At 39.5% G+C, this 72,089-nt stretch overlaps 1 protein-coding gene across 1 annotated transcript; it reads left to right on the top strand.

The window, feature by feature from the left end:
• The first annotated feature begins 34,949 nt into the window (after nt 1-34,949).
• ppp1r3ab (protein phosphatase 1, regulatory subunit 3Ab) lies at nt 34,950-71,370 on the top strand. Its single transcript, XM_073059474.1, has 4 exons — nt 34,950-35,880; nt 56,753-56,811; nt 56,918-57,039; nt 64,913-71,370. The coding sequence occupies exons 1-4, from the start codon at nt 35,102-35,104 to the stop codon at nt 67,523-67,525; spliced, it is 3,573 nt and encodes a 1,190-aa protein (XP_072915575.1). The 5' UTR covers nt 34,950-35,101; the 3' UTR covers nt 67,526-71,370.
• The last annotated feature ends 719 nt before the right edge of the window (nt 71,371-72,089 follow it).

Raw genomic sequence — 72,089 nt, 5'->3', positions numbered from 1 at the left:
GACGTCACATCCACCTGCTATGTCAACAATGGAGTTGGGGATCTTCATTGTGTTGCCCTCAGTACCCTCGCCCTCAGTAACTGCGCCCCCTACCCAGGACAGTGCTGGGGTACACACGGGCGGGGAGAGAAACCCATTCCAACTGGTGCGCTGGACCTTTTGTGCACTCACAACAACTGCGAGGAAGCCAGCGTGTTTAGAGATCCCATCACGCCAGTTTGTTTTAAATAACGAGACTACCAAGACTCAAAACAGAATGCTAAAACGGTCCACTCGGACGCCCCACTTTCTTTCACCCTTTCCCCCCTCCCCTCCAAAACAGAAGTAAAGATTATGTTCTGTGGTATGGTCTCAGTTGTCATTTATCTGCGTCTTCCTTCCCATTCGGTATCCATGCAAAGGGCCTCGTGTGATAAATGAAGTAGCGAGCTTGCGGGAAGCGGTACGTGGGACCGAGGGAGGTAGCGGAGGGAGGAGAGCCTTATGTGTTTGTTTAACAGTTAGCCAGTGAAGTCTGGACGGGTTCGTAAGGTGAAAGTTCAATGCAAGGGCACAGTTTACAAAGTATTTGCACTGGTACACAGTAATGGGCGCTCTACACTGAAGAATGTCCCTCGGCATAATATACAAGTACGGTTATTCTAAACTCTAGTCCTAGCTCCTGACTAGCCAGGGATGTTGGGTTTGGCAGCTGATGAACTCCTGGTTGAACTCCTCCTCCAGTGACGCGTGACTGCCAGATTTTTTAATCACTTCGCTGAATTTCATTTTTTATATTCCATTGTCCATTGAAATTCATTAGAACGCATGCAGTTAAAGTCAAAGCGCATTTTAAGATCAACTGCGTTAGTTCTTCTGGTCCTTTGTGTGGGTATTTTAGCGTTTGGATGATCCTGTTTGTTTTCTGTTATTTTACAAAAGCAGTAATTCCGCTAAATCAATCTCTTTTCACTTTAGTTCTTATTCCCAACTAATGCCACTGGTACAAAAAGATTTTAATCATCATTTTAAATGAATTCATGAAACATTCTCTACCATCGAAACCAGCTGTTTTATGATCGACACTGACACTTTTCTGTGTTCTGTTCTCGCATGTAACTCACCGACGTGCTATCTCTGCATACTGAGTGGGTACCAATTACACCTTCGCTCCACCGCCGTATTTAGCGGCTCTATCTATTTTAATCTCACTATATGATTCATGCCCACTTCACATATTAAATTTAACAAATGCCTTTTTCAACTAAAAGTAAAATCAAATGTGGCAGAAAACGGCTAACTCCAAGTTCCACGCAAAGGCATTTTCATTCTCGGCGCTGCACGATCATGCAAACGCGTCGCCTTTTAAAAGACAAGCTGCAGTAGGACCAATTAAACATACAACAAAATAAAGTTAATTCCTGGTCTGCTGTATCTTACATGGAGGTTTACACGGGGAGGGAAGGGGGGGTTGAAGAAGGCGAGCGTCTTTAGGATTTTCTTATCCATATTAAACGGAGCAACTGCGCTCTTTGCCTCTTGCACGGCGGCCCATTTTCAATGGGAAATGAAATAGGCAAATCCATATTTCCTGCAAATCTCTTCATTCCTTTTAGAGACAATCCCAAAAATGTTACGTGTATCCAACGCACGGGCAGGCCAACTTCAATCAGCTACCTGGAATTTTCACTGAGCAGTAAGATTGCACAAATCCGCTGAACATTTTAAGACAATCAATCGGCAGACGTTCTCCAACTTGTTTCAATGCAAGTTAATAATAATTCTTGACAAATATTGTACAGGTAACGATTGGATTCAATCGATCTTGTCATGTAAAACTGCATATCATTAAATTGAGTAATTTAAAAATATATACAATCGTATCAATAAAGTTGCGTTTTTAAACGTGTTACCTAAAATCAAGCGACTCTGAAAGGGTGGCAATGTCTGTCCCCTCTGAAGTTGCGTTTCAAGTCGGTAACAGATTAAACTCAGCGGGTTTGCGACTCCATCTAACGACACAACTTTAGAAATCCGGCCGAATACCGCAATTAGCAGAAAAGTTCTGATTCATTGGTAAATGACAGAGCTGTTGTGCTTGCAATATCCCGCATAGGTGAGACTTCAATTATAATTTTATTATTTTTCTATGTAGTAATGAAATCGTTGTTTAAAATCTATATGTTTTCATAGAAATCGGAACCGCTGTCCGTTAGAGCGTTCTTTATTAATAATTGCAAGGTGAACAAGCATCCTAAACCCTCTGGTGAAATCGTGTTTTAAACAGGGAAAGAATAGCAACGTGGTATCTGCATAGTGCGAATGGAATGCAGAACTCATTCAAGTTTAGAACCAAAAAGCTGGAAACGCGGTGACAAGTAACTCCTGGTAGTTTGCATGTTTGGGTTGAAATAAACCTTTTCATTCGAACTGCTTGCTGCGCGCTTCATTTAATTGAACGCAATTCACAAATGTTGATTGTGTTTTTTAAGGGAAAGAAAATGGTGTTTCAGGAGAAGAATATGCTGAAATTAGTCAAATAATTTGAAATTATAAGGAATTTTTTGAGACGATTGCAGATAGCTACGATTTCAAAGCCGCCCAGGTTAAAAGTGATGTTCTGCTTGAGCAAATATGAGTGGTGCAGAATACGTTTAGCTAGTTTTTAAGAATATTATACGTTTTTACTGTCGCTATACATTCCAACGCTACATTCTTTCAATGGTAGCGTATACTCAAATTTAAGTCTACATAAATGCATCATTGTTGTCGCTGCTACCACGATTGCATAACGAATCAGAATATAACAAATACATTGGGATATCTCTAATATGTTTTATTTAGTCTTGTTGCATGTTAGAAAAAGAGGTCGCAATTCTCGTCACTTGTAATAAAATGAGATAGCTGACGGAGAACGGGAGAGGAAGGAATTTCATTGAATTGTGGAATTCTGCTGCCATCTGCTGGTTGCCTATTAATTCAGAATGAATCCGAGTCCTGGAAAAGATAAAACGCGAAACATTATGACAAGTATTTTATACAAATATTATCGTAATTTTATAATATTTCTTAAAACGAGGATGATATGTGGACGAAGATTAACTGCTTTCGCCACACATCTAATGCGGCCTTTGTGTAATAATTATACGTGTAAAGGATTGCAGATAAGTTTAACGAAAGAAATACCCGCCCACTGTCCAAGCATCAGAAGTTTATCGTTGAGAATCTAGCAGTAAGTTTTCTTTTAATTAAAACTAAAACGATCGAAAGAGATCGTTGCCTTTCTTTTAATTGCTTGGCCACAACGTGAACACTTGAATAAAGGTGGGTTGAAAATGTTTTAGTAAATACTTAGGCAAGGATGTAAACCCGCCTAAAGCCGTGCAGCGCACAAGCAAACTAAATCCGTGACTCTCTGGTAAATCTTGGTTTTATCACAAACATAATTCATAATACCATGTAAAATAAATCCCGTGAGTTCTCTGGTAACGGTGTTTATGTATTCACATTTAGTGAGACGCAGAGGCGCTTTAGCGCATTCACCCACATTTTTGCGGGTTACCAACATGTTAGGAGTGCGAATTCCATAGAACCTTAAACCGCCCTTCCTGTGTCGTTTGGTTTTCAGAAGAGTTTTATTTGAAATGGCAGTTAAGTATATGCTTCAAGCTAAGCATGGTTTGTTCTGTACGGGTAACAGGTGTAGGAAATCAAATTGCGATGAAACTGCGAATGGATTTCATAAATGAGCTTATTAATGGGTGATTCCAAATCAAAGTTTTTCCATAAAGGTACCCTTCAATTCGTGGTGAACTTCGAAGCGAAGCTCGAATTTTCCATTTGGTGTTTAGCGATAACTTACCATTATATTCAACTGTTGTCAGCGTTATACCTGTCTCCCCAATCGGTGTTTTAGAAATTAAATGTTGGAGTAGATCTTGTTAAAGTAAAACTAACTGAAGCTTTCCTGTATAGATTATTTTCTCACCTGCCGCAGTGAATTGAGCTACGTGCGTTAGGGAACCTGCCAGGAATTATTATTAGTAACTTTTTGAGAGGGGGTAGCAACACAGCCGTTGTGAAAGTGAAGCATTTAAGTACCATGGGATTAAAGTCAGAATGAAATTCACAGTTACTAGTTATAGTGTTTTCGTCTGTTACAGCACAATTCTTGCCTCCTTCCTTCAGGAATCGTCAATAAAACCCTTGGAATTTCGAGTCGCTGGTTCCCGTTTTCCCTCATTTATTCACCCTTTCCGTCTTGGGCGATGTCCCTCAATATCAGCTCTTCACCTTCATTTCTTAACTGATAACATACTCAAGACCCTGGTTTCTTTTTTACACTAATGAATACATGATGCGTCCGCGCAATCAACCCCTAAACTCGGCTGTGACATTAAGCATCAGCGCCATAATAGAAACCGCCGCTTATCTAAAACTGGATGTACTAATGCAATTTTTAAATTACTGTTTTGAGTTATTTCCCCGATAATTATTAGCAGTCATTTTAATTATTAAGTTGAAGCACTTCCAGCTCGGAGACGGAAGTGGAAAAATCATGAATAATCTACGCGATGTGTTCAGCTTTACGGAGCATCTATCCTGAAACGAAGGTACCTTGGGGATTTTTTTAAACCAGGCGGCATATAGAAAATACACGTTGGCGATATTGACCTGTACAATAACCAAAGTTAAACACAGTACAATCTTGATCAGGAGTTCTGTCGTTTATAATGAAATGTATGCACGGTTGAGAGATTTACTTATATAAAGTGTAATATTTGTACTCTTAACAGCACTTCCCAGGCACAAAATTAAAGTTAAATTATAATCGTTTATTATGCCAAAATCCCATCTTCATCCCCGCCCCTAGCCCCACGAATGATTGACACAAGCTGCGTTTGCAATGTTCGCTTTGCTTAGCAGTGAAAACACAATCTGGGAAATATTTTCTGCTTAGGTCAGGATATTACATGGATACCAACTCCGGGTTTGGTGGAATTTTGCAGGATAACAACACCCGCACCCTCCAAGCTTGACAGCTGTTCAATCATTTGATAAAACGCTGAGATGTATCTGGTCCGCTCCTGGCACCAACATTAATAATATCGAAAACTATCGCAAGCTTCAAATCTTTGCAGAAAGACGCCTTGGGTCCCAAGTGGCTAATTGAATTGCGATTACGCGTACAGAGACCAAAAACAAGTATCTCACTCCGCATAAGAAATGTAATGGAACATTCTAGTTGTCTGATTATCGATATATTGGATATCGACTCTCCTCGTGGTCCATTTAAAAAGTAGGAGAGGTTGATTGTGTTCACACCATAAGTGGTTCCAGTATGATAAACTCTGCGACATGCAGACCGCTGTGGGATATCTATGATTGGAGAACAAAGGTCGTTTTAAGTGAGCGGGCAATGAACTCAACAAGTGGGCTTTCTGGAAGGCTGCGTAGACATACGTCGAGGCGGAAACATCCCATTTCACTTATCCAGAAATAGCTTGAAATATTGATTTCAACCACCCGTATTTTTAAATCCCGTCGTATTTCCAAGTCTTACAGCCCATTTTCAGGAACGTTCGTCCACATTTCTAGATCGGCTGCTTACTTTTAAATCATTAAAGTGATCTTGATTTTCTGTAAAGGCATGATCGTTGTATATAGTTTTGTCGGTGCATGTAAACCTTTATCTTGGCAAACGCAGTCAAATTTTAAAATCGTGCCGAAATGTAACAATGGAACGCATTACAACATAATACATCTTTAATTTACACTAACTTCTTCGTTCCTACTCGCCAGCGATAAACATGCGGGTTTTCACAACTGGATATATTTGCAGTAGTGATGTCAAATAGTTTTATATTTCCTCAGTTTTATCTGTTGTTGTGTCATTTCCATAATGGTGGCAAGGAATTGTTGGAAGCAGTTTGCGGTTACTATAAGAACGTTCACAACGTGTCCTGTTTAACCATATCGGCGAACATTTTGCCAAGAAAACATGTTCGTGCTTCAACCAAAGCTACACCGGCAGGGTGCAGGTTGCTATCTGTAATTCAACAAGGAATCATTGATACAACAGATAGCTTTCCTCCACAAAAGTGTAAGAGAGATATTGTACCCCTCTGCTCTCGCGCGTCATGACTCGCGGGTCATGGAAGTGCTCCTCTTAGGAGGAGTCGGGGCAATGAGACTTATTTTGACAATTTGGGAACATACATTAAAACAAAGTTATGAAATTCTGTTGTACTACAAATTATCCTCAGTTCAGTCGTGTTAAGATAGCATCTTTCCAGTATTTCAGGTGCCAGGGTGCTAACTGATCAAACTAGTAGAAGCTTCTAACCTGCCTTTGCCATCTACTGGATGTCAACTTGTTTGACTTACGTCTTTGGCTGCTCTACATTGCAAAAATGATTCAGAAGTAATGTTCAAGGCACGAATATTTGAAAGAGTTTTCAGATGCATATCCTGACAAGTGGCATGATACTGTAATGAACAGGCAGCAGAAATGCTGCCCCAAAGAAGTATAGCATCAGTGGTCAGATTGAGTAAGTGAATGGACAAAATTGTGCATGGATTTCAGTGTGGTGAAACTGTCAGACTATTCACTCTGGGCCTTAATATGATGGTTCAAAGTATCTCCGGCAGCTAATATTACTGGAACTGTGCAGGAATACAACTGATTAAGGAAGTTAGTGGAATGGCAACATTTATTTCAAGAAGACTGAAGGGTAAATGGGGGAGAGTGGTGACGACAAATGTTGATAGACTCTTGCTTTCAGCACTGGGCACAAGGTTTCACAAAGAATATGTTGGCAAAGACCAGGATCCACCAAAGTTTAAAGTGTTAAATTCTGAGGACAGATTCAATAGAACACAACAGAAATGAGGAAACAATCGTTAGAGGTTAATAGGGGAGATGCAGAAACATTTCTACTTGCAGGAGGGTAAACAGCTATGGAATGTGGCTTACATATTACACCCTGGCCAGGCAGTAAAGAAAACCTATTTACACAAAGCAAGTGGAAATTTTGAATGTGCTTCTTCAAACTAGTTGTTTAGATTTGGGGTATCAGTTTGAACTTAAGAAATTGAGTTGCTGTATTTTAGTCCAGCAAGCAATTCAAGGGTTATAGATGCAGCATCAGTAAATACAGTTAAGGTACAACTCAGCATTGCTCTGTCCTGGTGGTGGAACATACAGTCAGTGGCCACTATATTAGGTACACCTGTACACTGGCTCATTGATGCAAATATCTAATCAGTCAATTGCATGGTAGCAACCCAATGCATTAAAAAAAATCATAATGGGGAAGAAATGTGATCCAGGTGACTTTGACCATGGAATCATTGCTGGTGACAGAAGGGGTGATTTGAGTATCTCAGAAACTGCTGATCTCCTGGGATTTCCATGCATAACAGTCTCTAGAGTTTACAAAGAATGGTGCAATAAGCAAAACACATACAGTGAGCAGCAGGTCTGTGAGCAAAAACGCTTTGTTAATGTGAGAGTTCAGAGGAAAATAGCCAAACTGGTACAAAGTGACAGGAAAGCAACAGTAACCCAATTAACTGTGCATTACAACAGTCGTGCACAGAAGAGTATCTCTAAATGCATAGATGAGCACATCAAATGTTGAAGGAGATGGACTACAGCAACAGAAGACCATGAACATACACTCACTGGCCACTTCAGGAGGAATGCAATAAAATGGCCACTGATTACACTTGAGTGTTTCCTCCTCTTCCTGTTAGGCAAAGCCCCTGCACACTGTTCCATGGGAGGCATTGGACCACTTCTGCTTTGAGATCACCAGTAGTGGTCTGAAATTCTCAACGTTTCAGGACTCCTGGCATCATGATCTTGCACCTTACTGCTTACTTGCACTGCACTTACTCTGTAGCCGTTACACTTTATTCTGCATTTGCTATTGTTTCAACTGTTATATGTTTTGTAACTCCAGAAATTAATTAAAATAAAAATACAGATACAATTTCCACTGTGTAGTTCTGTCCTTAATCTTTCCAAGTTCCCACTTTTGTTCACCTCTGTAGACCCTTGCAAGGACTGCTTGTCCAGGAGTGAAGCATCGGACCTCCATGTTTGAGGAGCCCTCAGTTTGTCATGGCTATTTGTCCTGCATACTCTTTTCGAGATTCATTTTCAGGAGATTCAAGCATGAGCGCAAGGGATAAACCAGGAACAACATAGCAGGTGAGTTGTTGGTTGTGGAGAGTGCTGCATTGCGATATGCTAGGAGGAAATTGACGAGATTCTGACTCAGTGTTAGTGTAGTATGTTCTACTGATATTGCTCACAATGTGTTCTTTAGACTCTCGACAAACCTTTCCACCAAACCATTTGTAGCTGTGTGGTGCAGTGCAGATGCAATATGTCTTATTCCATTCATTTTCAGGAGTGACTGAAACTGTTCTGCAAGCGACCATGGTCCATTGTCACTGACTAAGTGCTGTGGAACACCAATCCTTTTTCCCCCTGCAATCATCAATGATCCCACATCTCCTCAATTTCCCGCACTTCAGCCCTCACCCCATCCTCCCGTCACCACAACAGGGACTGTGTCCCCCTTGTCCTCACCTATCACCCCACCAGCCTCCGGATCCAGCATATCATCCTCCGCAACTTCCGCCACCTTCAACAGGACCCCACCACTATAGACATCTTTCCCTCTCTGCTTTTCCCAGGGATCGTTCCCTCCACAACTGCCTGGTCCACACGTCCCTCCCCACGGATCTCCCACCTGGTACTTATCCCTGCAAGCATAAGTGCTACACCTGTCCCTACACCTCCTCTCTTACCACCATTCAGGGCCCCAAACAGTCCTTCCACGTGAGGCAATACTTCACTTGTGAGTCTGTTGGGGTAATCTATTGCATCCAGTGCTCCCAGTGCAGTCTCCACTACATCGGCGAGACCCAACGCAGATTGGGGGACCGCTTCGTTGAGCACCCACTCACTTCAACTCTCCTTCACATTCCCATTCGGATATGTCCATACATGGCCTCCTCTACTGCTATGATGAGGCCAAACTTCAGTTGGAGGAACAACATCTCATATACCGTCTGGGTAGTCTCCAGCCCCTTGGTATGAACATCGAATTCTCCAACTTCCGGTAATTCCCTCCCTGCTTCCCCTCCCCCACCCCTTGATCTTTCCTCTGATTGGTTTTCCACCTTCCCCCCACCTTGTTTATAGGGCCCCTGCCCCCCTTCTTTAGTCCTGACAAAGGGTCTCGACCCGAAACGTTGACAGCTCGTTTCAACGGATGCTGTCTGACCTGCTGAGTTCATCCAGCTTGTTTGTACGTCTTGACTTGACCACAGCATCTGCAGTGTACTTTGTGTTTCCTTGGGAAGAGGCTTCTCAACACATTAACAGTGCGTGAGGCTGTAGTGGAAACATCTCCAGCCACTTTGAAGCTGCATGCACTACTACCAGGAAATTTGTGTCCGTTAATGGTCTGCCAAAATCCACCTGAATCCTCTGCCAGGGCAATGCAGTCATTCCAAAGGCTGGAGAGGGGCTGGTCTTGGTATCTTCTGGACATGTTGGCATCCTGTACGGTGCATAGCAAGTTGCTCAATCTGCTGATCTATCCCAGGCTAGCAGACAAAGCTTTGAGCCAACGCTTCCATTTTGACTAGGCTTGCATGACAGGCATGTAGCTCACCCAACATTTTAGCTCTCAGCTTGGATAGAGGACAACAACTCCTAATCTCCAAATAAGGCACCCCCTGTCAAGGGCAAGTTCATCCCAGCACTGACAAAAATGGGGTAAATGGAATTCCAGCCATTTTGTGTAACCATGTAGACCTGAGACATTGTGGTGTCTTTTGTGATTTCTCTTTGAATCGTTTCTGCTATAACAGGGAGATTTTCAATTTGTACTGGGGAGAATAGGTCAAGAGGAGTGTCCCCTTTTGTAAATTTTTCAGGTATTTCTTTTCCCAAGGACAATCCATGAGCACTTCCATGATTCTCTCTTCAATTTGATCTTGTAATTGCACCCTTCAAGAAACAGAGCATTCTCTGCATTCATGCTGCTGCTGTTGGTGGAACACCCTTCTGTGGATTGAAAATGGATTCTACTAGATGATCAGTACTGAGGGTAAAATGTCTCCCATACAAGTACTGGTTGAAATATCTTATGCCCCAAACCAGACAAGGCCTCTCTGTCAATCTGTGCATATGTTTTTTCTGCAGCAGTAGAGGATTATGATTTAACAGCTATGGAGCATTCACTTCCATCATTCATAACATGTGACATGACTGCACCTACACTGTAAGGTGAGGAGTCACAGGGAAACTTCATTGGATGATGTAGACCATAATGTGTGAGTGCAGTGTCTGACATCACCACTTCCCTTATCTTTTCGAAAGCGTCCTCACACTGCATTTTCCTTTGTCATTTCTTTCCGATCTGTAGCAATGAATGCTGGGGATGGAGCACAGTGACCAGGACAGGTAAGAACCTGTTGTAGAAACTGGCAAATCCTAAAAAGGGCTGCAACTATGACACATCCTTTGACCTTGGGGTATCCAACATTCCTTGAATTTTCTCAGCACACTTGTGTGATTTTTGTGCGTCAATGGTGTGACCGCAGTAAGTGATGATTAGTTAAAGAATTCATACGTGTTGCATTGTGCACTGAGCCAATAAGCTTCTAATCTTTTTAACACTGTCCTGCCTTTTTGGAGATAATCCTTATCATCCTTACCAGTAATGATGATGTCATCCAGGTATCACAGACTGCCTGGAGAGCCTTGCAGCACATGGTCTATAGCTGTCTGCCAGAGTGCAGGTGCAGTTGCTACTCTAATAATAAGCCTACTATAGTGATAAAACCCTTTGTGAGTTTTTATGGTGAGAAATACTTTGGACTCTTTTCCCCCTCCACCTGTAGTTAGGCCTTAACTAAGTCCACTTTGCTGAAGTGTTTCCATCCACAAAGGTTTGCAAAGATATCCTCTATGCTGGGCAGAAGGTATTGATCTACTTTCAGTACAAGGTTGATGGTGACCTTAAAGTCACCACAGATCCTGACAGACCCATTCTTCTTGGTAATGGGACCACTGGCATTGCTCATGGGCTCTACTAAACCTTGGAAATAATTCCTTCAGCCTCTAGCAGACTGACCACTTTATCATAGATGACATAAAGAACCAGAAGGCTTTGTAAAACTTGAGAGTGGCAGTTTCATTTAACACTAACTTACCCTTGATATGTTTGCGTTTTCCAATGTCATCCTTGAACACTGTTGAGACATGATGCAGTACCTTTCTTACTTCACTCTCAGTTGACTATCGCAGAGGATGTGGCATGCAAATGGTGGATAGATATCAAATCAAGTTGTAGTTGTCATTTTCTCAGCCAATCACAATGCCACAATTGTGGCTGTCCTGTTTTTACTACATTCGAGCCCAATTTGGCTTGTTAGTTGTTGTATATCACTATTATGAATGTCTTTCTCACAGGAGTTATCTTTTCTTCATTGTAAGACATTAGTTGGATATCTGCAAGCTTCAGTGCAGTATCTTTGAAATATCGTTTAAACTCATTTTGAAACAGTCTAGCCCATGTCCAATCCCATTTTAATTAATGTGGCATTCACTTCTGGTGTAAGCCATATTGCCTGTCTTTTGTTAGTTTTCACATTTTAAATCTCAAGGCTACACATTGCTGTGTCACTCTCATCATCAGATTTTTCATCAACAGCATGCACTTTTTGAAAATGCAATTTGGCTTTTTATTTTCATCTCTTCCCTGTGCAGTCTATTCATTCGTGTCTGCCCAAAATGTCTTTGAATATGCCCTACTTCGTTGCATTTTCTGCAAGTTTTGTCTTTAAATCAGCATTGGTCTGGTGTATTTGAATCCCTACCGCAATGTAACACAATTTGTTTGGCCAGGCAGGTTTCTGTTGTGATGTTGTAACTTTGTTCATGCTCACTTTTATTCCTGACTGTAACTCAATTTTGTCTCTACCTGCTGTTTCTGTTGATACAGTGATTCCAACTGCTCTTTTAAGTGTGAGTTGTGCTTCAGTCAGGAACCATACTTAACTGCTTTCTTGTCAGATTCTACAAACTAAACAATCTCTCAGTACATCACTAAGACCATCACTAAACTGACAATGTTCTGACGATTTCTTCAATTCAGCCACTTATGCTGAAATGGACTCCATTTCCTTTTCATTCTGCTTATGAAACCTAAAGTGTTCAGCAGTCCATGATGGATTCAGTTAAAAATGTTCCTGCATTACTTTCATATTTATCAAAGCTCATTCTGGCTGATTTGGTTGTAGCAGTCAAACTTCTAATCTAACTGTATGCTTTTCCACCTATTGCACTCAGCAAAACTGGCATTTGCTTTTCATTGGCTATTTCATTTACTTCTAGATACTGTTCAATTTGTTCAGTATACATCATCCAGTTATCTGTTGTGCAATTGAACATGTTAATCTTTCCATTACAGCCAGTCATTGCTGCTTTTCTAAAAAAATTATTATCACCCAGTACTTGCTGTTTATGAACCCATCAATTTTGTCCATTGAATATCCATTAACTTGAATATCTCACTCCTTCTCCAAAGAAAGAGCATGCTGCACTTCAATAAATAGGTAGTTGTCTTGGGTTTGTTTAAAAATTTCCTTGTCACTACTGGTATGTTTCGTTACTTCAAAAATCAATTGAAAGAAAAATACAGGAGCACAGGAAAATGTGTCGACTTTGTTTTACTTTAGTGAGGTCCTCATTTATGACATGGTGATGGCAACATATGCCATTTACATTCTTCTTACATATAACCCATAATGAATATTGATTGTGGGAGATTTTAATTTTCCACACATAGACTGGGAAGCCCATGCTGTAAAAGGGCTGGATGGTTTGAAGTTTGTAAAATGTGTGCAGGATAGTTTTTTGCAGCAATACATAAGAGGTACCAACTAGAGAAGGGGCAGTGTTGGATCTCCTGTTCGGGAATGAAATAGGTCAGGTGATGGAGATATGTGTTGGGGAGCACTTCGGGTCCAGTGATCACAATGCCATTAATTTCAATATAATTATGGAGAAGGATAGGTCTGGACCCAGGGTTGAGATTTTTGATTGGAGAAAGGCTAACCTTGAGGAGATGCAAAAGGATTTAGAAGGATAGGATTGGGACACTTTGTTTTATGGGAAGGATGTAATAGAGAAATGGAGGTCATTTAAAGGTGAAAATTTGAGGGTACAGAATCTTTATGTTCCTGTCAGGTTGAAAGGAAAAGTTAAAAGTTTGAGAGAGGCATGGTTTTCAAAGGATATTGAAAATTTGGTTCAGAAAAAGAGAGAGATCTACAATAAATATAGGCAGCATGGAGTAAATGAGGTGCTCAAGGAATATAAAGAATGTAAAAAGAATCTTAAGAAAGAAATTAGAAAAGCTAAAAGAAGATATGAGATTGCTTTGGCAAGTAAGATGAAAATAAATCCAAAGGGTTTCTACAGTTATATTAATAACTAAAGGATAGTGAGGGATAAAATTGGTCCCTTAGAGAATCAGAGTGGACAGCTATCTGTGGAGCCAAAAGAGATGGGGGAGATTTTGAACAACTTCTTTTCTTCGGTATTCACAAAGGAGAAGGATATTGAATTGTGTAAGGTAAGGGAAACAAGTAGGGTAGTTATAGAAACTATGATGATTAAAGAAGAGGAAGTACTGGCGCTTTTAAAGAATATAAAAGTGGATAAGTCTCCGAGTCCTGACAGGATATTCCCTAGGACCTTGAGGGAAGTTAGTGTAGAAATAGCAGGAACTCTGACAGAAATATTTCAGATGTTGTTAGAAACAGGGATAGTGCTGGAGGATTGGCGTATCGCTCATGTGGTTCCATTGTTTAAAAAGGGTTCTAAGAGTAAACCTAGCGATTATCAGCCTGTAAGTGGGTAAATTAGTGGAAAGTATTCTTAGAGATGGTATATATAATTATCTGGATAGACAGGGTCTGATTAGGAACAGTCAACATGGATTTGTGTGTGGAAGGTCATGTTTGACAAATCTTATTGAATTTTTTGAAGAGGTTACTAGGAAAGTTGACGAGGGTAAAGCAGTGGATGTTGTCTATACGGACTTCAGTAAGGCCTTTGACAAGGTTTCACATGGAAGGTTAGTTAGGAAGGTTCAATCATTATGTATTAATATTGAAGTAGTAAAATGGATTCGACAGTGGCTGGATGGGAGATGCCAGAGAGTAGTGGTGGATAACTGTTTGTCAGGTTGGAGGCCGGTGACTAGTGGTGTGCCTCAGGGATCTTTACTGGGTCCAATGTTGTTTGTCATATACATTAATGATCTGGATGATGGGGTGGTAAATTGGAATAGTAAGTATGCAGATGATATTAAGATCGGTGGTGTTGTGGATAATGAAGTAGGTTTTCAAAGCTTGCAGAGAGATTTAGGCCAGTTAGAAGAGTGGGCTGAAAGATGGCAGATGGATTTTAATGCTGATGAGTGTGAGGTGCTATATTTTGATAGGACTAATCAAAATAGGACATACATGGTAAATGGTAAGGCATTGAGGAATGCAGTAGAACAGAGTGATCTAGGAATAATGGTGCATAGTTCCCTGAAGGTGGAATCTCATATGGATAGGGTGGTGAAGAAAGCTTTTGGTATGCTGGCCTTTATAAATCAGAGCAATGAGTATAGGAGTTGGGATGTAATGTTAAAATTGTACAAGGCACTGGTAAGGCCAAATTTGGAGTATTGTGTACAGTTCTGGTCACTGAATTATAGGAAAGATGTCAACAAAATAGAGAGAGTACAGAGGAGATTTACTAGAATGTTACCTGGGTTTCAGCACCTAAGTTACAGAGAAAAGTTGAACAAGTTAGGTCTTTATTCTTTGGAGCGTAGAGGGTTGAGGGGGGACTTGATAGAGGTATTTAAAATTATGAGGGGGATAGACAGAGTTAACATGGATAGGCTTTTTCCATTGAGAGTAGGGGACATTCAAACAAGAGGTCATGAATCGAGAGTTAGGGGGCAAAAGTTTAGGGGTAACATGAGGGGGGACTTCTTTACTCAGAGTGTGGTAGCTGTGTGGAACGAACTTCCAGAAGAAGTGGTAGAGGCAGGTTCGATATTGTCATTTAAAAAAAAATTGGATAGGTATATGGACAGGGAAGGAATGAAGGGTTATGGGCTGAGTGCGGGCCAGTGGGACTAGGTGAGAGTTAGCGTTCAGCACGGACTAGAAGGGCCGAGATGGCCTGTTTCCATGCTGTAATTGTTATATGTTATATGGTTATATGAATAATGTAACAAACAAAGAATGCTTAATCAAACAATTTATTTCCAATATTACTGAAATATTAAATACATTGCATTACCTCATACTACTTTAATGCACTCTGTAATAATTTGATCTATATGAACAATATGCAAGAGAAACTTTTCACTGTATCTCAGTACATTGGATAATACTAAACAGATTCCAATACAAATACTCTCCCCATTTTCCTTTCCAAAGAAGTTTGCGGACTCTGGGCCAGCATTTGTAACACTGGTTGAACAATAGCCAGAATTCAGATATCAAAGAGATGGCACTTGCAGGCAAAGCACTTCCTTTACTGAATAAAGTGTATGCTTTTAACAGACCCAAACACCCCCTCCTTACTTTATCTTGTGAGGAAGTTTAGCTGATCCAGTCTCTTCACATTTCCTGTAATTTGCTTAGTACTCAGTGCTTTCTGTATTTCCCAGGATTTGTCCAATGCTACCAATTTACTTCTCTGGCTTTTTTTCAGCTGAAGGTGGTATTGTGGAAAAAGAGGAAGTTCCAATGATACTATAAAATGCAACACTCCTGAAATCATTTCTTTTTTCATAAAGGACAATTCATCCATGCGTAAGTGTCTGCTGCATAAACGGAATACACGCTAATGTGATGGTTGACAATGAGAAACATTTATTAAAAAGCTAATCAAATTCAAGTGATATTCATAAGCTCTCTGATCTTTCATCATTGAATCAGAATCAGGTTTATTATCACTGGCATGTGACGTGAAATTTGTTAACTTAGCAACAGCAGTTCAATGCAATACATAAAATAAAACATAATAATAAATAAACAAGTAAATCAGTTACATATATTGAATAGATTTTTTAAGAATGTACAAAAACAGAAACACTGTATATTAAAAAATGTGAGGTAGTGTCCAAAGCTTCAAAGTCCATTTAGGAATTGAATGGTAGAGGGGAAGAAGCTGTTCCTGAATCACTGAGTGTGTGCCTTCAGGCTTCTGTATCTCCTACCTGATGGTAACAATTAGAAAAGGACACGCCCTGGATGTTGGAAGTCCTTAATAATGGATGCTGCTTTTCTGAGACACTGCTCCCTAAAGATGTCCTGGGTAGTTTGTAGGCTAGTGCCCAAGATGGTAGGGTAGGTGATTTGGCATAACAATGCATGGTGACTCCTGCCCTCTCCACATTTAAATTGGTGTCTGAACACTGTATTTCATAAACAGGCAGCAAAAATTGTTGTTTCTGCTGGGATCTGAAGAATAACAAGTTGCATATTCCTTGGTTTTGTCCTGACAAAACACAGGAGAGCAGACTATCACAAAAAGAGCACATTTGATTTTTATCAGTGATTGAGGAAATATTTTCTCCTATGTTTCCCAAGGCTGACAAAGTTACTTTAAAATCTGCTTTTTCATTGTGGTGTTTTCTTTAGTGGTGTTCACTGATAACAGCAATGTCAACTCCATAATGCAAGGTAACCAGAAACTGTAAATGCCTTACAATTAAAATTGTGGCAGAGATACTGTTAATAACCTACACTTTTGTATAATTCCTGTTGAGTGAATAATAACGAAATTCTGTCAAACATTATTTGTGGACAACAGCCATCAACAAATACTCCAACTTCAGAGTGAATATTGTAATCCACAGTTGGGACTTTACAGATGTTTTTTAGTTCTTTGGCGCCATCTTCTGGATTCACAAAAAACCTGCCGGTCATCTCTGGGGAGAAGAAGCATTTAAAAATTAAATACAGAAGGTAACTTTCAAGTGGAAGAAAATAAATTTATGGGAAATAATGTTTTGAGCACTCTATTTGAAGTGCATCACTAAATACTATAGGATCCAGTAAATTATCATTATAAAGTATGCAGCAGGTGGAACAATTTGTGATATCCACCAATTGATCTATCAAATTTGATATAATCTACAAACACAGGAGATTCTACAGATGCTGCAAATCCAGAAGATCCATCCACATGCAGTGCTGGAGGAAATCAACAGGTCAGACAGCATCTTCGGAGGGGAATGAACGGTCAACGTTTTGAACCAAGACCCTTCATAAGGACTGGAAAGGAAAGGGACAAGAAGCCAAAAATAAGAAAGTGGGAGGTTGGGGTGTCAAGAGGGGAAAGAGTACAAGCTTGCAGGTGATAGGCAAAACCAGATTTGGTTTTGAAATGAGAATGAAGGTTGGTGGGTGGGGGAGGGGGGATGAAGTGAGAAGCTGGGAGTTGGGAAGTAGAAGAGATAAAGGGCTGAAGAAGAAGGATTTTGATAAGAGATGAGAGTGAACCATCAGAGAAAGGGAAGAGCACAATAGGGAGGTGATAGGCAGGTGAGAAGAGAAGAAGTAAGCAGTGATCCAGAACGGGGAATGGAGAAAGAGGGAAGAAGGGGGAGCAGGAGAAATTACCAAAAGTTAGAGAAATCAATTTTCAGCTATGAGGTTGGAGCCTACCCAAACAGAATCCGAGGTGTTGTCCCTCCAACCTGAGAGTGGCCTCAACATGACAGTAGAGGAGGCCATGGACTGACATGTCAGAATGGGAATGGGAAGTCGATTTGAAATGGGTGGTCACCAGGAATCCCGCCTTTTGTGCTGGGCAGGGACGGGGTGCTCAACAGTGCAAGTTGCTTTTGTTTATTTCAAGTAATTATTCAAGGGATAATATAGAGGTTCAATCAATGCTTAAAATAGGCGTCAAACATGTGCTGCTTGGGCTAGTTTACCCAGGTACATGACGCTTAAGCTGGTACCTCATATTAATGGGCAGGTGCCCAGAGTTATAAAGAGATACTGCACAAGAACAGACCATTTTTCATAATTGATTAGACCAGATACAAAATAGCATATTTCCTTGCATGAAGAAAAATGCAACACCAATCTACTTTCATGGTTACGTTTACCTGCTTGTACATTTCAGATTTCTTTAATGACCTGCAATTATATTTTTCAGGTATTGTCATGAGATGTGAATCCATGTTTCTGCATCATCTTTCCCGAGGTCTGGATTACCACTTCAGTACACAATTACTCTAGCTGCACTAGCTGGCCTGGCAAGCTGGCTGTAGTAACGGTACTGGTGAATTATGGATAACTAGTGTTAGTCGCTGAAGAGCCAGACACTGACTTACATGATACACAGTCCGTGGTCTCAATCTTTGCCTATTCAGTTTCTATTTTAATAAAGTCCTGACTGGTAATACGGGTACACCAAGCAAAGTTGGCACACTTCATAGCAACCTAGACCCCAGCAAGGTGTTCAACAGCTGTATGAATTCTACAATACCATGTCATTGGAGACAATGAGTCTTGTGTCCCCTAGAGCCCGTCACCATCCACAGGGGAACCTCAGCCATCTTGTACATACTGTTGTCCACAATAAGTTGGGCAACAGAAGTTACATTACTCATGTAGTTTCAGACAATAATAAACAATTTGACCTTGAAGGTGATAGCTGAGGATCCGGCTGTGGCGGCTCTGGATGAGTTCAGTGACAGTTTTGTGAAATTCGGAGCAACAGACACAAAATGCGGAAGGAATTCAGCAGGTCAGGCAGCATCTGTGGAGAGGAAAAGATAGTCAACGTTTCAGGCTGAGGCCCCTCATCAGGACTGGAAAGGAAGGGGGAAGAAGCCAGAATAAGAAGGCGGGGCGAGTGAAAGGAGTACAAGCTGGCAGGTGAAACCAGATGAGGGGTAAGATGAATAGGTGGGGTTGTGAAGTTCTGGCATCTTGCCTGTCCCTTGCAAAAGCTAAGGTATGTGACATGCTTCCTGAACACCTGCAGTGGGTATATGCTGTACAGTTGTCTCTCCTGCTTCTACTCATCACTGCTGCAGCTCACTCCTTTCATTCTTGCTACTTGACACTCCACCCCAACCCTAAAGGCATCAATATTAAACAACACAAAACTGGGGTGACACCTTCAAAGGTGCAGGAACAAACTGAGTTGGTGTTTAAAATAATGGGTGATTTATTTAAAAGGTGTTACGCAGCAGACCAGCCAAAGCTAAATTTTGTACAGATTTTACATTCTCAGTTGAAAAGATTACCAATATAAAACTACATTTTGATAACAGAATGGTGGCTATGGAAGACCCAATTAGGAAACAGACCAGGTCATGATTACAGAATAAAATGATTATCCATAGGTCTAACAGTAAATCCTATTCTCTATTACAACAATGAGAGCACACTATGGCTTAATTAATGACGTTCCTGAAACTTGGGTGTCATCACTGTTGCATTCCACGTCTCTACTTCTGTCTGCAGTTTTCTGCTATCACATTAGCATAATCCACATCCCTATTTATTTGTTATTAGCTCAGTATTTTTCTCTCCTATTGTTCCCCATATTACCCTATTTCCACTATTGTTACAACAGAAGGAAATCAGAAGCACTTCGGCAGCAATACAAAGACTTTTCTAAAAGTTAAAATTTACTAGAGGAATACAGGAAGCAGCATAACAAGAAGCATAAGTGGACAACTGAGAATCTAACACGTGTGGAGGGCTATGGTCTTAAAGTATTTATTTTGCCCTGTTACTGAATTGTTAATGACTTGAGTTACTGGGCAAGTTAGCAGGTGGTAAGTCGGACTCTGAGAGAAGATATATCACAAAAAGATTCTGCATCTAATGCAGTCTCGTTGTTTAAATCAGAGAATAGGTTTCCCAAATGGTCCTGGCACCTGGTATGAAGGAAGCCAATCCAATGTGGAATTAGGCGGACATTCACTGCGTGCTTCCTGCCCACCATATTTGTTTCTCCCCTGCTTGAAATCTAAAATGGATGCTGTGGAATTAGATTATTAAACATGTTGAGAATTATTTTTTGGAAATTATATTTGTCTCTTTTTACATGTTGGCAGTGTCGATCATATCCATTTAAGTTATGCTCTCAGAATGCTGGAGGGATTCAGCAGGCCAGGCAGCATTTATAGAAAAGAGTCAACAGTCGACATTTTAGCCCGAGATCCTTCATCAGGGCTCCAGCATTTTCTGCAGACTTTCTCATGCTCGTAAGTTATACTCTGCCTGGTGACCAGTCCATGAAAACGTTGACTTGTTCAAGACTGAGGTTCTCGTGTCCAGTTGATTCTCCTAGAGTTTTTCAGACCATGCGCATCTTTAAGAAGTGTCTTGAACTATCTTACAATATAAAAGAATCTGCACAATTCAAATTCCTTTTATCCCATTGTTATCTTCCAGATAAAGGAAATTGGAAGTGTGATTTCAGAATGAGATTGGCAGATTGGTACCAAATTGTGCTGAAGGTACTTAGATCATGATTAGTACTCTGTAGATAATTCTAGGAAGACTGACCCATCAGATGGGCAACATATCTTTTCAACAAAAAAGCAGTTCTTTAATATTTGCCTCTGAATTTCAAAGAAATAAGGAAATTTAAAACATGTTGTGCCACCCAGTATTTTAATCATCAATATAAATTGTAATGCAGTGAATACTTTTATATTAAGAGTTGTTTGCCATTCTAAAATGTATTTTTATAACAAAATAATAATTTTATTTGTTACTATTCATTGGAGGAGCAATTACTGAACAATTCAAAATATTTACAATTAGGTTAATATTACTTAACAAATCTAATAAATCAAAAACAACATTTGTTTAAATCAATACTTTGAAGTAGTAAAATATTTGAAGAGTATTTTGAAACAGCTTTGACAAAGACCTGTATTAAAGAACATGACCATCAGCTGAGTGAAGGATGCAGAGCTTGTAGAGTGCTTTAAGGAAAGGGGGGTAAACAGGTTTGATAAGGAATTCCAGAGCATAGCAACTGAAGGCACAGCTGTTTATTGCAGAACAATTAATTCAAGGGTGATGAGAGCTCGAAATTGGAGGAATGAGTAACAACAGGGACTGGAGGTGCTTACAGATGAGGGCAGAGGAAATGCTGGAAGTATCTGAATACAATAAGCATTTTAGATCTGTCGCATTACTTAGTTGGAAAGCAGAGAAAGCCAGCAAGTGCAGGATGAAGATAGAATGAGACAAACAAAGAAATGAAGATGGCCTCAAATTGCTGACTGTAGACTGAACCAAGAGTCCATTAGAACAGTCATACCTGGAGATAATAACAACAGAGATCAAATCTTTGTCCACTGATGAGGTGATGTAGGAGCAGTGTGCAGAAGAATGGAGGCGATAACATGCATTCTTAATGAAAATAATTACTGAATTCCAATTGTCTAAAAATGTAAATGTCTGATAACTTTAGTTTATCCGCAAGTATTAATTCGAAAAGCACTAACTCAACTAAAATACTTCTGACATAACCTGTTGATATAGTCAAATCTTTGCTCACTGGATTTGTATCATTCCACCATTTACTTCAAAAATTTCTCATGGATGTCCTTCCATTTTGAAAGCTGCTTAATTTTTTTGAGGAGATGAGGTTTTTTAAAAGAAAAGGTTTGCTTCAAACCATTTACTTCTCAAAAATTCTTCATATTCATTGATGAGATAGCCAAATTAAAGCCCATGAGACTTTCCCTCTATATATAGAAGCAGAAAGAACCCTTGGTTTTATTAATAACAGAATAAAATATGTTGAATCTTTACATAATTATTTGAGCTGCAATGTCAGCACAATGTTCCATTCTAGGAACCAATCTTTAAGAAAGGCACTGGATGTACAAGAATGGCAGAAAAGGATTTTGGTGATGTTGCAATATTGGAGACAAGTTGTTGTTCTCATCAGAGCTAAGGGGAGATGGGGTACTTGGCCAAGTACTAAAAACTTGTGCTGATCAACTGGCTAGAGTGTTCACTGAGATCTTTAACCTCTCACTTCAGCAGTCTGAGGTACCCACCTGTTTCAAACAGCTTCACGTATACTAATACTTATGAAGAACATTGTAACCTGCCTCAATGACTATTCTTCAGTAGCACTTACAGTACTGTGGAAATGTCTGGGGTACATATATATAGCTAGCATCCCTGGACTTTTGCACAGTACTGTAGTAATTTTATGTACTGTGCTGTACTGCTGCCACAAAAAGAAACAAATTTCATGACATACGTGAGTGAAGATAAACATGATTCTGATATGGGTCTCGCTTGTTGACTGAGAATGGAACGAGGGCAAGGAGAGGAAAATCATGGTTTGGAAAAGGGGAAGGGAGAGTAGAGGGAGTGGGAGCACCAGAAAAACATTCTATAATGACCAATGAACAAATTGTTTTGAATCAAGTGATCTTGCCTGGTGTCTCAGGGCTGGGTGTGTCTGCACCCTGTACCTCCCTCCCTATCCTTGGCACTCCTTCTCTACCACCTGTCCCTCATCCCACTCGTAGTGCTCCACCCTCACTATTCCCAACATCCTTTGCTCCTGCCAGATTTATAGACTTGCTCTCCACTCCATGTTGACAGATGCAGTACTGTGCAAAAGTTTTGGGCACCCCAGCTATACGTACATGAGTAAGACTTTTGTCAGTGGTACTGTATATCCACAGTGATGAAGTGTTTTGAGAGGTTGGTGGTGAAATATATCAATTGCTGCCTGAGAAATAACTTGGATCCGCTCAGATTTGCGCACTGGAGCAACAGGTCCACAGCAGATGCCATCTCACTGATCCTCACTCAATACTGGAACATCTGGACAGCAGAGATGCATACGTTATCAACTGCAGCTCAGCATTAATTCCCATCATCCCCTCAGAACTAAACAATAAGATTCAAGACCTTGGCCTGAATATCTTTTTGTGGAATTGGATCCTCACTTAAAGACCCCAGTCAATTTGGATCGGCAACAACATCTTCTCCATGATTTCCATCGGCACATGTACATGACTAGGCTGTGTGCTTAAGTCCCTGCTCCACTCACTTCACACTTCTGACTGCGTGGCTAAGCACAGCTCCAATACCATATTCAAGTCTGCTGATGGCACCACTGTCGTAGGCCGAATCTAAGGTGATAAGGAATCAGCATATAGGAGAGAGATTTAAAATCTGACTGAGTGGTGCCACAACAGCAACCCCACACTCAATGTTAGCAAGACCAAGAAGCTGATAATTAACTTCAGGAGGAGTAAACCAGAGGTTCATGATCCAGCTCTTATCAGAGCATTCAAGGTGGAGAGGGTCAGTATCTTTAAATTCCTCAGTGTTATAATTTCAGAGGACCTGTCCCGGGCCCAGCACGCAGGTTCAATTATAAAGAAAACACCACAGCTCCTCTACTTCCTTAGGGGTTTGCAAAGATTCAGCATGACATCTAAAACTTTGACAAACTTCTACAGATGTGCGATGGATGGTATATTGACTGACTGTGTCCCCAGTGCTTTTGAATGGAACGACCTAAAAAAGTAATGAATATGGCTGAGTCCATCACGGATAAAGCCCTCCCCACCACTGAGCACATACTGGTAAGTGCAATTACAAAGAAAGCATGGCAGCACCTCTACTATCTTGGCAGACTGTGAAGAATCAAATGACATCTGAGACTTTGACAAACTGTAGAGGTGTGTGGTGGAGTGTATATTGACTGGCTGCATCACCAGTGCTCCTGAATGGAAAATCATACCCAAAAATTGTGGTACAGCCCAGTCCATCACAAATAAAGCCCATGAAACCGTTGTGGCAGGAAAGCAGCATCCATCATCAGGGACACCCACCACTCAGCTCCTGCTCTCTTCTCACTGCTTCCAGAAGGAAGAAGGTACACAAGCCTCAGGACTCATACCACTAGGTTCAGGAATAATTATTGCCCCTCAGCTATCAAGCTCTTGAACCGAAGTGGATGAGTTCACTCAGTTTTAATTGCTCCATCATTAAGGTGTGCCCACAACCTATGGACTCATTTTCAATGACTCTTCATCTCATGTTATTGCTTATTTATTCATTCATTCATTCATTCATTCATTCATTTATTTATTATTATTTCTTTCTTTTTGTATTTGCACAGTTTGTGTCTTTTGCACACTGGTTGAACGCTCATGTTGGTGCAGTCTTTCATTGATTATATTATGGTTATTACTCTATCATGGATTTATTGAATATGCCCACAAAAAATGAATCTTAGGGTCGCATATGGTGACAGACTGTATGTGCACTTTGAAAATAAATTTACTTTGAACTTTGAATTAGTCAAACATTCAAAACCATCCACAGTTTTGGGAAAGGATGGTTGCTCTAAAATTTAAGACAACTGTCTAAAGAATTGAAAAGAACAAAATAAATAAAGGTATTTATTTATTTCAATTTATTCTAGGCAGTTTTGAGAGTAGGTTACATGGTCAGCACAACATTGTGGGCCGAAGGGCCTGTAATGTGCTGTAGATTTCTGATTCTATGATTCTCACTTACACAGAAAGTTGATGCCGAATAAACATTGTAGAAGGACAAGCAAAGAGTAAGAGATAAAGAAGAATTTTGAACCTTTCTTAGATCCTGGGAATCACTCTTGCTGTATATCATGGAAAGCATTTGAAAATATTCTACGCTATATCAAACTAGAGAAAACTTTTAAAATGCACACTGATCATGTGATTTTGAATGTATGTTGTCAGTCCAATATTTGTTATATATGGTGTATTGAATTCTCTGCACACATAAAATATTCCTTTCAAGAAGTTTGAAATATGCATAAATAATTTTAATGATAATAATTTTTCTTTTATATTTCACTTTATTTTGTTCATAATCATTGTTAGACATCTAATAAATTTGGGTTAAATTCCTAACCTAATGCTGGAAAGTATTTCCGCAAATTCATAGAAGAGTCATAGAGTTAGAATAGTACAGCACAGATACAGGCCCTTCGCCCCATTTAGTCCATGCTAAGCTATTAATCTGCCAGATCCATTGACCTGCACCTGGCCATAGCCCTCCATACCCCTCTCATCAATCTACCTATCTAAATTCCTCTTAAGTGTTGAAACGTAAACTGCATCCACCACTTCTGCTGCCAGCTTGAACCACACTCTCACCAACCTCTGAGTGAAGAAATACTCTATCATGTTCCCATTAAACATTTCACTTTTCATCCTTAATCCTTGACCTCTAGTTCTAGCCTCACCCAACCTCCATGAGAAAAACTTATTTGCATTTACCCTATCTATACCCCTCGTAATTGTGTATACCTCTACCAAATCTCCCCTCATTCCCCTACACTCCAGGGAATAAAATTCTAACCTATTCAATCTTTCCCTAAAAATTAGGTCCTCAGGTCCTGGCAAGATCCTTGTAAATTTTCTCTGCACTCTTTCAATGTTATTTATATGTAGCTTTCCAATAGGTAGGTGACCAGAATTGTACAAAATACTCTAAATTGGGCCTCAACAATGCCTTATACAATTTCAACAAAACATCCCATCTCCTATACTCAATACATTGATTTATGAAGGCCAATGTGCCAAAAGCTTTCTTTATGAGCCTAACTACCTGTGACACCACTTGCAAGGAGTTATGCATCTGTTTTTTCCAGATCACTCTGTTCTACCGCTCTCCTCAGTACCTGCAGCAAGCATTGATACTTTCATCACCATCAACTACTCCCCCAATCTTAATGTCATCCACAAATGAGCCAGTTTACCACATCATCATCCAGATCATTGATACAGGTGACAAATAACAGCAGACTCAGTACCTATCCCTGTGGCACAACACTAGTCACAGGCCTCCAGTCTGAGAGGCAACCATCTACTACAGTATCGGACTAATCCAATTTACTACCTCGTCTGAATGCCAAGTGACTGAACCTTCTTGACTAACTTCCAATTCCAAAGGCCTTGTTAATATTCATGCAGGCAATATCTACTGCCTTTCTTTCCTCAACTTTTCTGGTAACTTCCTCAAAAAAACTCTATAATATTGGTTAGACACAACCTACCATGCATATTTGGATTTGTTTATTTGTGTCCATTTCTATGTGAAGTTAAGTGATTTTCATTATTTCATATCAAACTTTCTTTACTAAACTATCATCAGGTTTCTGGAAGATTAATGTAGGCTAAGAGGATAAAAGAATGTGTTCAATGAATACCTGTGGACAGTTTTGTGCTATTGCTGTGGTAATGTTATATCAGTGACTCAACATTCTTCATACAAACTGTTCATTTTATGATGATAATTTTGTAAAGGAAATTTATTTGATACAATGGCAATCACTAAGATGAAGACATTATGCACAAAGTAAACAAATCACTTAGAAGAAATACCTTACAGAATGAAATAAGATCTAGTAATTATTGAAAATATTATCATAGGGAGACAATTCTTGTAGAACATCTCTTCTCTGTCTTATAAATAATGAGCTACAAAAATGAAGGTCTAATACTGTAATAATATTGTTAAAGTTTTAAGAAGCTCTTTTTATTGTTGATGAAGATTGAAGAAGATAAATTGTGGAATGTGCTTTAATAAATTTATTTGGAAATTAATCAAAGAAAATTTACTATATAATGTGGAATATATTTGGAAACAAGTCCAACTATGTTTTAAACCTTGTACTGCTCACAAATCACAGCTTTATTCCCTCGTAATTATGCCATTTTCAACTCAGAATTTGAAAATGTTTTATACAAATACCTTAATCAGTTTAGATTTCTAAATGACCGGCTGGGATTCACAGAGTTTTTATTAATTTATCTTCTTTTTTTTAACCTAACTCAATTACCTGCAATACTACAATAGTTTACTTTAAGTAGACAAGTACTGCTTGATTATTTTAGTTAATTGGTTCAAAACGTTCCACATGCAATTAATTTTAGTAGTTTACAGTTATTCTGCAACACTCAAATATAAAAAGTCCATATCCAAACACAGAAGTGAATGTAAAAGATTTTATCCTGGAAAGATTAAGAAATAATGTGTCCAGCTACCAACTATGTCTCCACAAAATCCTCCAACTTCTCAGAAGACTAAATAAATCAAATCAAATCAAGTTTAATTATCATTCAAACCTTACATAGATACGTTGAACAATACAGTGTTTCTCTGGGACCAAAGTGCAAAATATTCAAAATAGCAAGCAGACATTCAAAAATCACAGGTAACATATACAAAATAGCAAACACAGAAGCATATTCACTTGAAAAAAGGGCATATATATAGTCCAAAACCCAAGCAACACCATTGGCCCCACGTTCCCCATATTGGTGCAGTGAATGAAAGCCAGCCGCACTGAGAGGCCACACCACTTGTAACCTTAACAGCAGCCTCCCAAAACGAACATTGTTCTGGATCATATGGTAGGAAGAGTTTACCAGGGGGAAAAGAAATCAGAACATCCTTGAATATATACACAAACCCCTCTAACTCCTCTGGTACATGTTCACCCAAAGTGGAGAAGGAGCATTTGGGATGGTTTTGATGATATCCTGCACCATCGGTCACCACCCATCTCATCTTTGCAAGTATCTACAGTTCCCACATTATCCTCATTCCCATCCCAGAACCTACAAAACCAGAGTGGAAGTTAGTCAACCCCAAGGGACTGCCTATGTCAGATTAATATAATTGTGTCACCTCCTTAACTCCAAAACTACAGTTGTATGATCAACACAAATTTTACATAGGAAGCACTTTCATGGTAGTGGAGCAAAGCTGTGGCCCATGTGTAGCATGCCTCCCATATCCATCAGAACCGAATTACTGAGACATTAAGTTTATGACTTTAGCCACAATATGAAGTTGTGTGCAGAGAATTGGCCTTTCCCACACAGAAAGACTGAAAATATTGTGGACGGTGATCTTTGGCTGCTCTCCCACCCATTACTGCTGCTATTTATAATACACTGACAGAAATCTAAAAACTGATGAACTCTTCGCTCTCCCTTTGCCGCTGTCTACCCACCCACCTCTTTCTCACTCACTGTCACTGAGAATGTAGTGAAAAATGAGGCACAAGATTAAAACAGAAATTATGAAGAAGTTCACAAACAATTTTCCACTTAGCTCCTCTATTGGCACATTGCCATTTTTTGTCAGAGTACAATTGAATCCCACTGAACTTTCCACAGCAACTGCTGATAAATCTGAACAGAGATGAACACATCCATATCAACTTTAGTAATTTGGCACAGCCTTTGATCACTGCAAGTAGCTTATACAGCAACCCATAGACCATTCCAAATAAAGCAAATAATTTTAAATAGTACATTAATTAAACTAATGAACACAACCAGCTATATAAGTATGGTATTTGTTTAAAATAACTGGTTAACTTCTGAAAAACTTTTATTTGTATTTAAATTTCTGAAAGTACAATCATGTTTAATACAAAAGCCTCTTTTGGTAGACGTTTAGAATCAGAATCAGGTTTATATCATCAGCGTATGTCATTGAATTTGTTAACTTAGCAGCAGCAGTACAATGAATTTCAGTAAATTAATTACAGTAATTACACACACACACACACACACATAAATATATAGTAGAATTTAAAATGGTGCAAAATCAAAAATAATAAAACAAAAAGAAAGTGAGGTAGTGTCCATGGGTTCAATGTCCATTTAGAAATTGGATGGCACAGAGGAAAGAAGCTGTTCCTGAATTGCTAAGTGTGTGCCTTCAGGCTTCTGTACCTCTTTCCTGATGGTAACAGTGAGAAGACGGCATGCCCTAGGTGCTAGGGGTCCTTAATAATGGATGCTGCCTTTCTGAGGCACCACGCCTTGAAGATGTCTTGGATATTACGGGCACTAATACCCATGATGAAATTGACTAATTTTACAACTTTCTGTAGCTTCATTCAGACCTGTGCAGTAGTACCCACCCCCCCCCCCCAACCCTCGTCCAATACCAGACAGAAAAGCAGCCAGTCAGAACGTTCTCCACAGTTCATCAGTAAAAGTTTCGAGTGTTTTGGGTGACAAACCAAATCTCCTCAAAGTCCTAATGAAATATAGCCACTGTCTTGCTTTCTTTATAGCTGCATCAATATGTTTCTCAAGGCATTTACTAAAATGACCATTTTATGTTAGTCAAATGACTCTGGACTTCCTAAATTAAGTGGTGACCTATAGGTTAATTTGTCAAGATATTCAATGTTAGCATGCATTCTTCTTATTATATATGCATGCATTTTCATTTTTTGGCTGCTTAAGTAATGCCTCCATATTCGAGATCTAAATACTCCATGCTATGTAGGTCTCATCTAATATAAACCTGCTCCACTGACAAAGCCTGATTGGAAAAATCACAATGAACAGTAATGTGACATAATCTAACACAAGATGGCAAAGCTTCCTAAATCTCTCCAGTGACTTCTTCTTATATATTTAGGATTCTGCGTGAAATCATCATGAGCAAAATCATTCAGGTTAACTGAGTAGATGCTCCAGTAATCCTTTTTAACTTATTGGGATTGATCCACATTTATGAAGTGGTCGTTCAGAGAAGTTATCTTGTATACTGTTTATTTAACTGTATAAATTGGAGCCAGGCTCAATCAATGTATGGGTGATCAAAGGATTGCCTTTTCAACCAATGAAATATATGGATGACTGATGGTTTCTGAGAGACTTTTCTTCCCTGAATGTTATTGAGTTTGAGATTTATGAGCTGACTGTTAGTAAGCCTCATAAGCAAAGTTAGAATCCTTCTGGATCTCCTTGATCTCACTTCATCACTCTTACCTTCGTCCTTTATTGCAGTTTTTGTTAGCTATGGTTAATATATCACACTTTTACATTTTCCTATCCAGCTGATAACTGACATGTAAATGAGTATTTTGTTAGTTGGAAATAGCTTGATAGAATTAAGCAAGACCATTAACAAATGAAATGCATGAATTAGAATTGCATACATCCACAAATTGTAGAAAATATTTATCACAGAACTGCCTAGCGCAACATAGTTCATTGTATGTTTCGACATTTTGATATATATGTGACAAATAGAGCTAATCTTCATCTATTTCTTTGTAATTGTTTCTGGGCAATGGGAAATAGCCTGCATCTAGGGAGAAGTACCAAATTAAATACTGCAACGCTGTTCAAAACTTGTTTGTAGGTTGTTCGCTGAGCCTGGAGGTTAGGTCGCAAACATTTCATCACCAGTCGAGGTGGCATCATCAGTGCACAAATGAGTGTTGTTTCTGCAGAGTGCTCTGTTTATATTGGTCCAATGTTGTTCTTATTGGTTGCCTGTCATGCTGATCGATCGTCTCTGCTGTGTCCCGGCCAACCGGATAAAACTTCTAATGTCCGTTAACAGTACAATAGATACTGAATCTATTTTCTGAGATTAATGCTGAAACAACTAGGGTGCAGTAAAATTGGGCTGAAGTAAGACAGACACAATTTAAGAAAGGAAATTCTAATTGTCACTGATCAACATGCCACTATTAAACTAACATTCAGCGTTTAGGTCTTCATTGTCTTCATTAACTTTCTATTTTCACTATAAGACATAGCAAAGAGAAAGTGAAAAATCTATCTCGATTAAGTAAATACAGACTTATTAATTTTTGTGTTCAAGCTATTAAAGAACAGATAGCTGTGTCATTAATGTCTCAATCACCTAAATGTCCTTTCAGTGTGATTGATGAATTCTAACCATATTACATCGGTTTTCAAATTTTCCATATTCTCGCTTTAAGATTTATAATATTTACTAGCATTTACTTTTTCTCCTTTGAGAACCCATCAGAGCATAATTTTCAGAGTGAATTTTTATGATTTTTCATTGTGATAGAGCTAGAGCATATATGTAATATTTTTAATATCCCCTTCAGATATCCCAGAACACTTCGTGGTTAATGTTGTACTTCTGAAGTGCCAACACTATAGCATATATTATAGTAGCCGATTTGTGCGAAACCAAATAAAATTATATCAAAAGGTCACCAGAAATAATTTCCCTTTTTGAAGTGCCAAGGGATCATTTATGTCCTCCCACTTTTAGTTTTAAGTTTTTTCTTACCACTCGTATGAAGATCAGTAATGGCTTACTTGACCCAGCCTAATTAAGAGATCGAGACAAAAATCTATGTACTTTCAGCTGCTCATATATTAGACTGCGTACCAGTTAATATGAAAATAATGTTCAAGGACTTGAAGGAGTCCAATTCTCATTTACAATGTGAATATGATAAGGGTAGGGAAACAACAAGGCAGTTACAAAGCTTAAGAACAGTACTTTGAACATTTTAATGGGCCCACACAATGAGACAATCTGTAATACCAGCTTTGGCGGACACTCAAGCTGTGCCATTCACAACTTTGAGTTCCTCTGACTTTAAAGTACAATTAAGTTTTTGATCTGTTTCAAATATCTCCTTCCTATATCATATTGATCTGAGCAGCTGGAATCCTGAGGTAAAGCCCTATTAAAATGTTCAAGGGAAAGACACAAGATGATCTGTTCCAGGAGTGCCTGCTCCCTCTCTTGTGCTGTCAACTAGAGTTCCAGAATAAAACTTTAGGACTAATTGTACTGCTTCTCTGTAGATATCCAGAGCCACAAGTCAGAGAATACACTCACTTCTAAGAACTAAGCAAATATCTGACTGTTCAGTTTAGTTAGAATATGAATGTGGAACTGGGAGAGAGAAAGGGAGTAGTTATTTAGTAAACATATAGGGCCTTCAGGTCCCATGTGATTTACTCAACTAACTCTAGTACACAATCTCATAGTTCAAGTGAATCAATCCAGTCTGTGGCCATAACTATGGAACACAACTCTGGCCATAACAATGATCAATAATCTTCTGTCTTCACTGGCAATTTATTAGTCTACGTCGCCCAAAAAACTACAGAGACTGTCTTGGATATTCTCTGTACAACTTACTACAACCAGAGAACTCAAAAGGTCAGGCAGCACCTATGAAAATGAATGAACAACCATTAGAACTGGAAAGGAAGGCAGAAGACACCAGAATAAAAAAGGTGGGAGGAGGGGAAGGAGGACAAACTAGAAGGTGACAGGTGAAGCCAGGTGGATGGGAAAGGTAAAGGGCTAGAGAAGAAGGAATCTGATAGGAGAAGAGGGTAGACCATAGGAGAAAGGAAAGAAGGAGAGCACTGGATGAGGTGATAGGTAGGCAAGGAGTAGAGGTAAGAGGCCAAAGTATGGAATAGAAGAAGAGGGAAGAGGAGGGGGAAATAAAAAAAAAGAAAATATTAGCAGAAAGAGAAATCAACATTCATGCCAACAGGTTGGAGGCTATCTAGATAGAATATAAGGTGAGTGTGGCCTCATCATGGCAGAAAAGGAGGCCATGAAGTGACGTGACAGGATAGGAATGGGGGTAGGAATTACAATGGTTGGTCACTGGGAAATTCTACTTTTTGGCTGATGGAGCAGAGGTGCCAAACAAAGACACATCCCCCAGTTTACATCGGGTCTCACCAATGTAGAGGAGACCGCATCGGCAGCACCAAGTACGATAGATGACCCCAATAGATTCACAGGCAAAATGTTGCCTCACCTGGAAGGACCATTTAGGGCCCTGAATGGAGATGCAGATGGAAGTGAATGGGCAGGTGTAGTATTTGTGTCATTTGTGTAGTACTTATGTAGCAGGAGGGAGATTAGTGAGGAAGGATAAATGTGCCATGAGAGATTCAACTAGATTTCTGCAGTGTCTATGTTATGCACATGCTAATAATGACATCTTCAATTCATAGGGAAATGATTAATAAACTCTACACACATGCACAGAAAACTCCATTACAATTAAGATCCCAGTTCTCTAGTTCCAGTACATAAACTACTCCATCATTATGGCCCATTTCAAAATGGTCAGAGCAAGGACTCTTGCCTTTCCCCCTCACAGGAGCTTCACTGACTTCATGCTTCAGCACTTATGGTCTACTGTTCTCCTTCTAAAGACACTCATAACAGTTTCATTACTCAGCCAGGAAACCTAATTCCATTTTGTTGGCCTTGCTCCCCATGTTTACCACCAGGTTACTTTGACACAAAATTGTTTCACATACCAGAAAGTGCTCACCACACCATGCGTATCCTACCTGCTCCTTCAACTGCTAGGCCCAGCTTTGTCTGAATCTTCTGTTTGAAGCTTACACTCAGTACCATCCATTAGTGTCAATCTAAAAAATTCAAACAATTGGAAGTTTTAGCTGCTGTCTTGAATTTGTCCACTATCAATTCCAGTCTGCAGTAGTACATACTGAATGTTCTGGCTTAAAATGGCCAGAACATTCCTTACAATATTTTCAAAGGAAACATTATTCATATTCATGGCACTAATAAAGTAACCAGCATTGCATGTATTTCAAACCTACTGATAGTTGTGTGTCATTGTGTTGCTTTATTTCACTTCTTCCCAGGGATTTAGGAGATATCATTTTCTCTGGGCATTTCTGCGACCTCTCATTCTTTACCAGATCCACCACATTCCCTCCCTATCATCAGTAATCTTCTAATTAGGAATTCTATTCTCTTTTACCTCATTCTTTCTCAACAGCAATATTCCAAACTCATCATTAATGTATTATCTGTAGGCTCTTCTACACATTGCCTTTGACCTTGACATCATTTCCTGCCTGATCCTTATAATCCTTATTTCCTCTTAGTTCAAAAAGTTATCTCTATCTTGTATACAGAGACCCAATATCCACAGTTTCCAAAGAATCAGAAGGCAGGGGCCATTGAAATTTAATACAATGGCATCTTCTGGGCAGCAAGAAGTGGAAAAGTCCTAGATCCACACGTGCATTGCAAAGCCAAAGTAGAAGGATGCAGAATCCCCTGGTAAAATATAACTGTCCTGGAGCTGAGATTTAAGGAGGAGTTGTGCCGGAACCAGGTACTACACTTCTCAAGGTCTAACAAAGGTTAAAGTATTTTTAATAGTTCATATCCACTTCAGTCACTGCTCAAAGACTAGCAGCTGTAGTTTGCTTCAACCAGTTGGAACTGTACTCACATTACTTGACCTTTCTGTGACTAGACCTGCAGCAGTTTACCACAGGAGAGCTGTGAATGTGCCTCAGCGTTAAGTGAGAGCAGCTTTATTTCTCAATAGTCACCTATGAAAGTAAATGGAAACGAGGAGACGATAATCCTGCTCTGTTTACACCAAAGCAGAAACTAGGTGATTTACAAAGTGTGCACTTCAAATGAAGACTTCATGAACGTTTTGTAAGTTTGAGGCAGCACAGGGTTTACACTCTATGTGTTGTCCGTGTTAAACAGTTCCTTCTGTGGAACGGCACAGCTCTGTCCCAGAACCAGAAGTTGAGAAAATGTTGGGGACATGCTGCAGGTCAGTCAGTACCTGTGAAGAGAGAATCAGATTTCAGCCTGGTGAAATTGATGCTGGTTGTGCAGTATAAATGCACCTTGCAAACTGTTTAGTCACTGTACTCAGCAATAAAATGCTTTACTAGAACACTTTCTGTACGTTCTTATATTATGGTCGACTGTGTATATTTTATTATTTATTCTTACATTTATGCACAATCGTAGAATTTAATTCAGGTGACAATTTATTTGAATGCATCGGAATTATTTTGCTCCAGGGTGAAAAACAGATTATAACTTAGCAACCATGAGTTCACTGCTTTAACTGCAAACAAGGACGCGTCTCTGCAGTTAAAGTCTCTTTTGTGTTATCTGTGAAATGAGATTTGGCCCAACTCTCTCTGAACTGTGTGGAGCCAAAAAACAAGGAGCCGATGTTAGGAGGAGTAAATCTGCGAGAAAGCAGACGAGCATAGTTCACAAGCCAGTGCAGCTATTAATAAACCTGAGTTCTTTTACAATGTCAACTGTAACCAAAGCCGTTGTTAAAATTTGTTTGCCAGAAATATCCTCAGCCACTAGTTGAGAGATCTTGCTTCAGGAGACTGTGCCCCCACCGATGGAGCCCGCCGAGAAAGACCGAAACCCACCTTTTTCGGTCAGTATATTAGGTCTGCCAGGTGACAATGAGGTTTTTGCAGAGGACGATGAGATCTGGATTAAACCAAAGTCTTCCCCGCTTCCAAGAAGACGGAGTTCCTCCTCAGACGAAGGCTCGCAACCTCCGTTAAACCTGACTCGAAAAGTTTCCTTTGCTGATGCATTTGGCCTGGAGCTTGTGTCGGTGAGAGAGTATGAGAAGTGGGACGTGGGCAGCTGCTCGGTGGGAGCTGGAGCGCAGGCTGAACGGGCACCCCAAGATGAATGCCTTCTGCTGCCCCTTTTTGAGCTGCCGTCCTCCCCCGAGCAATTGATGCAGAAACTTTATGCCCAGAAAGTGGAACTAGAATCAACAGAGTTTCCCCGGGGTGCGAACTGCATGAAAGGGTTAATTCGTGTACTGAATATATCATATGAAAAGCTAGTGTACATCCGGATGACATTAAATAATTGGGAGAGTTACTATGACATCTTGGCTGACTATGTGGCCGATTCTTGTGACGGCGAAACTGACCAGTTCACCTTCAAAATTCTGTTAGTCCCCCCTTATCTGAAGGACGGTGCCAAAGTCGAATTTGCCATCCGCTATGAAACCCAAGATGATATTTATTGGGCGAACAATGATCACAAGAATTACGTGATCCTTTGTCACAAGAAGGATTATCCGATTGCAAATGAAAAGCCCCAAGAGGAGCTGGATGACCGAAATTTAAAAAGCTGCCTAAAGACGACATACAGGTGAGGGCATTTCAGATTGGGACGTGGTTAGTCTCTTTTACGGTCTTGGGCAGCTCAGAAGAACTCGTCACTTAATAGAACTGGTTACGGTGAAAAGTGGTTTGTGTTGACTGAGGGGCTCATAGAGTTAATTTGAAAATAATGTTCTTTCATTAGCGAACAAAATCTGTAAGATAATGCAGGACTCTGATACAGGTAAAATTTAAAGCCGATTAAGGCTATAATTAACCTCAAGATTTACCTGTATCATCATATGTTTGCAAAGTTCATAGGTCATTGAGATCATATATCAGCTGGTTCGTCACTGAACCGAGCCGGCAGAGTGGGTCAGATTCGTGCTTCATTAATCAGTCTACAGCATGGACACGGTTAAAATTAGTCTGATTATAAAGAAAACACCTAATGACATCACGGCCGACTCCTTTTAAGGAGTTTTGGCTGTTCCTCGCTCTCCAATCAAGGCAGCTAAAGTATATATTTTTATTAATTTTACTTATATTTTTAACTTTCTAATTATACACTGCGAATGTTATTATAATCCCATGAACGACCAATTATTTTGATGCTTTCCCCCGAGAGGACAAAAGATAGGAATGATTGGTCCAAAGCCATAGAAAACATGCATGGTATACTGAAGGCAATAGATGAGGCAGAGGGGACATGAAATTATTGTATTTAAGTTAGTGGTGAGGTAGGTTTTTGAGATTTAAGTTTATTCAGATTGTAAATGCACAGGGTTAAGAAAGCTATGATGACAGTAACATTCTGTCTGGTTAAATATCAATTTTTGAGGGAGAGAGTAGGTTTAGTTGGAGCTCAAATACCTTCAAAATCTGCAGGGAAAGAATTAGTTCAAAGCTTACTAGTTTTGTAAAAAAAAAAGATTTTTTTTAATCTTCTGGAATAAATTTAAGAAGTATGCAATAGGTAAAGAGTCACCATATTGCTTTACAGAAGATGATGTTTGTATACTCCTGAGAGAAGTGGGCAAAATTCCAGCTTTTGAGGAAAAGTTGTCATTTAACTGAGGAGTTATGGACAGCCACTATAAGTTACATTAAATGAAAGAGGAACTCCTCAGAGATTTTGAAATTGTTGCTAGTACATAGAACAGCACAGACCATGCAGACCCTTCTGCCCACAATGCTGTACTGACCTTTCAACCTAGTCTAAGATCAATCTAACCTTTCCTCACACATAGCCTACCATTCTTCTTTCATCCATGTGCCTATCTAAGAGTCTCCTAAATGTCCCTAATGCTTCTGCCTGTACTGTAATTCCTGGGAGCGAATTACACAGATCCTTATGTGCGTTTTTAAAAAAAAACCTCTGCCATCATCCCAATCACCTCATAATTATGACTCTCGTATTAGCCATTTCCACCCTGGGAAAAAAAGACTGGTTGTCTCCTCTATCTATGCCTCTTATCATCTTATACACCTCTCTCAAGTGCCTCTCATCCTCCTTGGGTCCAAAGAGAAAAGCCCTAGCTTGCTCAATCTGAGACATGTTCACAGGTAGTTTTGTCTCACAGTGTGGTAGTTATAGAAGTTAACATGAATGGGTGAGAGTGATATGAGCAATTAAATAAAAGATGAACAAATTAGATATTGTTTATTGAATTTATTTCAATTAAGTATAGTAAGTTAGTAATGAATATTACTATATAGCAGCTTGCAAACTTTGCGTCAGAACATGAAGATTAAATCAAAGGAGCAAACACAGACACCATGATGAAGTATTTTGCTATTAAAATTTGCTTTGAATTTTATTTTTAATTGTAGTTGTTATGTTGTTTGGAAGATTGATTCTCCCAGGTGATTCAAAGAGTTGAACTGATAAAAATAAACAATAGCGAATTCATATCAGGAACAGACTAATCAACATAGTTTTGTTACCTAGTTGGTTATAGAGGCCCCTGAACAGTAGCCAGGATGTGAGATATAAATAACAACAGGAAAAAGTAAAGGCATGTAATTAGGGCAATGTTACGGTAGTCATGGGGGAATTCAATGTGCAGATAGATTGGGAAAATCGGCTAGATGCTGGATCCCAAGAGAGAGAATTTGTAGAATGCCCATGAGATAGCTTTTTAGAGCAGCTTGTAATTGAGCCCATGAGGGTAAAGGTAATTCTGGATTAGGTGTTGTGTAATGAAACAGATTAGATTAGGGAGATTAAGGTAAAGGAACCCTTGGGAGACAGAGATCACAATATGATAGAATTCACCCCTCGGTTTGGGAGGGAAAAGGTGAAGTCAGATGTACGAGTATTACAGTGGTAATAAAGGGATTTACAGAGGCATGATTGAGGAACTGGCCAAAGCTGACTGGAAGTGGACACTAGCAAGAATGATGGCAGAACTGCAATGGTTGAAGTTTCTGGGGGCAATCCCAAGGATGAAGTATTCTAAAGGGAGGATAAGGCAACTGTGGCTACAAGGGGAGTCAAAGACAGCATAAAAGTGAATGGTAGGGCATGTACTATAGCAAAAATTAGTGAGAAGTTAGATGGTTTGTAAGCTTTTAAAAAAACAACAGAAGGCAAATTTTAAAAAAACATAAGGAGAGTAAAGATGACATATGCAGGTAAGCTAGCCAATAATATCAAGTGCATACCAAAAGATTTTTTCAGATATATATGAAGCGTAAAATAGCAGCAAGAATGGATATTAAACCACTGGTAAATGATACTGAAGAGGTAGCAATGGGGGACAAAGTATTTATGGTGGATGAACTAAGTATTTTATGTCATTCTTCACTTTGGAAGACACAAGCAGTATGCCAGATTTGAGAGTGTGCAGGGGTAGAAGTAAGTGCAGTTTGCTTGGGAAACAGTAAGGTCTGAAGGTAGATAGTCACCTTGACCAGACAGACTACACCCCAGGGTTCTAGAAGAGGTTGCTTAAGAGATTGTGGGGGCACCTTTCAAGAATCACCAGATTTGGGAATGTTTTCAGAGGACTGGAAAAGACCAAAAGATATAGGAGCAGAATTAGGCCATTTGGCCCATCGTGTCTGATCAATCATGATTGACCCACTTTTCCCCCTCCTCAGCCCCACTTTCCGGCCTTCTCCCCAAAAACTGTAAATGTCACTCCACTCTTTAACAAGGGAGGGAGCTAAAGAAAAGAAATCATAGGTCAGCTGCATGACTTCAGTGGCTGAGAAGATGTTGGATTCTATTTTTAGGATGTGCTTTTGGGGTACTTAGAGGCACATGATAAGGTAGGCCAAAGTCAGCATGGTTTCCTTAAGTGGAATTCTTACCTGAAAAAATCTATTGGAATTCCTTGAGGAAATAACAGCCTGGATAGACAAGGGAAAACAGAGGAGACCTATTCCGGTTGACTGCCGGTGACTAGTGGTGTTCTGCAGGAGTTGGTGTGGGAGCCAGTTCTTTTCAAGTTATATGATGAAGATTTGGATGACAGAATTGATGGATACTTGGCCAAGTTTGAAGACGATACAATTATAAGTGGAAGAGAATGTAGTGCTGAGGAAGCAGGGGGTCTGCAGAAGGACTTGGACAAATTAGGCAATGAGCAAAGAAGTGCAGATGGAACATAGTGTAGAGAAGTGTATAGTCATGCACTTTGGTAGAAGGAATAAAGACATAGACTATTTTCTAAATGGAGTGAAAATTCAAAAGATCAGAGGTACAAAGGGACCTGGAGTCCTTGTGCAAAATTCACTAAAGGTTAACTTGTAGGTTGAGTCAGTGTTAAGAAAGGCAAGTGCAATGTTCATTTCAAGAGGACTAGAATATAAAAGCAAGGATGAGGCTTTATAAGGCATCGGTCAGACCACATTTGGTGTAATGTCAGCAGTTTTAGCCACTTACCTTAGAAAAGATGAATTGGCGTTGGAGCAGGTCCATAGAAGGTTCATGAGAATGATTCTGGGAATGAAAGGGTTAAAATATGAGGAATGTTTGATGACTCTGGGCCTGTACTCATTGGAGTTTATTAGAATGAGGGTGGATCTCAGTGAGTCCTATCGAATATTGAAAAGACTAGAGAAAGTGGATTTAAGAGGATGTTTCCTTTGGTTGGTCAGTGTAGAACCAGGGGACACAGCCTCAGAATGGAGGGACGTCCATTTATAATAGAGATAAGGAATTTCCTTAGGCTGAGGGTGATGAATCTGTGGAATTCATTGCCATGGACAGCTGTGGAAGTCAAGTCATTGAGTATGTTTAAAGCAGAAGTTGATATGTTCATGGTTAGTCAGGGTGTCAAAGGTTATGGGAAGAAGGCAGGAGAATGGGGTTGAGAGGTATAATAAACCAGCCATGATGAAATGGCAGAGCAGACTTGATGGGCCAAGTGGCCTAATTCTGCTCCTATATCTTATGGTCTTATGGTCAATAACTTGTTGGTATTTACTAGGCTAAATAGAAACAACATGGATTTTTAAAGTAATTTGAAATGTCCTTGGTGCGAGGAAGTTCAGCTCTTGGGTATTAGATTGTAGATAATGACAACACATCCAAAAATGAGATAGTTGTGCCTCAGTCTTCTTCTAAACAGTGAATTAGTATTTGTGAAGTAATATTTGTCAACTGCCCTTTAATCCTTCTGCTTTATTTGGGCCCTCTAATTATCATTGTCCCAATTGAGAGAACTAGATCATTTCCTCTCTCCCTATCTCAGCTACTCATTAGATTATGTACCTTGATTACATCTGCTAGCCTTGTTTAACTCCTCTTTTCTCTGTTCTAAAGAAAAGTGCCTAACCTATCTAGCCTTTTCTGTGATTCTGGGCAACATCTTTTATAAATCTTTTTTTTTGCTTCACATGTGATTGCCCTTCCCACTCCTTCCACCTTATTATAAAAATTTGCACAAAGCATAATAAGATTTTTCAAATTTCTTTTCATTGTTTGTTACATTACGGTAATTAAATTTGCCAGCTTCTTGAATGAGATTCAAATATTTTCACTGAGGTCCACCAGCTATGCTGTAGCAGCCAGGGTATCAGCATGCAGGCATCAGGACAGACACTACAGAATTCATAACAACAATTAGTAGACTTTTGGATGCAGTAGAGCATTAATTAATTTATCAGTGATTATTTTACGCTTTATTTTGTTTCTGTAATGTGGCCTTTAGGAGACTGATGGTGATAGTGAGGTTGAGATGGAGAGTGGGGAGTTGGGATTGCATTTATTGGTTCTGCACACAGTTGAAATTTTCACCAATGGCATAGATGGGAAGATTCTCTCAAGAATACCTGCTCCCTTTTTCCTCCTCCTCCTCCTCCTCATGCGGCTGGTCCTCGGCTACCAACGATTCAGCTTATAACAAGGACTGGCCCTTTAGAGCATAAGATAGTTCAGCATGCAGAAAATGATGAGTGCTTGTGTCATACCCAGTGTGCTAAGTTCTGCAAGATTACTTCAGGATTTTAAAGACATCAGAGGAGTTCTTTCAGCATAACAGAAATCTGTTCCATCAGGTTTCATGCATAGACAAGCCCTGCAGTGTCTGTATATTTCACATTTGTTCAAGGAGGTTGAGCAACTGATTAAACAGCCCTTATTGTATAGCCTTTTGCTCAGTGTTGTCACTTAAATGCTGCTTAATGGACAGAGCAGTGTAGGCTAAAGTTATTGTGACTGCTGTCAGGAGTTTAGGGTTTATCATCCATGATTTGCTGCCGACAATCATGTCAGCTTGATATTGAGGAAATGGAATCCCTTTTGATTTTGGTACATGGCAGAGTTGGCATGGAATGTAACTACAGCAATGTGCACACCGTTATGTTTTGTAACTCCAAAAACTAATGGGAAGAAAAACACGGGAGCTGGGTATAACGTGTCTACTTCATTTTCACTCTAGTGAGGCATGCACATATTTCTTAGTGGCTTAAAGACATTCACGTACTTCTTACACGTAACTCATGATGAATTGTGTAAACAAAGAATTCCTAAGCAAACGATGTATTTACAATATTTCTGAAATATTAAATACACACCACTCCTCCCTGCTTAGCTATTAACTCCATCTCAATATAGAATGCATACTATATAATACAACTACTATCAAGACATCCACAATATTGTAAATTTTAAGTTGTCCCATCCAGGCCTAAAGATTTATAGAAATTAGAAAAATATCACAATACAGGCCCTTCGGCCCACAATGCTGTGCTGAACATGTACTTTAGAAATGACCTAGGTTACCCATAACCCTCTATTTTTCTAAGCTCCATGTTCCAATCCAGGAGTCTCTTAAAAGACCCTATCATATCCACCTCCACCACCATCGCCGGCAGCTCATTCCACGCAGTCGCCACTCTCTGCGTAAAGAAAAAAACTTACCCCTGACATCTCCTCTGCACCTACTTCCAAGCACCTTAAAACTGTGCCCTCTCATGTTAGTCATTTCAGCCCTGGGAAAAAGCGTCCGACTATCCACACAATCAATGCTTCTGATCATCTTATACACCTCTATCAGGTCACCTCTCATCCTCCGTCGCTCCAAGGAGAAAAGGCCCAGTTCACTCAACCTATTCTCATAAGGCATGCTCCCCAATCCAGGCAACATCCTTGTAAATCTCCTCGGCAGGTTTTCTATAGTTTCCACATCCTTCCTGTAGTGAGGTGACCAGAAATGAGCACAGAACTCCAAGTGGGGTCTGACCAGGGTCCTATATAACAGTAACATTACCTCTCGGCTCTTAAGTTCAATCCCACGGTTGATGAAGGCCAATGCACCGTATGCCTTCTTAACCACAGTCAACCTGCGCAGCTGCTTTGAGCATCCTATGGACTCGGAACCCAAGATCCCTCTGATCCTCCACACTGCCAAGAATCTTACCATTAATACTATATTCTGCCATCATATTTGACCTACCGAAATGAACCACCTCACACTTATCTGGGTTGAACTCCATCTGCCACTTCTCAGCCCAGTTTTCCATCCTATCAATGTCCCGCTGTACCTCTGACAGCCCTCCACAATATCCACAACACCCACAACCTTTGGGTCATCAGCAAACTTACTAACCGATCCCTCCACTTCCTCATCCAGGTCATTTATAAAAATCGCAAAGAAAAGGGATCCCAGAACAGATCTCTGAGGCACAACACTGGTCACAGACCTCTATGCAGAATATGATTCATCTACAACCACTCTTTGACTTCTGTGAGCAAGCCAATTCTGGATCCACAAAGCAAGGTCCCTTGGATCCCATGCTTCCTTACTTTCTCAATAAGCCTTGCATGGGGGACCTTATCAACTGCCTTGCTGAAATCCATATACACTACATCTACTGCTCTTCCTTCATCAACGTGTTTAGGCACATCCTCAAAAAATTCAATCAAGCTCGTAAGGCACGCCCTGCCTTTGACAAAACCATGCTGACTATCCCTAATCATATTATGCCTCTTCATATGATCATAAATCCTGCCTCTCAGGATCTTTTCTATCAACTTAACAGCCACTGAAGTTAGACTCACTGGTCTAAAATTTCCTGGGCTATTTCTACTCACTTTCATGAATAAGGGAACAACATCCACAACCCTGCAATCCTCTAGAACATCCCCCTTCCCCGTTGATGATGCAAAGATCATCGCCAGAGGCTCAACAATCTCTTCCCTCACCTCCCACAGTAGCCTGGGGTACATCTCGTCTGGTCCCTGAGACTTATCCAACTTGATGCTTTCCAAAAGCTCCAACACATCTTCTTTCTTAATATCTATAAGCTCAGGCTTTCAATCAGCTGTAAGTCATCCCTACAATCGCTAAGATTCTTTTCCATAGTGAACACTGAAGCAAAGTATTCATTACGTACCCAGCTATCTCCTCTGGTTCCATACACTGTTTTCCACTATCACACTTGATTGATCCTATTCTGTCACGTCTTATCCTCTTGCTCTTCACATACTTGTAGAATGCCTTGGGGTTTTCTTTAATCCTGCTTGTCAAGATCTTCTCATGGCTCCTTCTGGCTCTCCTAATTTCATTCTTAAGCTCCTTCCTGCTAGCCTTATAATCTTCTAGATCTCTATCATTACCTGTTTTTTGAACCTTTCTTATCTTTTCTTTTCTTCTTGACTAGATTTTTCAATAGCCTTTGTACACCATGGTTCCTGTACCCTACCATCCTTTGCTTGTCTTATTGTAATGTACCTATGCAGAACTCCATGTAAATAAATCCTGAGTAGTTGCCACATTTCTGCCGTACATTTCCCTGAGAACAATATGCTTCCAAGTTTCTGCCTGATAACTTCATATTTCCCCTTACTCCAATTAAACGCTTTCCTAACTCGTCTGTTCCTATCCCTCTCCAATTCCATGATAAAGGAGATAGAATTGTGATCACTATCTTCAAAATGCTCTCCACTGAGAGACCTGACACCTGACCAGGATCATTTCACAATACCAGATCAAGTACAGCCTCTCTTCTTGTAGGCTTATCTACATATTGTGTCAGGAAACCTTCCTGAACACACCTAACAAACTCCACCCCATCTAAACCCCTTGATCTAGGAAGATACCAATCAATATTGGGGAAATTAAAATCTCCTACCATGATGACCCTGTTATTATTACACCTTTACAGAATTTGGCTCCCTATCTGCTCCTTGATGTCCCTGTTACTATTGGATGGTCTATAAAAATCACCCAGTAGAGTTATTGACCCCTTCCTGTTTCTAACTTCTACCCACAAAGATTCTGTAGACAATTCCTCCATGACTTCCTCCTTTTCTGCAGCTGTGACACTATCTCTGATCGGCAGTGCCATGCTCCCACCTCTTTTGCCTCCCTCCCTGTCCTTTCTGAAACATCTAAAGCCTGGCACACTAAGTAACCATTCCTGTCCCTGAGCCATCCAAGTCTCTGTAATGGCCACAACATCATAGCTCCAAGTACTGATCCACGCTCTAAGCTCATCCACTTTTGTTCATGATGCCTCTTGTACTAAAATAGACACATCTCAAACCATCGGTCTGAGCATATCCTATCCTCCCTCTCACACTGTCTGCAAGCTTTCTCTATTATTGAGCCAACCGCCCCTTCCTCCGTTGATTCAGCTCGGTTCCCACCCCCCAGCAATTCTCGTTTAAACTCTCCCCAATAGCCTTAGCAAACCTTCCTGTCAGGATACTGGTCCCAATTGCTGAGGCGGATTTCTTACTTTTGTAGGATAACCTCTTTCCTGATTAGTGGAGTCACTCTGCTTGGCAGGTGAGACATGGCTGTGAAACAATCTCAGGTTCAACGTCTTCCTCTGTGGTGGTTGTAGGAGTTGATCTAGGACTGCAGGTAGTGGTTCCGACAGCTCTGGGCATCTTTCTTCTCTGACAGTTGACTCTGCTGTCCTCAGCTGATTGATATGTTATCTCCAGATGATCTCAGATGCAGTCTCCACTGTGTAAGGGATGGTTCAGTTCTGTCTGTAATCTTTTCAAACACCCAGTTGTGATCACCTCTGTAGTCCCTCGCTAGAACAACTTGTCCAGGAATAAAACAAAGAAACTCTTTGTTTGAGGAGCCCTAAATTCATCTCAGCTGTTTGTTCTGCATACTCCTTCTGGGATTGAGTTTCAGAAGATCCAAGCATGAGCGCAAGCGGTGACCAAGGAACAGTATAGCTGGTTGTGTAGTGTGCTGCAATGTGATATGAAAGGAAGAAATTGGCGAGCTTCTGATTCTTTGTCAGAGTAGTGTGTTCTGCTGACATTGCTCACAGGTTTCGACTCTGAGCAAACCTTTCCACCAAGCCACTTGTAGCTGGGGGTACGGTGCCGATACAATATGTCTTATTCCATTCATTTTCAGGAATGATTGAAACTGTTCCACCACAAACTATAGGCCATTGACACTGACTAAGTGTTGTGGAACACCAGTCCATGAGAAGGGGCTTTTCAACCCATCCACAGTGTGTGGGGCTGCAGTGGAGGCCTTTGGGAAACTTCTGGCCTCTTTGTCGCTACTACAAAGAAATTTGTGCCCATGATTGGTCCAGCAAAATCCACATGAATCCTCTGCCATTCCCACAGATGGAGAGGGGCTATTCTTTGCATCTTCTGGACATGTTGGCATCAAATAGTGAATGACAAGCTGGTTGATCTGTTGATCCATCCCAAGCCACTAGACAAAGTTTTGAGCCAATGCTTTCATTTTCACCATGCCTAGATGACTGGCATGTAGCTCCTCAGCTGAAATAGTACAGTAATTCCTAATTGCTTCATAAGGCAACCTCAATCAAGGGCAAGTCCATCCCAGTGCTCGTAAAATGGGGGATCTTGGATTTCTGCAGCTCAGTAACAATAAAGCCCTTTGTAAGCATTTATGGTGGGAAACACATTAGACTCTTCAAAATCAGAATCACCAGCATGTGTCGTGAAATTTGTTAACTTCTTCCATCTTCATCTGAGTGTGGGCCTCAGCTAAATCCACTTTACTGAAGTATTTCCCTCTAGAAGGATTTGTAAAGATATCCTCTGGAAAATATTGATTTATTTCAGAACTGGGTTGATGATGACCACAGAAACTTGGCTACTGGGACCATTGGCATTGCCCATGGGCTCCATTCGAACTTGGAAAGAATTCCTTCCCTATGATCTAGCTCACCTCACTACCTTATAGAACCATAGAACATTACAGCACAGAAACAGGCCTTTTGGCCCTTCTTGGCTGTGCTGAACCATTTTTCTGCCTAGTCCCACTGACCTGCACCTGGACCATATCCCTCCATACACCTCTCATCCATGTACCTGTCCAAGTTTTTCTTAAATGTTAAAAGTGAGCCCGCATTTACCACTTCATCTGGCAGCTCATTCCACACTCCCACCACTCTCTGTATGAAGAAGCCCCCCACCCCCCAATGTTCCCTTTAAACTTTTCCCCCTTCACCCTTAACCCATGTCCTCTGGGTTTTTTTCTCCCCTAGCCTCAGTGGAAAAAGCCTGCTTGCATTCACTCTATCTATACCCATCATAATTTTATATACCTCTATCAAATCTCCCCTCATTCTTCTATGCTCCAGGGAATAATGTCCTAACCTATTCAACCTTTCTCTATAACTCAGTTTCTCAAGTCCCGGCAACATCCTTGTAAATTTTCTCTGCACTCTTTCAACCTTATTAATATCCTTCCTGTAATTAGGTGACCAAAACTGTACACAATATTCCAAATTTGGCCTCACCAATGTCTTATACAACCTCACCATAATATTCAAACTCTTATACTCAATAGCAACACGAGTGAATCTGCAGATGCTGGAAATAAAGAGGGTTTCGGCCCGAAACGTCGTCACTACCTCCTCCCATAGATGCTGTCTGGCCCGCTGAGTTCTGCCAGCATTTTGTGTTTTTTATTTTTTCTTATACTCAATACTTTGACTTATAAAGGCCAATGTACCAAAAGCTCTCTTTATGACCCTATCTACCTGTGATGCCATTTTTAGGTAATTATGTATCTGTACTCCCAGATCCCTCTGTTCTACTGCACTCCTCAGTGTCCTACCATTTACCTTGCATGTTCTACCTTGGTTTGTCTTATCACGGATGGCATAAGGAACTAGTCAGGCTTTGAAAAGCTTGGGTGTGGCATTTTCATTTAACACTATTTTACCCTTGATATGTTTGAGTTTTCCAATGCCACCTTTGAACACTGCTGTGGAATAATCTAAACAACACAGACAAAATGCTAAGGAACTCAGCAGGCCAGGGAGTATCTGGGGAAAAGTGTGAACGGTCAATGTTTTGGGCTGAGACACTTCATCAGAACTGGAGAAAAAAGATGAGTATCAGAGTAAGAAGGTGGGGGGAGGGGAGGAAGAAATACAAGGCAGTAGGTGAAATCGGAAAGGCTGAAGGAGTGAAGTAAAGCTGGGAAGTCGATTGCTAAAAGAGATAAAGCACTGGAGAAGAGGGAATCTGTTAGGAGAGGACAGAAAGCCATGGAAGGAAGGGAAGGGGGAGGAGCACCAGAGGAAGGTGATGGGCAGGTAAGGAGATGAAGTGAGACAGGGAATTGGGAGTGGGTGATGGTGAGGGGAGGGGGTCATTAGTGGAAGTTCGAGAAATTGATGGTCGTGCCATCACGTTCAAGGCTACCCAGCTGGAATATAAGGTGTTGCTCTCCAATCTGAGTGTGACCTCATTGCAGCAGTAGACGTGGCCATGCACTGACATGTCGGATTGGGAATGGGAAGTGGAATTTAAATGGGTCGCTACACTGGTAATGACACTCCCCCCCCGCCCCCCCCCCCCCCCCCCACCATTTGCCATTCCCATTTCCAACTCTCACCTTATCTCCTTAACAGACCATCACCTTCCTCTGGTGCCCCTTTCTTCCATGGCCTTCTGATTGAATATTTCTAGCCCGGGCAACAATCGCACAAGTGTTTAATATTTTCGGTGGTTGTGGAGATGTCTGCAGGGATTAGTGCAATTGGTTTTGCAGGATCTTTTTCCTCACAATGAAAACTACTGGTGATGACCACTGATATGGAAACATTAGTGACACTCTTTGGAATGTGGACACGTGATCTGAAGAGTGGTACAGAGCAGGAACAGTTGCTGAAAAAGGGTTTCAAACATAAGAGATAAAGGGGTCAAAATAATTCAGGCTAAGGACTTGCACTAAGGCTAATAATGCAGAATACAAGGTAATATTCTTGTCTCTGGTCATCACTCAGTCCCTCCTACTGCTTCATCTGACTGCTGTGAGAGTGCATTGTGTAAACCAGAGATTGAGCCGCTAGATAAATGATCAAATAGCAGATATTTGCCAGCAAGAGTAGCCTGTGGACAGGGCCCTGCAAGTGCTGTGCTGTGCTCCATTCAGTTTGTTTACTGTTCCTGAATCAAGGAGATTGAGGACATGATTGATTCCCTCCGTAAAATCCTGACACGTCACAGAACAAGAACTTTGCGCAAAAGCTTTGGGCTCCATTCAAGATTCCAGTTCCCAAGCTCAAACACACAAACCCAACAGAAAGTCATTATATTGTTTCCCCTAGCTGCATTTTAACACCAGTTTCTTTGAACTGTGGCTTTCTTGAGCCACATTTATTGCTGAATTATCATTAAGTTTCTTGCTTGCCCTATTGCACACATACGTATATTAATGGCAAATATTGATCACCTTTTGTTTATTTGTTGTTACGTAACTCCCAGAAAACAAGGCAAACACAGTTAAAACAAAAAGCAAATATGTGCTACTAAACTGAGTCATAATGTTTTTCATTGCTGCTATTTTGCCAATAAATCTCGATTTAGTCAGAATCAGATTTAATATCACAGCAGCGGCCTTTCAGATCTGGTGCTACTTTAATTTAGTTTTTTTATTTAATTTTAAGGCACAATTAGGGTTTAGGGCAATGGATAACAGAGCACCTATCTACCATCGCCAGTTACCGCTACAATACAGAGATCACCCAAAAACAAACCTTCATGAAAATCTGCTGGTTAGGTTACGCGACCTCGGCTTCCTGAGGGAATCGGGCCTGCAGTCCTCGGAGTTGCCTGATGCCGGTGGCCGGAGCTGGGGACATCGTAAGCAGTGTGCGAGGAAGCGGAAGCGAGGCGAGCGGGCAGGAGTGCGTGCCAGGAAAAAAGCAAGTCCTAGCCAGCCGGCCCTCCCGTCCATTCTGCTCTCCAATGGACATTAAATTGGACTACATCTGTGGCAACAAAATACTCAGCAGGAGTACAGAAATGGACGAAATCCCAGGCACCACCATTCAGCTGTTTATTTATGTAACAGATTTTCCCCCAAGCCATCAGACTACCAACCTACTGCCCACTGCTGTGCCTATTGTCTTGTTTATTATTTATTGTAATGCCTGCACTGTTCTGTGTTACTTTATGCAGTCCTGGGTGGGTCTGCAGTCTAGTATAGTTTTTGTGTTGGCTTACGTAGTTCAGTGTAGTTTTTGTACTGTTCATGTAGCACCATGGTCCTGAAAAACGTTGTCTCATTTTTACTGTGTACTGTACCAGCAGTTATGGTCGAAATGACAATAAAAAGTGACTTGACTTGGAATATGTTGTGAAATTTGTGAAATGTAAATATAAGTTGTGCAAATAATGGAAGTAAAAAGTAAGAAGTTCATCATTTCAATGTCCAGTCAGAAATTGGATGACAGAGGGGGAAGAAGCTATTCCTGAATCATTGACTGTGTTGCCTTCAGGCTCCTGTACCTCCTTCCTGATGGTAGCAATGAGAAGTGGGCAGGTCCTGGGTGATGGGGTCCTTAATGATGGACACCACCTTTTTGAGGCATCGCTCCTTGAAGATGTCCTGGATACTATGGAGGCCAGTGCTCATGATGGAGCTGACTAAGTTTACAGCCCTCTACAGCTTACTTCAATCCTGTGAAGTAGCACCCCTCCCCGACCCCATACCATATGGTGATGTAGCTAGTTAGAATACTCTCCACGGTACATCCGTAGAAATTTGTGAGGGTTTTATGTGACATGCCAAATCTCCTCAAGCTCCCAATGAAATATAGCCATTGTGCTGCCTTTGTAGCTGCATCGATATATTGGGTCCAGGTTAGATCCTCAGAGATATTGACACCCAGGAGCTTGAAATTTCTCAGTACATGTTAAGAGATGCTTCCTGATATTTGTTTAAACCTGACTTTCCACCAATTACTTTTTGTGTCTTAATGTAATTGTAAGCCACCTGTTGTCAGAAAATTGTAATAACATTGCTGTCAACATCTAGTCACCTGTCATTATCCAGTTGGCACTTTCTATATGTTAACGTTACTTTTAGCTTTAGCAGATTTCACTTTGACAATCTATAATTGTGATCATGATATGGTAATCAGTAAAACTTAATTGAACTGCTATAGATTTGCTCAGGATTATAATATCAAGCAAATTGTCTCTGATGTTTTTGAGATCTGAAGAATCAGGAGAATATTTTATTCTAATTGTCCTCCTTGTATACAGTATTTCTTATAATTCCTGTTAGAGAATCTTTAAAGTAAATGACCCTGGCTTTTTAAGTTTAAGTTAAATGATGCTGCTGTGTTTTTAGAAATGGAGCACAAATACATGTGAGCCTCAGGGTGAACCAATCTGTAGTCACAGAAGTAATATTGCCAAACCCATGTACTTATGAGAAGGAAACCATGACTGACAAACCTTTTGATAATGTGATTGGTAGAATGAATGAGGGGGAACCAGTAGATGTGATGTATTTAGATTTTTAACTGGCTGTTGATAAAGTCATACATAAAGTTAGTGTGCAATTTAAGGCACATGGATTGGAGTTATTTGAAATGGACTGACAATAGATTGAAAACATATATTATGAATAAGCAGGTCCTTTTCAGGCAGCAGGTGGTGATTAGACAGGAATTAATGCTTAGGTCCCAGGTATTCACAGAAGCAATTACAACATTGCAAATTCGACAATACGGTAAAACAGGGTCTGATTGTGAATTGTCAAGAGACTTAAAGAAAATTTAGACAAGCTGGGTAAATACACATACATGGCAGTATAATGTTCAGTAGATGCAGGAGCAGAACAGAACACAAGATACTTCTTACATGTTGACTTTCTGAATTTCAATGAGATAAAGGGAAAATTACCCTAAATGAATGAGCAAGAATTTCAGGTTGTATATTGTATACATTCTCTGATATTAAATAGAACTATTGAAATGCTGTATCAAAAATCTGGGATACCTACATAATAAATGAGTTTCTTAACCAAGTAGCTTACAGTCTTTCTGGTTGATGGACCAGTTTGGAGAGTAAAAGAGAATCAAAAATACTTTCAGTTTCTGCTGTGACATAATGCTGCAGGTAGCAGTACTGCTGCCTCAGCTCTACGGACCCAGTTTCAATCCTCATCACTGGTATTGTCTCTGTGGGACTGGCACATTCACCCTGTGACCGCATAACTTTCTTTAAGGTGCTCCAGTTTCTTCCAAGATCCCAATGACTTGCAGATTGCTGGAGTAATTGCTTTCTGTAAATCTACCCCTACTGCATAGAATCAAAGTTCAAAGCAAATGTATTATCAAAGTACATATATGTCACCTTGTGCAACCTTGGGATTCATTTTCTAGTGGGCATTCTCAATATTCCATAATAGAACAATAACCATAATAGAATCAGTGAGTGACTGCACCAACTGGGTATTCAGCCAGTGTGCAAAAGACAACAAACTGGGCAAATACAAAAATAAAGAAATAATACTAATAAAAAAATAATAATAAATATAGAGAACATGAGGTGAAGAGACCTTGAAAGTGAGTCCATAAGTTGGGGAACATTTCAGTGATGGGGCAAGTGTAGTTGAGTGAAGTTGTCTCCTTTGGTTTAAGAGTCTGATGGTTGAGAGGTGTGAAGGTGTGAAGTATTAGTCCTGAACCTGGTGGTGTGAGTCCTCAAGCCCCTGGTACCGTCTTTGTGATGGAAACACAGAGAAGAGGGCGTTGTCTGGGTGGTGGGGGTCTAAGTGAATTAATCTAAGTGAATAAATGTGAGGAGAATAAAATGGGATTACTGTAGGATTAGTGTAAGTGAGTGATTAATTGTCTGCATAACTCAGTGGGCTCAATGGTCTATTTCCATGTGGTATGATTTCATGACCTTATGATATTCAAAAGACCCAATGAGGAGTGGTTAGAAGATTTGCATCCATAATGGACATCAATGAATCAAATTTGATTCTAGTTCCAGCTTTTTAAAATTTAACTCCTGTCTCTGAATCAATAGTCCAGGCTTTTTGAATTCCCATTTGGTAACTTATCTACAAAGTTGCTGTAGAGATTGGAACCTGCAAGAACACGTGGTTGGAATCTGTAAGGAGGCTTAAAGATTTACAAGTGATGACAGCAATTAAGTATCACATTTCCAAGCTCCACTTCTCCGGTGTAGATCTGAGAATTCATCAGTGGATTTGAAATGGCTTTATATTAGAAGGCTGGATGTAACAAATCTTAAAATTCTCCCATTAATTTTCCAATAATAGAATGAATAAATATTGGGTTTCAGTAATGAAAAAATATTTTGAGACTCAGCACAGTCTACAATTTGGAGATCTATCACTGTTCTAAAAGCGTGTTGTGGTACATGATTACAGGACACATCTGCCAAACTGTGTGAGTGTGGGATTAGTTTCACACAGAATGCAACTGGTTTACAGGGTCATTTGGGAATTGGGGAAAGGTCAACAACAGCAGCTGGAATTGTGAGGTGACAATTCCTAGCTCTCTTTTGATGTAGTGGGACTTAGATGCGCAGGGGAAATTGTGTTCCGAGTCCCTTCTCCACCAGACTTCATTGGCATGACATCCATGTGATTGCAACTCCCAGGCCTCATCTGTGTGCTGCCTATCAATCACTCTGTCCATGAGCAGTAGAAGAGGGAACTGTCTGATGGACAGGAACAGCTGGTCAGACTCCAATGGGCCACTAATCCACACCAAGGAATATAGCATTAAGAAGGAAGATTGTGAGAGGCAGGTTTGAGAATTGTGATTTTGGGATGAAGAGTCCTAACATTCCCTTGTGAAATTCAATAGTCACTCCTGCTTCACCTGGGCCAGCAGAGTGCATGGACCACCTTAGCTAAAACCGATCCCTTCTGCTCCATAAACTCCTTCACACTCCCTTCACCTGACAAGAAAGTCACAGAGGTTCTCATGTTCAAGCTACTGTTAAAGTCAAGAAGAGGCTGCTAAGGTGAACAGACCTTGACCTTTATACAGGAATTTACTGGTTTTTAAGTTGCATCATTGTCATCTCTTGGAGTAGGTGGAGTCTGTAGGATTTCAAGGCTGGATTGAATTAAGCAATATTACTAAAAGTAAAGCAATATTCTATGAGTACGAGAAGTCTGAAACAAAAGCAGAAAATCCCAGAAACACAGAGATGGTCAAGTAATGTCAGTGGTGTGAGAGTCAATAATTCGGGTTAGTGCTGAGTACCGATGAAGGATCATTGATCTAAAATGTTAACTCTTCTCTCTCCGTGAATGCTGCCTGACCAGCTTTCTTTTACAATCTATCCATTCAGTTTCTTCCTGGCATATAGGTTTGAGATTCGTGCTGTGTTCCAGTCACATTAATACACATTATGTCACACACTCTCTGTAGCTTATCTTTTTCCCTCTATGAGAATTTACTTATTTCAGGTCAATTTTCAGGTCTCTGATGGTATTGCCTTTAGTGAGCGGGAGGATATCCTCCTTGGTAATGTTAATTGTATTTGCACTTGTATGGGAATATCATATCAGTTTCTACGTTATTACCTTCTGAAAACTTCTTGGTGATTAGTGGATTAAATTTTGAGTCCACACCTCAGTCTAAGTTAGTGAAATTACCAATAAGGAAAAGAAGGCATCAAAATCAAAAGGCAGTTCAGTGTCAGACATTTGTGACACTGCCCATGAAGCGACTCAATTTGGAAAGTCAGATTTGGAGGCAGAGGACAGGATTCACGGCAGGATTCCTGGTAGTGTGAATGAACAGGAGTCCATGTCAATAGATCCTACAAATTGCTGCGCAAGTTGATAGTGTTGTTAAGAAGATGTATGGTGTGTTGACTTTCATAAGTTGGGAGGGGGGATTGAGTTCAATTGCTGTGAGGTAATGTTGCAACCCTATAAAATCCTGGTTCGCCCACGTTTTGTTCAATATTGTTTCTCTGATTATAGAATGGACCTGGAAGCTGTATCGAGGGTGCAGAGGAAATCTACTAGCATGTTGCCTGGATTGGAGAGCATGCCTTGCGAGGATAGGCTGAGTGAGCTAGGGTTTTCCTCTTTGAAGCGAAGGAGGATGTGAGATGATTTGATCAAGGTGTAGATCAAGTGGATAGTCAAAGACCTTTTTCCAGGGTGAAATTGGCAAATATGAGGGGGCATAATTTTAAGATAATTGGAGGAAAGTATTTGGGAGATGTCACAGGAAAATGGGTGTGTGGAATACCCTGCCAGGGATGGTGGGAGAGGCAGATACATTAAGGGCAATTAGGAAACACCTAGATAGGCACTTAGATGGAAAAATGGAGTGCTATGTAGGAGGGAAGAGTTGAATTGATCTATGAAGGTTATAAGGTCAGTACAACAAGATGGGCGAAGGGGTTGCACTGTGCTGTTCTGTTCAATATTCTGCCAAGATAAATCTATGTCCCAGTTAAACATAATACTGATAATCCTCTCCTGAGATGTTCCAATGCATGATCAAGTTTCAATCAATCATTTCTGTCATTGTGCAAATGACAATTACACAATTGCATATTTTAGGCCAGACAGCAATTATTGAATGATTTTATAGACAAAAGAATTAACACCAATAATCTAGTTATACATAGGTAAGAAGACTATTGACTATAAATGTACTTCATGCTTCTCAGAAGCTTGTCATGGTGCTTCACTGCAGTTAATTACATCCAAGTACAATGACCATAGTTATGTAAAGGCACTGCAAATGAACACCACTTATGCATTTTACAATATCTCATCCTTCAAATGATCAGACTATTCTCAGTCCCCAAGACTGTACAAATGTATATTCATCACTACTTATACTTTACACATTTACTTCAATGATAATTCAAAAGGGGAAAATATAAATCTATTCACTTCAGTTGGCATTGCACTGAAAATACCTATATCACTGCTAAATGGAAGCAGCCTCTCAAAGATCTAAGCTGATACTGTGTCTCCCACATGATTTGGCTAATTGAAAGCCTATTATATTTTGACAAGCTGACTTTCAGCAAGCTTTAAAGTTAATATTGTCTCACCTGGCAATTGGTTACAGAAAATTGAAGAGACAATTGAGATTTGAGCACTGGAAAGGGTTTAACAGAAATTGAGGAAGTATGTGGATGACAGTTTATTCACATGCTGGATACATTTAATTTTAATATCATCTGCAACTATTGCAAAGCCCTGCTTGGCATTCGTGAGAGGTGGAAATCATTTCAAGTACCAGAGGTAGTCTGTCACATTGACCTCAAAGCCAATTAGACCCCTCTGCTACTTGGCATACAGTTAAAACTGCATTGAGACTTGCAAGTAGGGTGTGTATTTATACTTTCAGTGAATAGTGTATTGCATTTAAAAGGCTTTTCAAGCACAATGGATATGATTAATATTTTTTAACAGAGCCATACCCAATTTGTATTTTCTCCTTTGACCCTGTCAAAGACCCATCCATTTTCATTTGGCTGGAGGTCATTTCACATGTGGAGCAGGTCTCTGAACCAAAAAGGAGCCTACAATTGCAGCGGCAATTAGGAGTTAGATGGACTTGTGGAGCAGAGCTACAATATCAACCTTGAAGAGGCAGAAGAGCTGTAAAGATGCAAAGTGGTAGCCTCTTTTTTTTGACTTGACAGAGGCAGCTTTTTACACTGGCAAGTACATGGTTGCCCATTTGGAGAGAGTGAGGGGATTCTACAGGGCCATCATTCTCCACTGACAGAATGGGATATTATTTCTGGTAAAGCCTATCTACAGTCAATCAGTACCAAGTAGTTCTGCAGAACATCAGCAAGAGGGCAGGATGGTGGAAAGTGCACTGTGAATTTTGTCCATCTTATTTGCAAGCACTACCACACAATAGTAAGGAACTTGCATTGAGCAACGTTACCAGAAGGGAGAGTGTGGGAGATGAGTGGGTAGAGGGGCAAGTTATATTGCAGCTGAATGTTCATTCCTGATATCAAGTTAGTTTGTGAAGTGAAATCTAAACATCTAGACCAGGGGTTCCCAACCTTGGTTAGTGCTACGAGTCCTTGGCATAAAAACGGATGGGGAACCCTTGATCTAGACATGGCTGAAATCCCATTCTGATATTAATGAATTGTCTGGTTAAACTGTATTCAAGAAACGTGATCTAATATAGACCTCAACAATCTTGTGTTTTGTTTAAAGCAAAGAGATCCTGGAAACTTCCTGTGATGAAGGCCTCACGTTCCTAACAAGCACTGAAGGTATAATTTGCTGGATTTACATTGTACATTCCTTTCACATAATATTCCTTAAAATAATTTCCTGTACAAAGTTACTGATAATTGTTTCATATTTGCTTAAACCTAGCACAACAGGAAAACAGAAAGATGATTTTGGAAACAAAGACAGTAACACAATGGAATTCTGAAGGCCATTTAAATGAAAACAGAGAACAAAAAGAAGTAAAAAGAGAACAACTGGACCCACAGGTAATGAATGTTTGTTTATTTTTAAACTACTTTATAATTAAATTTTGCCATTATTTTCCTCTTTTTCCCTTTTATCCTTTGCCTTAATAATCTATTGCACCTTCATTATGTTAGTTGGGATGGTGTCACAAATTCCTCAGTTTCTTCTGTACCCAGTCTTGTGACAAACTGGTGTGTTTTTTCTTGGCACTTGGCTCAAACTATTTATTTCTTTAAAATCTACCAAAGAAAATGTCAAACATGAGTTGTAATTCCTATTCAAATTGTATTAGTATGAAGCAAATATCTTAACTACACAATGTTTTGTGTTTGCAGTTCAGTTTTAAATAGGATGGTGTGTATGTGAAGGTTGGCCACTTTGGTTCAGTCCAGATACATGAAGCAAAATCATCAATCTCTGTCAACTGCACTGCTCCTAAGTAAAATCACTTCTCTCAGTTGTAGCCCAATTTCAAACACATATGAGTCCATTGTGGAAAATAGTCAGGCATTAAGCAGACACTCTACGACCAATTTTCTGAATGTGTACTCCTACTGGGAGCACACATTTGGAAAATTGACCTTTTTTTGATTCGAAATGAATTGGTTAATGTGGGAAATGGAAATGTCAGGCTGGCACAGTAGGCATGTGCTTTTCACGCTGCTTTAGGATTTAATGCTGAGACAGAGCATAGGGAATTATGCCTCGTAGATAAACCCTGTCAAGGGACTGCTTGGTGCTGACATTGTGTGCCACAAATTGAAAATTTCATATTCCTTAGCAACAGCCTCAGTCTCTTTTGTCAGCATAGCAATTCACCAAAATATATAATTGTAATACTGTGTGTCTTTTTTTGTAAAAAAAAAAGATTTGCATTTTTTATTTAGCCTTTCATCATTTATAGTGATAACACACTCTTACAAATTTTTGAAGACTATAAAATTATTATCATATCAATAGACTTGAGTTTCTTTCACAAATTTGACTGGTAAAATTGCCAATACATAGACATTTTCATTAAACTCCAACAATAAAAATTGCAATAAAAAACCTCAACTACACATACTTCTGTATATTGAAACTGGTAGGGCACTGTTTTGATGCTTTCTGACATTTGCTTGCGGTTTTCAGTAACAGTCTAACAGTACAATGAATATGTACTCAAAGTCCTGTGAGTACAATGTGACCAAACTTTTAACATTTTGTGAACTATGCAGCTGGCTTTTAGTGCTTTATTTTACTCTAGGTTTTGTTTTCAAAGACGTGGATAACTTTACATTTCTCATTATGAAATGTCATTTGGCTTTCATCTGCTCAGATTGCCAGGTATTTGTTAGGTAGCTTTAAACTGTTTTGCAATCACAGGGACATACTGCTTACCAACTAATTTAGTTGGAACGCTTACAATAATTTCAGCAAGATTTTAACAATCCAAGTTGAAGACTTGATCGCTGGGTGTTTCTACTAGTCACTTGTCACAAATTAAAACAATTATCATTGATATGTTTTCAATTATCCAGCCAATTAAGGGCAACATTGCCTGTATTAAAACAAAGCCTTATAAAAACAGGCAATGACAGATTTGAGGCACAGTAGGCAATTGAGATATGGGGAAGGAATGCAAGAAACTGCTGAAACTTTTCAAAATTATGAAAGAAGGAAGTAAGGGGAGAAAAGCAAAGTAAGAATGTAAATTACATCCCAAAACAAAATAATGTATGTTTATAAAGAATGGAACTGAGTTTGTTTTAATTCTGTGAAAAGTATTTAGGAGTATAACGTTATTAACTTGAACCATTTAAGTTCAACTTAAATTTATTATCAAAGCATGTATATGTATCCATATACTATCCTGAGATTAATTTTCTTGCAAATAACAAAACAAAATACAATGAATCAATGAAAATCTAAACAAAAACTAAACCTGACAAGTAACCAATGTGGAAACTTTAAATTTAAGGAGCACTAATCCAGAACTGGGGAGTACAAAATGAAAGTTTTGCTGACCAGATTTGAAATCTGAAGGCAAGTGTGTGAGTTAGAATTAAATGTATTTAGAAATTCATCATCTATTGGCATTTTTTTGAGATCTACTTCAATTCCATTTTTAAAATATAAATGGACTTTTTGCCTCTGTATTTACATAGGGGACCGACAAAGTGTCTGTAGATGTGAGGAAAAGCAGCAGTGGGGTCACAGACCCTAAACTGATTACTGTGGAAGAGCTGTTTGCAGCCTTGAGGCAAATTAGGGTGAAAAAATCCCCAGGGCCTGACAAGCAGTTCCCTCGGAACCTGTGAGAGGTTAGTGCAGAAACTGCAGGGGCCCTGGCAGAAATATTTAAAGCATCTTTAGCCACGGGAGAGAAGCTGGAGGATTGGAGGATGCCTAATATTGTTCCATTCTTTGAAAAGGCTCTAAGAATAAACCTGGAAATCATAGGCTGGTGAGCCTGATATCAGTAGTGGGAAGGTATTCTGAGAGACCAGATATATAAATATTTGGATAGACAGAGAATGGTTAAGGATAGTCAACATGGCTTTGTCGTGTTTAAGTCGTGTCTAACCAATCTTATAGAGTTTTTCAAGGAAGTTACAAAGAAATTTAATGAAGGCAAATTGATGTTGTTTACATGGCCTTTGACAAGTTCCCAGATGGGAGGTTGGTCAAGAAGGTTCAGTTGCTTGGCATTCAGGATGAGGTAGTAAATTGGATTAGTGATGAAGGGTCTCAGCCCGAAACGTTGACAGCGCTTCTCCCTATAGATGCTGCCTGGCCTGCTGTGTTCCACCAGCATTTTGTGTGTGTTGTAAATTGGATTAGTCATTGGCTTTGCAGAAGAAGCCTGAGAGTGATTGCATATGGTTGCCTGTCTGAGTGGAAGTCTGTGATCAGTGGTGTGCCACAGGATCAAGGCTGGGTCTATATTTACTTGTCATCTACCTATATCAATGATCTGAATGACAATGTGGTAAACTGGATCAGCAGCTTTGCAGATGACCCCAAGATTGGGGTGTAGTGGACAGCGAGGAAGATTGTCGAAGCTCACAGTGGGATCTGGACCAGATGGAAAAATGTGCTGCAAAGTGGCATATGGAATTTGATGCAGACAAGTGTGAGGTGTTGCACTTCAGGAGGACCAACTAGGGTAGGTCTTACACCATGAGCAGTCAGGCACTGAGGGGTGTGGTAGATCAAAAGGATCTGGGAATACAGATCCATAATTCCCTGAAAGTGGTGTCCCAGGTGAATAGGTTCATCAAAAAAAAGCTTTTTGCACATTGGCCTTCATAAATCAATATAGTATAGGATATAGGAGTTGGATGTTACTTTGAAATTGTATAACATTTTGGTGAGGCCTAATTTGGAGTATTGTGTCCAGTTTTACTCACCTACCTACAGGAAAGAGGTAAATATGATAGAAAGTACAGAGAAAATTTACAAGGATGTTGCCAGGACTTGAGGACCTGAGTTATAGGGATAGTTTGAAAAGGTTAGGACTTTATTCCCTAGATGGTTGAAGACTGGCGGGAGATTTGATAAAGGTATACAAAATTATGAGGGGTATAAATGAAAGCAGGCTTTTTTCCACTGAGGTTGCGTGAGACTACATCCAGAGGTCAAGTGTGAAAGGTGAAATATTTAAGTGGAAAATTAGGGGGATCATCACTCAGAGGGTGGTGAGAGTGTGGAACGTCATGCTGGCACAAGTTTTGGATGTGGGTTCAATTTCACCATTTAAGAGAAACTTGGATAGGTATATGGTTGCGATGGGGTATGGAGGGCAGTGGTCTGGGCGCAGGTCGAAGGGAATAGGCAGATTAATAGTTTGGCATGGACTAGATTGGCTAAAGGCCTGTTTCATTGCTGTAATGTTCGATGACTCTATGACTTTCTACTCTGCTTCTGACATTCATTCTATTGAAGTCAGTAAGCATGAATAGCTACAAATCTCTGCTTCTGCAATGCTTCCTTAAAACCCTAGTGTGGCTTGCATGGTCTGACTGATAGCAAAACATTCTTATGAAATTATCAGGCTTGTCCTCTTGATGGGTAACTATTGGGAAATTCTGAGCATGGATGATCCAGGTTTCAACCTACTAATGAGTTTGTATCCTCACAGAACTAAATTCAAAACTACGTTCTATCAGATTTCTCTCTCTCATTTCAGTTATTTCTTCTCAAACTAACTGGGTACTTGTGATTTCTTCCATTTCATTCCCTTATATTTACCCATAATGATTTCCTCAGCTGTTCTGTTTTAAGAAGGATTGTTTGTTCCAATCTTACAAAATGATTGTAGAAGCGTGTTTGCAATTTTCATAAACCATCCAGGTTTCTGGTGAACTAACACTGCAGCTTTATGTGCAGATCCCACATTGTCTAGTCTGTGATCATTAACTTTGATACAAAGCACAATCGTTACTTGTACTTGATTTTTGTGAGATAGCATTCATTGTTCATCCGATGTGCTATTCAGTGAAATACAGAATGCTGTCAGATTTCAGTTGCATAGTAATTCAAGATCCCCACTATGTAGAGTTCATGTAATTTGATTCCAAATAAAAATGAATAAAGTGTGTTGATTAAAGGTTTCACTCTTATGAGTCTGTCAAATAAATGGCACATCTTATGTGAAATGGCCTTTTAAATCCTCTTTTCATATTGAAATTATAAATAATATATTAGATATGCAAATTTCTGTCTGTTTTAAATGTGACTTTCAGCTAATACTAAATAATGCAACAATTTCATTCTTTGTTTTGTGCACAATTTTAAAGTGTTTGCTGCAAAACAATCAGTTAACTCATGCCATTGTTTATTTGCCATTCATTTCACTATCATGAAAGAATACTGTATCTTAGCCTCTGTGCAATACCAGGATTCTCACTCCTGAGTAAAGGGTTTTTTTTTAAATTTAAGTCCCTTTCCTGGACTTGAGCACTTAATTCCAAGTACTCTAATGTAGTGTTCCTTGAGAGCCTGGCTGCTGGAGATCAGAAAAGACATTATATTGATGATGCTTCTATCTTCTTGGGTGGGTTTGAAGGTCCCATGATATCAGGGTAAGAATTAATGTGGTTTTTATGTTTGGCTTTGAGTTCACCATTCCCTGTTGCCCCCAGCTTCATTCCCAAAGGTACCCACTGGGTCCGTCCTGCTGAGGCTCGGCTGATTACTGGCAAGACATCACTTTGATCTGTTCACTGGGCTCCAGCTCCAAATTGTAACAATCGCAGTTGCTGTCCACCTTTCATGGGAATTAACAGGTATTATGTGGATGAGGCTAGTGAGTTAAAGCAACCAGGGCCAGTAGGATAGCTTTACCCTACAGATCCTCACCTGAAACCCATTTGAGATTAAATTCAAACTTTAAAACTAATGCTTCTAACTTCTGCGCAGAGAACAATTCCTACCCATGACATTTCCAAAGGAATGTTTGGATGCAGCACCATCAAGCAGGCTGAGCAGCCAATGACATTCTCACACTCAGAAAACCAGAATGTGAAAAGTTAATTTCAACTAGCTTTTAAACATTTAAAATAATAGTTTTAAAACAGGAAATGAAATAAAGAGCAGAACCTATGTGAAACTAAATTAAAAGCTTAAGAGTCCTAAGCAAACTAAAATAAAATTAAAACATACCGTATTTTAAAAAGGCCAGATGCTTGAAATGCATATATCTTTTTCTTCCTTAGGGTTGGGCTTCTGTCAGGTTGCTGTTAATGCTTGGTATGCCTCACACCACACAACAGAATATAACACTTGCAGGACCTTTTTGAAATGTAAATACTTCATAAATCACTGAAGTTTGCATCAGATCAGTAACTTCTGACGTGATCTCTGGAAAAGTTGCAGTACTGCACATCTTCTGGGGATTTTTACCTTTCAGACCCCAGACATCACTGTCCATTTCATGATAAAACAATGATAATCCGCAACAGTTCTCCATGTTCCCTTTCAGCAGGGAAGGTGGCTAAGCAGCCCATCATGTCTATACCAGCACACAGTGCAATCCCTTCAGTCACACCCCTTCCCATTTATTACCTTGTAACTTACTTTCTCTCCAACATACCTATTAACATGCCAATTCTCCAACCAGTTATCAAAACTGCTGTCAATACTCCAAGTGTGGTCAGACCAATGCCTTATAAAGCATGGAAAATGCCACAACAGCTAATGTTGCATTTTAAAAATTGCCTATTGTTTAAGTCCAATGTTAACTTGAAAGAAATGTGGAGACAACTGATGTGCCTTTGATAAGATTCACATCTTTTCCTTGCAATTGAAGATTGATTTCATTAAACTTTGTAAAGAATTCTGACAAATAAGCAATGTCATGCCTAATATTCGTGGGAGTTGATTACTGAGTGAAGCATTTGTGTTTTAAAAGAATTTTATCACAATTTCAAAAAGTGCATAAAATCATCTGTTTCAGTTTTAGAGTCATCTGACTTCCGTGTGCAACAGCAAGCATTCAAGCTGTTCATTATCCTCAATACAAAGCTCTTGAAATAGTTATGAATTGAGAGCAAGGGATATGATTTTATTTACCACTGTGATAACAGTTCTTAATAACTTGTGCTTCTGATCTCTTAGGCTTTTGTGAGAAGATATAGTCTGTGAACACAGTGAATAGTAAATATGTTAGGTACAGCTTTTTTCAAGAAAGTGATAACCCCACGATGGTGTCCTATCATTGATGGTGCCCCTACTTTTGTATAAGCAAAAATGTGAGCAGATATCCTTCTCTTTGAAAACAATCTGACATTTTGACTTTCCCTTCATATCTGTTCCTAGTCACCTGCAAACAATAACGTTTAAACCATGCTTGCACCTTTTATGAAGAGAACATGACCAAGAAGCGAAGACTCATTACCTGGCAAATTCTGTTGTCCAATGTGTCTTCCACACTATACGGTCTACACTTTTTCATTTGGTTTGCTTCTGTTATTTTTCATAATGGATTAACAACTGCGGTCAATTGCCTATTGTTTAAGTCCAACCTCAAGTGTTGCAGTCAATAAAGGAGAAAGTTATGGCATCATCATAACTCAGGCAAAACTTGATTATCTGCCTGAAGGTACATAAAGTGGGGCAGTGATAACTCAGTTGGGCCGTGGGCTGGAGGAAATGTACTTAAGCTTATTGGAGAGGGCAGATTCTGAACGTTTCCTCACTGAACACCATTGCCTAATTCGAAGGCATTGTGTATCTGTGATATTAGAGTATGGGAATTGTTAGTTAACAGTGTACTACTGTAGTGAATGGCAAAAATGCACAGGCTGGGCCCAGAAATAACACGATTTCTTCAGCCTAGATTTCCCATGAAGCACCAAATACAGAAGTGTATTACATTGCTTTTCAACAGCTATAACACACTTTGAGCAACGTCCTTGAGAATGGTGGGTTAACAAGAGATTAGGTGATATGTCATCGTTGTAATCAATTATGAGGCACTGAGGATCAAATACATATATTGGGTAAATCATTTTTTTAATTAATCCTGTAACCCCTCAGCTGCTCCCTTGCTACCAAGCATTCCCGCCCTGCCTCACCTGCTTCTTCAACTCTACCTGCCTCACCCCCTATCTTTGTATTGTCTGCAAACTTGACCACAAAACCATCAACTCGCCATCCAAATCATTGACATTAAATGTGAAAAGAAGTAATTCATTGGTTGATTTAATGAGATTTTTATATTCAAGGCTATATTTGTGAGAATTTATTAAACATAGTAATCACTCATGCGTGCAATGTGTTATTTCTGGGCCCAGCCTGTGCATTTTTGATAAAGGCATAAGTATATTTTTGATAAAGGCATAAGTATATTTTTGATAAAGGCATAAGTGTATGTACGTAACCTTCCCATTGATTGATTTATCTTGGCAGATGCATCCGCCATTGCATATTACACTGACAAACTCAAGCAGCCAAGAAATTAATTCAATGCAATTGGAAGGATTGCACTGTAATGTCAAAGTAGAGAATGAGAAGAATGCAGATATCATCAGTGAATCGCCAATCAGTCAACAGAAGGACTTGGAAGAATATCATATCAATTTTGCAAGCACAAGTAACTACGTTGAGGATAAGGTAAAACAAGATCGAGAATCTGAATGGATTGGAAACTCTCCCAGTCTCGAAACTGAGGATCATGGGAGAGATATAAATACAGCAAAAACAGCAGATGGTACAGACATTGCAACAAGCACGTACAACGTAATGACTCAATCTTCAGAATTGTTTGCTATAAATGGAGCACATTCACAACAGAGAAGGAATAAAACCTTTATATCACATGGAAATGATATATCGGCTAAACCCCAGCTAGAAATTAATAGACCCTTGAGAAACAATCCACACAGCCCTTCTTCTACTGATATGCAAGATAACTCAGTAATCACTGAGGGTGCTATAGGCAGAGGAGGGAAGCTCACTACCAACACATCGAATCCTACAGACCTAGTACAAAATTCCACAGGCTCTGAAAATAAAAGTGGTGAAGATAATTATTTAATTGGTGACTCATCATTAATCAGTGCATCGGAATCTTTCCCTGTTTCTGCAGTATGCATCAACACTGAACCTGAGTATGTGCCAGAGAGAATCGGCTTCTCACATAATGGATCAATCTCGTCAAAGGAAAGACAAGTATTCAGTGCCAGTATAGCCGACCCAAAGGAGCTGTCCAAGTGTTACAGTGAAACTGAAAATTTGAAAGCTATAAAGCCAGAAGACTTTTCCACAAAACCTTTTTCACAGAACAAGGAGGCAGAGAGTTCACAAGACCAAAATCCAGCTAACAGAATTGAGAAAATGATTCCATCTATGATACAAATTGCAGAGAATGGTTCAACAGACAAAGCTGTTGCTGATATAGAAAAAGAGGATGAAGGAGTCACACAAATTGCAGAGCAGTCTACTCATGTTTTGTCACGTATATTAGCTGATACAATGGCGAAGGAAGCAATTGAAGCAGCTTTGTTTGAAATTACCGGAGATGAAGGAAAAACATTCACATGTGAATCACAAAAAACAAAGGCATTATCCAACAATACACAACCTTCAAAACACAAAGTGACCAAAGTTTTGAGTTTAACTTCAAGGCATGGAGATCCTTCAAAGATCCATTCTATCGAAGAACAAAATATGAGAAGTTGCTCACAGCGTGGTGAGCACGTAATGGAAACCAACACAATGCATATGCAAATGGAAGAGGCTGCATCCAATACCCCTCAGAGAAACACAGAGGAGGAAACAGCCCCTGGAGTGAGTCTGCCTGCATGGCCATCTCCATTAGTTTCAGAGAAAGCTGTGCATCCAGATGTGGCCAATTCAGTGGAAGTCCTTTCTGTGCTTCAGGAAAAAGCAGGATTACCTCATGAACTTGCTGGGGCAAGTGAAAAAGTTCCAGGAAATATTTTTGGATTTAGAAATTGTGGATTGAACCAAATCCACACCGAGGTTGGAAAGCAGATGGCCATTAACCTTACAGATCTTACAGGAGAGGAGGGGCATTACAAGGAGAAGCGGATCAAGAATGTGAAGAGTGTAAAAGTTACACAGAACTGCGATATTTCAGAGATCGACTACACACATAATGACAATGTATTGGATATAAAGGGGTCTTTAGAGCTGGCAAAAGTGGATGTTGAGAAAGAAGATACTTCAAGCATAAAGGACACTTTGTATGATAAAACAGATAAATCTGAGAAATTTACCCAGATCAATAATGTTACAGTTGTCCCCCAACCGGCAATTGGAGTTGTGTATACTCCTGACTTGACAGCAGAAGAAAAAACTGTCTATGAAATGAGTGCAGAATGTGAGAGGGCTGATCAGGATAGTTGTGAGATAGATAATGAAACTATTGTGGAGAGGGAGAGCGAAACAGGTGATACGTTTTCTGAATCCATGGATTATATTGAAAATATGGAAATAATTCATGACACTCGAAGTTTCCCTACAAATAGGAGCACAATTCAACATGCAGCAAAACCTAAAGTTGGTACAAGACCAGGCTCAACCATCTACACTATAAATGAAACTAAAGGGAAGGAAAACAGAATGCCCACACTGCCACAGAGTTCTGAGCTGAGTAACCAACACCAATGTTTAGATCAAGTCAAGTTGACTACTACACCAGTTAAAGAGAATGATGGGAAGGAAACAAGCACTGAAGTTATAAATGATATCTATCCAAATTCAGAAGAGATAAAATTTAAAGAATGTAATGAAAAACCACACAAGGTTGAGCATGTGGATGAAGTTTGTGACAGTGACGTTGCCAGTATAGATTCTCGATTAAATAGTGAGCCAATTGCAAATGAAATTACTTTGAAAAGCACAGTATGGAAAGTTTGCTATTTTGTTTTATTTGTTGTGTTTCTTGTTACTGTTTATCATTATGACTTTATAGGGTGTTTTGCACTGTACCTTTTTTCATTGTATTGGTTGTGTTATGAAGGTGAAACAAACAGTGATCCTGTCAGAAAAGACTGATAAAGGAACTTTAACTTTTTTGGAAGATCTGAGGAGAGGCAGCTGTTGTATTTTGTGAAGAACTGAAATTGGTTTTCAGAGTAGTTAATCTGAGGTAACCATTGCTTTTCTAAATGCACACATCTTTCATTTCACACATCAACAAGATTATTACCAACATTTCTAACATTGTTACAAAACAGAATTAATCACATTTTCAAAATGTATTCTTAGAATAAACAAAAAAAAATTATCTGCTCATTTTCAATTCAATCGTACCTCACATTAACCTGATTTTAAAAATTGTTTGAGTGGCATCTACTTTTTATAGAAACTGCATAAAAGTTTCTTAACATAATTAAATGACCATTTTTTTGTCTTTCACAAATGCAAAATAACACTTTAGTCGGTAATTTAAGACCAAAATTTTATTTTTGCTGTTATAAGTTTCTGTATTAGCCAGTTAAACACTAATGGATACTCTTAGTCATTAAATGGTCTTCTTAATTGAAGTTAATAGGTAGCAATATACATTGCTTTTCTAAAATGTTAAGCATTAAAGTTACCACAAATTTAAACAAAAACTTCTATTTTGTGTATGATATTTATATTTGTTGTCTTTCAATCATCATTCAAGACTGCCTGAGAATTTGGATTTAAGGTTTGTTCATGATATGGCCTATGAGGTTTCCAGGTACCTGTGGAATCACAGAGTAAAGGATTTCTAGGAAAAGAGGAAGAAGATCACATCTTTTCCAAATGTATGAACCTGGATACCAGGTACTACTTATAAAGAGGAGGAACAGATCAGAACTATCATAATATTTGAGGCAATACACTGAGACATTAGATAATTTAGAACCATGTTTTTTTGGTGTACCATGCTGTCCAATTTCTAGGGAAAATAGTGAGCGAATAGTGGGTAGTTACAACACTGTTTGCAGAGTCCACAGTCCCAGCATGCATCTGCCTTGTGGTGACGGAAGAATCCTGGACAGTGATATTAAATGTGGACACCGCTTCCCATGTTTTCAATTTCGGGCAGTGGGCCATCCAGCACAATGGTGGAAAAGCAGGAGTTCTGAGACCTGCTGTTCTGTTTTCCTCTTCAGTGCATGACCTCCATTTCCCGCTCTTCTCTGCCCACCACATCCTTCTCCCATACCAGTCTGTCAAATTCCTAAGCCTTCTATTGTGCAAAGCAGTTTCCATGATACAATGCATGCACTACATAAATACTTGAAAGTAGGAGGGCGTGTTGAGAGAATGGAAAACAGAGTATCAGGGATCTTGGGATTCCTTCATTGAGTACACAGCATTAAACCTTTACCACGTACCTGTTGGACATTAAAAGGAATATTGTATCCATCACCATTGTTCTATTGAGCTTACAAGGGACTGATCCATTCATTACACATCTAGTCTACCAACCTGCCCTCACCGTACAACTCCATCTTCTCACAGTAAATTTATACAATGAGAGCATTTAAAATTGAAATGCTTCCAGTATCTTCCACATCTCAATATAGGCAGGCATTGATACTATAAATCACTAACTGCTTTCATGCTCTAGTACACCCTTTTTTTTGATTGAGGAATGGAATATTCAGATATCAAAGCTTCAAGCCAGCAAAAGATCATGATCTAACAGGCAGTGGTAGACTTTTCCCTCCTGGATGCTTCTGGAAAAAAATGATAGCCTACAGCAGGCACTTCAAAGCATAGAGAGAAAGGGCCAATGGTAGCTCGGCAAAATCCTCCAGATCCCATTGCAAGGGTGGCAAATCCGCACCGGTATGTCCCCTCCCAGGCCACCATCTCCATCACTGAAGCTGATTGGGAGTTCTCAATGGTCAGGCAACATCATTTGCCCACCTTTCACCCAACTTGCAAAGCAGACATTGTTCTGAGTTGCACCGTCATTGTTGTGAAAACAAACAAGATGATTCAAGGATGTTTTCAAAGTTTTTTTTGAATGTCTTAACATTCTGATCGACTTGTAAGAATCCCTGGCCCTTGACGAATACATGATGCCGATTGAAAACCTCAATCTATTTGTTAGGAGTGCACAGAAGCCCAGTGTAAGTGCTGAAAACCTCCCGACCTATCCACTCAGCAGCTCCTTCAAACACATCTGCAACACATCAACTGCTTTGGAACCTGAAGCATTTTGAATGTCATAACTTTGGAAGGGTCATGAGGTCCTGGTGGGGGCACAGAGGAAATTTACCAGAAGAGTTCTAGGAATGAGACTTTTCAACTGTGAAATTGGCTGTAGAAACTGGTAGAAATTGACCAAAGAGGTCAGGCTGCATCTTATTAAAGCTGTTGTGAGAAATTCATCTGCAGAAGACCTTTGTGGTTTATGGTCAACTCCGTAGGTCACTCTCCTGTCGGCTGATACTCTTGGCTTTCCTCATTCTTCTTCTGTCCTCATAAACAACTTGGTTCAGAAGTAACGAGCTACTTTTACTTCTAGGCTATGAGGAATACGCTGACAAATATTAATAATAAAGTAATATAGAAGAAGACATTGGATTGTAATTGCTATGATATTATTACATACATTAGGGGCCATCATCTTCAGTAATATGAACACTAGGCTGCCTGATCAGAATTACAAAATGAAAGTAGTAATCCCAATGAATGAACTTGGTTAATGTTGCCACGGTTACAGCAACAAATCCCACCTTTCACTAATTCTTCTCTTAAAATGAAAACTAAAGTGCTCTTGCCTTTGCATCCCTTTGTATAAATGGTGAAATATAGGAAACCCTACACTAAATACGAAAGAAAGTGATCTTTTCAAGTCAGTACTGAAGATCATTTTAGGATTGTTAAATGTAATCTTTGCTAGGAACTTCATATTGAACCAGAGTCACCTTCACATACTGGCAACAGTGAATTGGCAGGTTTATGCAAATAAAAAGCTGAATACAGCTTAGCATGTGAGGAATTTAAAAACAATATTTGCAGTTTGGCAATAATGATGAGTTGAAATACCATACACAAATTATGGAATTTTTAGCTACTCATGAAATAATCGTTAGTTAATTTCCTTATCTGTCTAATGAAGGGCACGGTGTGTGAAAATAGTATCAATACTGTACACTTTTCAGTTGCAGAAAGATGCCGCGTGATTACCCAGACACTATTCAAGTTAAGCTTTGTGACTCCAATAGACGCTGTAAAGATTCTTTGAGATTTCACTCTTTAGATCAGTCTAAATATCAGTTACACAGAGAAAACTGCATGCTATTTAAAAACTTTTTTAAAAATCTTATGTTGCTTATTGCTCCCTTGATTTTTAAACGTGTTTTGCTTTGAAAACTACACATGGAAGAGATCTAGTGAAAAATCACAGAAAAGTATGCTCCCTAATGCACACATAATGTGCGAGTGCAATCCTATTTTGGCAATTTCATATTTGTGCAAAATTTGCTGCATGGGTATTTTTCTATATCCTGCCCTCAAATATCTATCAGGGCATATTAAATTGTCTGGATATTTATTTATATGCTGGCTTAGAAGTGAAAAATCTAAGCTACTGATTTTGTTTTCTGCGGTGATTTTGTTAGATGGTGGCAGATCCTGACCCCCCAAGCTTAGGGTTCTCAAGTTAGATTCTTTTCAGTATCTCACACTGTCCCTTTGGGACATTTTCACAGTGTCACCTCGTTATGCTTGATTGCCAAGTATTTTCATCTTAACCGGACCGTCATCTTTAGGGCCAGTAAGACCCTCTCCATACTCGGTCTTTGTTGGAAAAGAACCAAGTCTACTTTATCAGTCTAATGGCAGTCCTTATCAGAATGGCTGAGGCTTACATTTTCAATCAAAAAAGAAATAATAAATTAATGCATGTCTCGCCTTGTTTTATTGGTGAAATTAATTTTATTTTTTCTTCAAAATCTTATATCATATTGTACAATAATCAATTACTGAGAAAAATGTGTTACTAAATTAATTTTGGTTAACTGTTTATTAAGAATTAACAGATTTTGGCAATATCTTGAAGATCCTTGGCAATGTTTTTAACTTTCTACTTGGTTTTGATTAGTGGTTTCTGACCCCTACATTCTTTTGTAATTTTATTTATTTTGGAGCTGTGCATAAGACCAGAAAAATAGAATTAATCAACTATAAGGCACAGGGAATGACATATACAAAAGCAAAACTAATTTGTGCCAAAAAATTAAAACAAATTGTGTTCTACAGTAATCTGTGAGATGTTTTTTTTTATCCCAACTAAAATTTAATCTCATTGATTGAATTCAGTTTTTCAGTATACTTTGGTGGTGAGAATTTAACAATTAACCACACAAGCCATAATGCTCCACCCCGATAGCTACGTTTTCTTTACTTTAATAATAAAAAATAAATGTTACAGCAAAAATATAATGGCAAAAATCATATTGGAACAATGTAGTATCAGAAAGTGAGCCACATAGGAATTGCATACTAAACAGAAAAGTTTTAATATTTAAAAAATATATAGCCTTTTCTTAACCTATTTGTAACAGAGGACCATAATCTATATTTAATTTTAAATAACTGACTGAGATCTATTTATGCTAACATTAGT

Source organism: Hemitrygon akajei, chromosome 10, assembly GCF_048418815.1.
Source record: "Hemitrygon akajei chromosome 10, sHemAka1.3, whole genome shotgun sequence".
NCBI classification, from domain to species: Eukaryota; Metazoa; Chordata; class Chondrichthyes; order Myliobatiformes; family Dasyatidae; genus Hemitrygon; species Hemitrygon akajei.
The sequence above is the reverse complement of the archived record's forward strand: the minus strand, read 5'-3'. Positions and strand labels throughout refer to the sequence as shown.

What these genes read in the sequence shown, in the direction of transcription:
- ppp1r3ab (XM_073059474.1), top strand. Translation starts at nt 35,102, where the DNA reads ATGGAGCCCGCCGAGAAAGACCGAAACCCACCTTTTTCGGTCAGTATA. An exon ending in TGCCTAAAGACGACATACAG is followed by an intron (nt 35,881 to 56,752) that starts GTGAGGGCATTT and finishes TTTTGTTTAAAG; the next exon opens with CAAAGAGATCCTGGAAACTT. An exon ending in GAGAACAACTGGACCCACAG is followed by an intron (nt 57,040 to 64,912) that starts GTAATGAATGTT and finishes TTATCTTGGCAG; the next exon opens with ATGCATCCGCCATTGCATAT.